At 37.1% G+C, this 72,089-nt stretch overlaps 2 protein-coding genes across 4 annotated transcripts; one reads left to right on the top strand and one right to left on the bottom strand.

The window, feature by feature from the left end:
* The first annotated feature begins 38,300 nt into the window (after positions 1-38,300).
* On the top strand, positions 38,301-39,778 carry LOC131995281 (uncharacterized). The gene is made up of 2 exons (XM_059363733.1): positions 38,301-38,798; positions 38,855-39,778. The coding sequence occupies exons 1-2, from the start codon at positions 38,785-38,787 to the stop codon at positions 39,630-39,632; spliced, it is 792 nt and encodes a 263-aa protein (XP_059219716.1). The 5' UTR covers positions 38,301-38,784; the 3' UTR covers positions 39,633-39,778.
* Positions 39,677-41,246, bottom strand: LOC131995280 (putative nuclease HARBI1). Of its 3 annotated transcripts, none has more exons than XM_059363730.1 (4): positions 40,898-41,246; positions 40,400-40,841; positions 40,196-40,340; positions 39,677-40,138 (listed from the first exon to the last, which is right to left on the bottom strand). In XM_059363730.1, exons 1-4 carry the CDS (start codon positions 41,020-41,022, stop codon positions 39,753-39,755), a joined length of 1,098 nt encoding a protein of 365 aa, XP_059219713.1. In that variant the 5' UTR covers positions 41,023-41,246; the 3' UTR covers positions 39,677-39,752. The 3 variants fall into 3 exon arrangements, with proteins under 3 accessions (XP_059219713.1, XP_059219714.1, XP_059219715.1); XM_059363731.1 differs by having other exon boundaries at positions 40,403-40,841; XM_059363732.1 differs by having other exon boundaries at positions 40,400-40,823.
* Positions 41,247-72,089: the final 30,843 nt, after the last annotated feature.

Below are 72,089 nucleotides of genomic sequence, written 5' to 3'. Positions count from 1 at the left end.
GATAATGTGTTTAGTTTCCACGTTAGCTTACGAAAGCAAAATAACACTCACAAAGGTAATTTAAGCAAATAACTGAATGATAATGTTCAGAAATAATGCTTGAAATTTAGGCACATATCAAATTCGGCTAAGATCTCGAGGAGCCTAATACAAAATTCTGTACCGAATTTCAGCGATTTCTGGTACTAAATGCCCCTTTTATAGATTCAGAATATCAGGCCTAAGGGAGGCCACCGTAGCGCAGAGGTTAGCATGTCCGTCTATGATGCTGAACGCCTGGGTTCGAATCCTGGCTAGACGTTCAGAAAAATTTTTCAGCGGTGATTTTCTCCTCCTAATGCTGGCAATATTTGTGAGGTACCATGCCATGTAAAATTTCTCCCCAAAGAGATGTCGCACTGCGGCACGCCGTTCGGACTCGGCTATAAAAAGGAGGCCCCTTATCATTGCGCTTAAACTTAAATCGGACTGCACACATTGATATGTGAGAATTTTGCCCTTGTTCCTTAGTGGAATGTTAATGGGCAAAATTTGTATTTTCATATCAGGCCTCAGACACTTTAACCGGGAAATTGATTTATTTGGCGTCTGTACAAATATAGGCCAATATGTCCCGTTTAACAGCTTAACCTGCATATGGAAAAAATACTGATCTGTAGCAAAGTTAAGCTCAACCTCAACAAAAAGGCCGGAAAACCGGTACTTAATGACTTGAAGACTTCTGCAAGGCAACTATGGTACAACCTGAAGTGTCGAAATGATATTGAAACCAATAACGCCGAGCAACCCTGCTTTTAGCAACAATGCCTTTACGCGAAGAAGAGGAATTTTCTGAAATAGGAAAGAGGAAATTCATTTTCATTCATTTCGGCGCTATTAAAAACAAGTCCATGGAAAAAGATCATAAAATCTTTAAATAAGTACGCAAAACCTTCGCCCCAGGAACCCATAATACGATAAGGACCATCGAAATACTACGGCAGACAAGATTGTATCACTCAAAACAACATTGCAACACTTCATTGCCTGATGCAATGAAGGCAAAGAAGGAGAGAGGGGAAAGCACAGAAATGAAAAGACGAGAGTATGAGTGAATTGAGATGTTCAGGAGTTAGAATAAAGTACAGAATTTCTACGAAAGAATTAAAACTCTAGCCCACGCATATCCTTGTGAAGAGACAAAGTAGAAAACCATCTGATACCCGATTTACTTGGCAAACAACTTGTTTATCCTGCTGAAAAGAACTACTTCTGTCTTGCACGGATTAATACCTAGACCACTTTCGGTAGTCCACTTTACTGTTGAACGTAGAGTTCTAGGAAATTTTTCAGCAGAAGACAAAAGTTGCCTACTGTGGAACCTGTCTCCTTGGTTGGAGAGAAGGTTCAATTTCTCTCATTTTTTTCTTCGCCTGAAACGCATCAGGCAATGAAGTGTTGCAATGTTGTTTTGAGTGATGCAATCTTGTCTACCGTAGTATTTCGATGATCCTTATCGTATTATGGGTTCCTTGGGCGAAGATTTTACAAGAAATCCCAAAATACCTGTGTGTTTTGCTGGACAGGAAATTGAACTTCAAATCCAACATTTTGGGCAAGGGCAAGAAAAGCCACTCTTGCCCTATACACCTGCAAGAGAGCCATTGGGAAAAGTTGGGGGTTTAGACCGCGTGTCATGCATTGGGTATATACCGCAGTTGTCAGACCTATAATGTTATATGGTATTGTGGTCTGGTGGACGGCGCTTCAAAAGTCCACCAACTCCTCAATACTTAACCGAATCCACAGGATGGCTTATTTGTGCATCACAGACGCACTGAGGACGACACCATCCGATGCACTGAATTTAATGCTACATCTTATGCCTCTGGACATTGTGGTTAGACAAATTGCTGCGACCACTGCCGTGAGGATAAGACAGAGAATAATCGGTGTTGAAAAATAGTTGGGATGTTCTCTTCAAAATTTTAACCCAAGTTTTTTAATGTCATGTTAGAGAGAAGTTAAAACATGTTGGAGAGAGGATAATCACCGTCGAAAAAGAGTTCGGATGTTCTTCTCAAAATTTGAACCCAGGTTTTTAAAGCCATGTTAGACTATAACCATGTTAACCTGACCTCCAGATATAATGCATAGTAACTTAAAAGCTTCCATTCAATTAGGCTAAATGTCATTCATATGGGCATAAGTAACCAGACCGAAGCAGAACCATTACAAAGTAATTATTCATATCCTTCGCAATATGAACCAGCAGGAGATTTGGTTTAAACCATTTAAGTCCTACAATCTTAATTGTGCGTGTTGGAGCATAAGACAAAGCGCGTGAACTATTTGCAATCAGACTAACGAATTTTTGCAGATTCTTGGGTATGTTTGAGTGTGTGTGTGTGTGTGTGTGCATGGCTTTGAGCGAAAGGATATAATTCGGTAGAGGAAGTGGTGGTTTAAGTAAATGCAACATCTGCAGTTGCCAACAATGTAGTTAACATCCACTGAATGAATGGATGGTGGAAAAAAATAGTGCTTTTTTTTGCTTGTTACAATGCGGTTAGACAAGGAAGAATTTTTTTACGCATATCACACCGCACATACGCCAACCATGTGAAGGACATCCCCAAATAAGCGATGTGTGTGTTTGCAAGTGAAAGGATGGGCGGATGGATGTGTTAAGCGAACATTTTAATTACAATAATTAAAATTGATATTGAAAGCTGCTGCTGCTGCTGCTTTTGGTACATCACCTCCAGATTGCTGACAGCACAGCAGAAGTGGTAGTGGGCATATCCACGTTAAATACAGGAAACAGCGAAACGCTTCGACTGAGTGACATTATGTTGTCAACGGCGAACAAAGTGGTTTTGTGGTAGAACAAAAAAACATGGATACTACAATGGGTTGCTGCTGCAGACAATGCGTGAAAACGGTGAAAATACAGTGATCAAAGAATTTGGGTTCTTTGACACTGGATGTATGTTGTCACACACCCCCACCCACGCACGGGCGAATCGTCACAGATTTAGTGGGGAGTGAGGAAGGACCTGAAATTCTGCTGACAACCATTCATGTTGAGATTTTAATAAAGTTAACATGTCATGGGTTGCAAGTGGAACGAACAAGTAAAAGTGACATTAAGTTCTGTCACAGGTCGTCTATCCACCAGGTGACGCATTTTAAAGGATGATTTGGTGATTTTCCATACTGCCCTTAACATATATTAAGCTTAAAATTTATTTTGGTATGGAGAGCCCAAGTCCCACAAACGGATTAAAATTTTGTTTCCTTTTTTTTTTTGTTTTTTCATTTTCTTTCACGGAGCGACATCGAGAGCCGTTGCCGTTGTCTAACATTCGCAGCTACCAATACAACTTCCAACAGATGCACAGAATCATAGGAGCAGTGTAAATGTCGCAGAAAAAAAGTCTCTCATTACACGAAAACACATGCATTGGGAAAAAGTAGAGCTAATAGACAGGGTTGTCGAGAGTGGTTAAAGTGGTATTTGTATCATTGAGGCTTCTTCGCAAAAAATACGATACAAATGCAACAAACCAACCAACAGCCCTTGAAGCCATCAAACCTAATATGGTTGAAAAGTCTTCTAACCAAAGACGAAACGCGTCCCATAGTAGTTGGTGTGTGTTGCAATCTCTGGCTTTTCTTTTCCATTTGCAAAGAAAATCTCGGATCATTGAACTCGTCTATTATTATTTTCCATTTTATTTCAAAACTGGTGCCATTCGATTCGTTCACGGCGATGCCGAAGTACGTAAAATGAATGGCATTCTCAAATTTCTAGTTTCACACTTCCATTGTTTGCCCGGGTGTAAAGGGCGTTTCGATAACTGATACCATCCACTTTGTCCTTTCTTCATTTGCTGACAGATCAATTTTCATTGCATCTCTTTCAATATTTTACTGCTGACCGACCCATAATGCCGATTTCGCCTTCGAACTCTTTGTCCCGACGAGACATGGAAAATGCCTCAGAATCCTTACTTGGGGATCAGAAGCCGCTCCCAACAAAACCATGATACAAACAAAAGTGCCGAAATGCTACTAAAGCCAAGAATTTGCCATGCAGAGAAACCCTGCAATCAGTAACAACGCACCAGGTGAAAGAAATGTTATGAGAGAAAAGGAGAAAGGGCGGCGTTTTCAAGCTAGGCAACCACAAATAGGCAGGTCTATAAACACAGGTGTAGATCGGTACAACGACCCTCTTTCGGAGCGGTGTTAACGCAAGGATATTAAGTGTGAAAATTTTTATTATAGTCAATTGGCCATCAGGGCTGCAACAATCAGGACGGTAAGGTCACGGAGTGTAAGAAGGAGTGAAAGGCCATTTGGCCGTAAAGGCCAGGGAACCGCCGTCAGTAAACTTTGTTGAGTCCAAAGCCTTTTGGAGCGACACAGTTCGATTTAAGGGCATGGGCGAGGAATGCGCATTTAGCAATGCGGTACAGTAATACGATCCATTGAACGACAAAAGTCTTATGGGGTGATCCGCATCGTGAAAAGACGTGGCTATTACTGAAAGAGAGTAAGAAGGAAATCAGTACAGCTTACGGTATCATAACGAGACACATAGTACTACGAGCACACAAATGTGGAATAAGTGCGGCAAGTGATATCATTTGTAGAGGATGTTGGCAGGATGAGGAGACGTTGTGGCATTTCGTATGTCTTACCCGGCTTTCGTGGCTTACAGACACCGGCACTTGGGGGGGGGGGGGATACAATACCTGACCTGAAAAAACTTTGGCCAATGGAGAGAAAACAATTAGGGATTTTGTGAGTAAAACGGAATTTCTGACATAGATTTCTTCCGGGTAACTTTTTAAGTGTTTAGAGCGCACAACCAGCCGATCACTGGCTTAGGCGTATGTCGCTAGTGGCATGTAGCAGATTAATGTCCGCACATTATTTTCAATCTAACCTAACCTAACCTAGTGTCGGAAATGGATACTTGGAAGATCTTATTATACCCACCACCATGGGATGCAGTCCGTGGTTTTGAATTATTTTCTTTCCTTTTATTATAAAAAACTTTCAATCAAGTGAAACATCTTTAATTTAACACTAATTTGGTGGATTGGAGTCGGTTTTTGTTATTTTTGTAATAGTTTTAATTGTACAGTCTTTTGATACCCACCACCATAGGATGGGGGTATACTAATCTAGTCATTCAGTTTGTAACACCTCGAAATATTGATCTAGGACCTGATATAGTATATATATTCTTGATCGTCCCGAAATTCTGATCCGAACTATCCATGTCCGTCCATCCGTCTGTCGAAATCACGATAATGTTCTATTTTGACTATTTGTGATAAACCGATCTCCAGATTTGACTTCTTGAGCTCCTGGAAGCCGCAATTTTTATACGATTTAGTTGAAATTTTGTACATGGTGTTATGACTCCCAACAACTGTGACAAGTAAGATTCAAATCGTTCACGAACAGGATATAGCTCCCATATAAACCAATCTCCCGATTTGACTTCTTGAGCTCTCTCAATCCGCGATTTTTATCCGATTTGGCTGAAATTTCAGCAACTGCTCCAAGTACGGTCCAATTTGGGCTATAACTAGATATAGCTCCCATATTTAAGCAGAATCCATGGTGGAGGGTTCCCAAGATTCGGCCCAGCCAGCTGCTTTTACTTGTTTGTTAATAAGTGAACGGCGTAAAGAAATCATGTAATGTCAAGCTCTTGCGTTTTGGGAAAAAAAAGTTGGATATCATCTCACGTTTGGGAAGGAGTTGCTGGCGTTCGATAAGAGGTCGATGAGTATCTTGACAGGGGTCATAACCGGCCGCATGGCGTCGTGAATGGGGATACCGCACAATGACTTCTGTAGGAGTTGCCTCGATGAGGATGAGTGGAGACTGTTGAGCACTTGCTGTGTTCCTGACCGGGTCTGCAGAGACGTAGGCTCTCTTTTCTGGGGAGCCGTTTCTTCTGTGATCTGGATGAACTTGCGAACGTTCCTCTGGTATGTCTCCTGAGGTTTGTTGAGGGAACAGAATGGTTCCGACGGGGCGTGCCACAAGCACCGGTGTAGGGACGGGCGGTTCTTTACCCCCCCTTTCGGGTTTTCCACTCCTCCTATCTTTTATTTTATTCGTGTATAATCTCTAGCCCAAGGTCTCACATTTTCTTTCTCTTCCCTTTCTCTCTCTAGGGTACCAAAATGGGCCAAACTGCCCTGTAAGTGAATTCACCTTTGGTGGGCAGCCCATTCAACCTAACCTAATCTCACGGCAGCGCTCACCATTCACAGTTATGTTACGATTCGCATCATCATTGAAGAAGTACGGTCCAATGATGCCACCAGCCCATAAACCGCACCAAACTATGACTTTTCCTCGATGCATTGGTAGCTCTTGCAATGCTTCTGGCTGATTTTCACTACAAAGTCGACAATTCTGCTTATTTACGTAACCATTGAACTAAAAATGAGTTTCGTCGCTGAAGAAGAAGAAGCACGCAATGAACTTTCTTAACAGAGCAGCCAAAATTATATTCTTTAGCTGCAGTAGCATGCAACTTACATACCTTTATGCAAATATGATGATGACGATGATGGACCACGACAACATGACAAATGATCTTTTCTGCCATTGCATACGGTGAAAAGACAGAAGCCAAACATTATTTATAATAGATGTCTCTTTTACATTTTGACAAATTAATTTAATGACATATGTCGTCGACTTCGTACGCTTAAAAGCAAATGAAAAGGGAAGATGGGAGAAGAGCAGAAATTCGGTGGAACCGACTATGTTGTACCCTTCACTTGTACTTAAACTTATTCATCAATAAAGGAGACATTAACAAACCTTGAGGGGTTAAACAACGAGTATTATTTAGTTATCAAGCCCATAATGTAGGTTGCCTTTGTGGTTTTGTAGAAGTTTGTTCGCCATTATATGATCAAATGTCATTCATGGCGGATTGCTAACGTATGTGTGGAAATATGCGAAGTCTACAGAGGAACACTAAGCAGATATATGGACTTGATTTAATTCCACTTGGTATTCATATGGAGCTGATTGGAATATTTGGTAATAAATGTATCTCAATTTCTTCATAGCAAGCCAATATACCGCATTAGAAAGGCAAATTTGGGAATTTTTCCGCAAATATTTTTAAGGAACAAAGGCAAGTTCAAATTTTGTCTGAATTATAATGGACCTCCTTATATATATGACGCCAAAATTGGTGCCGCTTAACGCCACCTCTTTGTAGTAACATTTTATATGGCTGAGTATATCGCAAATATTGCCACCATTATTAGTAATGTTTCCAATAGGATTCTGCTGGCTGGCTTGCCAGCAATGGTGTAGGGCATTGAAAAAATACAAACAGTGATATGATGAAATCCAGCAGCAAATAACCTTCTCTTCCTTCTGATTCTCATGCTTGATTTTGCTACAATACCATATAATGCACCCAATCACCCAATACCCAATGGCCTACAACCACATTCAATTATGGCTTCGAATTGTCTCTCATCATTTACATACGCATTGGGGGGATAACTTTGGTGGATACGAACAAATACCAATGCGATGGCGAACAACCAACATGGATGCAATGGATCATTACGGCAGTATTGCAACTTGTCTGTCGATTTGTGTGAGCCCTTTTTCTGTACTGCAGTGTGTGTGTGTTTGTGTGTGAATGTTTTTGACTCTGAACTCGATGATGGCAATACTGTCGTCCAATGTATTTCTCTGGCAGCAGGGAAAAATTTAAAACTAGCCCGTCGGCTTAAAAGAGGTGGAAAACCGGCGAAAAAGAAAAAACTGCCATCATATGCAATATGTTGCCAATTGACCAAGAATTTGTATGTGCGATTGTCTGCGCTTTTGTTTATTTTCTCTTTGTTTTCATTTTGTTCCAATTTCTTTTTCCATTTTTTCATTATTAAAAGGTAATCATTGGTAAAATAAAAATTATATCCATTGACAGTGATGAAGTCGTGTATGCTGCCCAATAGGAAATATTGGGAAAGATCGAATATAAAAATTAACAGAAGAAATTTCAAATTTAAAAATTTTCCTAAACAAAAACTTTCAGCACAGTTTTCTCTAAAGACAAGAAAAAAATCATTGAAAATTCTTCATAGACAAAATTTCAATGAAATTTATGGATGGACTTTTTATATGCTTCGATAAGCTATGCCCTCTAGAGGCTCAAGATGTATATTCAGGAAATCGGTTTATGTGGATAATATATCAGGTTTGAAACTGATTAGAAGAATACTCGGTACTTCTATTGGAAGTCATAGAAAAAGTCCTGGTCTCGTATATTCGAGAGATAGGTTTATATGGGAGCTATATCTGGTTTAGAATCGATTGAAATCAATCTTAGTAGATCTGTTGGAGGCTATAGGAAAGGTCATGGAGCTAACATTAATCAAATCGGCCAAGAGTAAGATGTATATACAGAAGATCGGTTTATATGGGAGCCATATTAGATATTGCACCAATTCGAACCATGCTTTGTACATCTGATGGAGGTCAGGAAAAATCATCGTGCAAAATTTCAGCCAAATCGGATAAGAATAGCGCCCTCTAGAGGTTCTAGAAGTGTATTCGGGAGATCGGTTTATTGGGAGCTCTACCTAAAAGTAGAGTGATTTAGCGCATTTACAATCCTAACCGGCCTGCATAATTAAAAAGCATATATGCAAAATCTTCAGGGGCCTTGCTTTACTCCGTACTTAACGTGCATTCGACAGACGGACATGGCTAGATTTACTTAATATGTCATAATGATCAATAATATCAGCCCTATTTTGAATAATAATTCCCTGGGCTTCTAGAGGCTCAAGGTGTCAACCGAAAGTTTGGATTCTATAGCGGTTCTATCTATGTATGGCCCTTCTTGGGCGAAATTTAGTGGGTTTATTGGTGCGTAGAAATGTACTTTAGCTGGCAAATTTCAGTGTAATGTGTAAAATTGAGGTTTCTTGGACAAATCGAAGGACAACTTTATATGGGAGCTATGTGTATGACCCCATCCCAACTACCGACATCAAGCTTTGTTAGGAAAAAATATTTAAACTATTACCAATACCGGCACTTAGGTGGGGACACAATACAAAACATGAACCAACTTAGGGGGGTGGCATGGAAAACAAAAAAGGATTTTGTAAGCACGAAAATCCTAAATTAGATTTTCTTTTTCGAGGTTACTATTTAGAGCTCACAACAAGCCGATTACTGGCTTATCTAATCTCTTTACACAGAGTTTTTTGTATCTATTTAAGCAGATTTTGTGTCTGGCATTTTATTGGGTTGCCCAAAAAGTAATTGCGGATTTTTCATAAAGTCGGCGTTGACAAATTTTTTCACAGCTTGTAACTCTGTATTTGCATTCTTTCTTCTGTCAGTTATCAGCTGTTACTTTTAGCTTGCTTTAGAAAAAATGTGTAAAAAAAGTAAATTTGATTAAAGTTCATTCTAAGTTTTATTAAAAATGCATTTACTTTCTTTTAAAAAATCCGCAATTACTCTTTGGGCAACCCAATAATTGCGTTTCATAGTTTTTCCGCATTCGGCATTCGTGTCACTGTAACACAATTTCCAATGTTTCCCCATATACGGTCTATGGGGTTGAGGTTAGGAGAATGATCAGGTCTGCTGGGTACTTGAGCCCAAATTTTAATACCATATTCGTATTCTACTCTCCATACCGTTCATTTGATAACTATATTGTCCCGATCGGTCCACTTTTGATTTTGGGTTGTGTTTTTGGTATAAGGGAGCACAATATGCGAAAATTTCGAGAAAATCGGTTCTGCCGTTTTTCAGTCTATACGGAATAAATAAACCGAGTTCCATATATCCGTGATTGGCTAATGTGCACATCTTGGGCGTTTTTGTGGGGGTGGGGTGACTCTCTATACTTCGACATGAATTTGTATGCCAGATTCGTTATCTACTCCCGCATACTTTTCATTTGATACCCATATTGTCTTTATTGTGTTTTTGGGGTAACGGTGAAGGGTCCGCCCCCTTCCGTTATCAGTAAATTATAAAGCCTATTCCTACTTACTGCCCATATTTGTAATCTACTTCCGAATACCTTTCATTTGAGTCCCATATTGTCATGATCGTCAAATATACCTATTTTAAGGGCTTTTGGAGCTGGGGCGGCCCCCCAGGTACTTGGACCCAACTTTTATTTTGAAATTCGTACTCTTCTCTTGAATACCTTTCATATGAATCCCGTATTGTCCCGATATGTCCACTTTTATTTATGAGTTCTACTTTTGGGGTAAGAGTTAGCGGACCTTCCACACCCCATCCGATATCAAAAAATTATATAGCCTATTTTTTCTTCCAGACCAACCTACACAATCTGCGAAAATTTCAAGGTAATCGGTTTAGCAGTTTTTGAGTCTATACGAAACAAACAAACAAACACAAATAGAATTTTATATATAAGATTGGGAAGTCATCCGACATAATGTCTAGGCTCAATTTTACATTCGTCGGTCAACAATATGTTCCTCCATTTTTCCATTAGCCAATCGATATGTCCTATAGCAACCTAAACTAATTATTTCTTGGTCAGCATTGGTACCATTCTTGAACGATTCTTAATAAGATGCTTTTCAACAATTGTTTGAGAATATTGGGACCAACTACAGTCAGATTTAGCCCTTTTTGAATAGATTTTGAAGACTCAAGGGGGGTTTGCTTTGCTATGTCACACAAACAACGATCATCAATTGTTCATGTTTCGCATTTGAGTCCGAGTGCTTCAGACTTACTTATGTGATGAAGCATTTGCAATGATTACATCCAAGCATCCTTGTATTTCCTTAATTTTTATACCCATTATGCAAACGGAATGACTACGGTCATTCCGTTTGCAACACATCGAAACATAAATTTCCGACCCTACGAAGTATATTTCGGATCGTCGTAAAAGTCTAAGACGAATTAACGATGTCCGTGTCTGTCCGTCTATCCGTCTGTCGCTCCGTTTGTTGCAATCACTCTACAGCCTTCAAAAATTGAGATATTGAACTGAAATTTGGCACAGATACCTATTTGTGATGCACGCTGGTTAAGTTCTTGAACGGGTCACTTCGACCAAATTTGGATATAGCTGCTACATAGGCCGATCTGTTTATTTTTTATTCAATCTCGCTGAAATTTCAAACAGTGAGTAGTTTTAGGCCTTTCATCATCCGACCCAAATATGGTTCAGATCGGACTATATTTAGATATAGCTTCCATATAGACCGATCAGCTGATAAGGGGTCAGACGCCCACAAAATTTTTATTTATTATCCGATTTCGCTGAAATTTAAAACAGTGAGTTTGAGCCTCCTGACATTTGCCCTAAATATGGACAAATGGATATGGACCATATGGACCGATCTACCGATAAAGGGTCTGAAGTCCATTAAAGCTTAATTTTTTAAATTTGAAACAGTGAGTTGTTTTAGGCCTCCAGACATCTACCTCAAACATGCTTCAGATCGAACTATATTTAGATATAGCTGTCATATAGACCGATCTGCTGTTTAAGGGTCTGGAACCCATAAAAGTTGCATTTATTACCAAATTTCGCTGAAATTGGAATCAGTGAGTTGTTTTAAGCCACCCATCATATGACCCAAATATGATAAAGATCGGACTGTATGTAGATATATCTGTCCTATAGAACGGTATGTCGATTAAGGGTCTGAAGCTCATAAAAGCTTTATTTATTACCCGATTTTGTTGAATTTGAAATAGTGAGTTGGTTTGAACCTCCCGACATGCGACCCAAGTATGAGTCAAATCAGACTATGTAGATATAGCTGTCATAAAGACCGATCTTCCAATTTAGGGTCTTAATACCATAAAAAGAAGATTTGTTATCTGAAAATGTTACTTGTATATGAGTTCTCGGGACCTGAATAAAATATGATCGAGACCAGCCGCTATTAAGATATAACTACGGATACAGTAGAGGAGTCATAATAATAAAGGATGATTATTATATCCTTCTTTTAATTGGCCTAGGTAGGTCCAGATTTGGTTATAAGTGCCATATAGAACGATCTCTCGATTTAAAATCTTGGCCCTATTAAAAGCGCATTTATTATCCGATTTCGTTGAAATTTGACGCAGTGACTTATGTCAGTCTTTTCGACATCCGTGTCCTATATAGTTCATATCGGTTTATATTTGCATATAGCTGCCAAAAGACGAATATTTTGTCTAGATGATTAGATGATAATTTCAAGAAAATCGGTTCAGCCGATTCTGAGTCTATAAGAAACACACAAACATACAAACAAACAATTAATTTTTATATATAAGATTTAAGTCCAAATCGGGTGATACAAATATATGGGCACTATTTCTAAATCTGAACCGATTTTGATGAAATCTTGCATATATGTTAAGATCTGTAACAAAACAATCCGTGCCAAATTTTGTGCAGATCGGTTAAAAATTTTAGTTACTACAGCCATTTAAGTGCAAATCGGGCCAATAATTTGAGAAAAGCGGTTTAAGGCTGGTATTATGCTCGTTTTTCACAGTTGAAAGACATGTTTTTCACGATCACATAATAACTTTGTTAAAATTTGTTCATAATTTATAGTACCAACCATTACGAAAGACTACTTTTCACACAATTTTCTTTGATATGCAAATTTTTGTCCTGCGTTTCCTTTTGGGTGCTTTGCGTTTGCCATTACATCAACTTTATGAGCGCTCATATGTCGCAAATTCCAAGAAGAGATAAAACAAAACTTTTACCTTTTTTTTTTTTGACTTACATAGCAGCCGGTAGGCAAAGTCGACATATAAAGAGTAACGAAAACTAAAATGATGCGTTAATGATTGGAAATCTGTTGCAATGGAGAAGTAATGATTGCATTTTGCTTTGCTCTCGTTTGAATTTCCAATATTGTGTTATACTCACTACCATAGGATGGGGGGTATATTCGTTCAGTCATTCCGTTTGCAACACATCGAAATATCCATTTTCAACCCTAGAAGGTATAAATATTTCGGATCGTTGTAAAATTCTAAGGCGAATTAAGGATGTCTGTCTGTCTGTCCGTCCGTTTGTTGTAATCACCCTACAGGCTACGAAAAGTGAGATATTGAGCTGAAATTTGGCACAGATATGAAATTTTTGCTGCAATCCGTTTAAGTTCTTGACCGGGCCAAATCGGCCCATAATTGCATATAGCTGGCATATGGACCGATCTGCCAATTAAGGGTCTGAAACCCATAAAAGCTGCATTTATTAATAGATTTCGATGAAATTTTATACCGTGAGTAGCACTAATACTCTTGACATCCGACCCAAATACGGTTCAGATTGGATTATATTTAGATATAGATGCCATATAGACCGATTTTCCGATTAAGGGTCTGAAGCCCATAAAAGCTACATTTATTACCCGATTTCGTTGAAATTTGAAAATTTTAGTTTTTTCAGCTTCTCGCAGTCCGACCTCGGTATGGTTCAGATCGGACTATATCAAGGTATATCTGCCATATAGACCGATCGGCCGATTAAGGGTCTGCAACTCAAAATATCTTTATTTATTTATTACTAAACTTTGAAATATGGAGTTTTTTAAGTTTTCCGACGTTAGACCCAAATGTGGTTCAAATCGGTCTATATTAAGATATAGGTGTCATATAGACCGATTTTTATCCGTTTTTTCCTGGAATTTCACAGAAAAACTTTTAATAAGCCTCCCGTCATCTGACCAGAATATGATCCACATCAGAATATATTTAGATATAGCTGCCATATAGAACGGTCTTCCAACTTAGGGTCTTAATCCCATAAAAAGCGGATTTATTGCCGGGTTGGGTTGAAACTGTGACTAGTTTAAGAGTTCTCGGGACCTGAATCAAATATGATCCAGACCAGCCCCTATTTATTTAGATATAACTATGGATATGGCGGTAGATTTATGATAAAATAGGATTATTATTATATCCATGGTGGTGGGTATCCAAAGTTCGGCACGGCCGAACTAAACACCTTTTACTTGTTTTTTTTTACTCTTTTGTGACAATGCAATGGGTGGATAATTTAATTACTCTTTCTGCACTTCGTGGGGATGTTATATAGGGTTATAAAAAATGTGAGGACATTTTCAATCAACAAGTGCAATACAAGAAACATATCGTCGGATTAATGCTATCTTATTCCATACGCCATTTTCTATTTTTTATACCCACGGCCATAGGATGGGGGTATACTAATCTAGTCATTCCCTTTGTAAAACCTCGAAATATTCGTCTAAGACCCCATAATCTTATATATAAACCGATTACCTTGAAATTTTCACAGATTGTGTCTGGAAGGATATATAGGCTATATAATTTTTTGATATCGGGAAGGGGCGGACCCTCCCCCTTACCACAAAAATACTGCCCAAAAATAAAAGTGGACCGATCGGGACAATATGGGATTTAAATGAAAGAGTATTTAAATGAAAGAGTACGAATGTCATAATAAAAGTTGGGTCCAAGTACCATAGGAGCCGCCCCAGTCCCAGAACCCCTAAAAATAGGTTTATTTGTCGATCATGATAATATGGGAATCAAATGAAAGGTATTCGGGAGTAAATTACGAATATGGCCAGGAAGTAGGAATAGGCTTTATAATTTATTGATAACGGAAGGGTGCGGACCCCAAAAACACCACCCAAAATCAAAAGTGGACCCCCACAAAAACGCCAAAAATGGGCACATTAGCCAATCACGGATATATGGGACCTGGTTTGTTTGTTCCGTATAGACTGAAAAACGGCAGAACTGATTTTCTCGATATTTTCTCATATTGTGTAGGTTGGTCCCTAAGGAAACATAGTCTATAAAATTTTTCGATAGCGGCTTGGGGACGGACCCTCCCCCTTATGCCAAAAAAAAACAACCCTAAATGAAAAGTGGACCGATCGGGACAATATAGGTATCAAATGGAAGGCATTGGAGAGTAAAATACGAATAGGGTTCTAAAATTTGAGTCTAAGTACCCATCGGGCCGCCCCAACCCCAAAACATCCCCAAACAGACATATTGGACGTTCATTTTAATATGGGGCTCAAATGAAAGCTATTCGAGAGTAGATTTCGAATCTGGCATACAAAATCAGATCGAATATAGGGGGGTCACGCCACCCCTCAAAAACGCCATTAGACCCATTCTGACAATATGATACTTGGCAGAATCGATTTTTTTAAAATTTTCATAGATTGTGTACGTTTCTCTGCAAGGAAACATAGGCTATATAATTTCTAGATATCGGGTGGAGGCGGACCCTCCCACTTACCCCCAAAAAACCCCACCCATATCTGAAAATGGTCCGATGGGCACAATAAGGGTATCAAATGAAAGGTATTGGAAACAAGAAAACGACTCCAATGAAAAGTATTAGGCAGTAGATTTCAAATATGGCATATAAAATTAAGTCCAACCACCCATGGGCCCACCCCCAAACACCCCCAAATGGGCATATTAGCCGACCATGGCTATATGAGACTCAAATGAAAGCTATTAGGGTGTAGATTACGAATATGACATTAAAATTTGGGTTCAAGTCTAGGAGGCGTTTTTCCTCCTAAAGATACGTCAAATGGGTTATTTGACCCATTATGACAAGATGGAACTCAAATGAAATGTATTTGAGAGCAGAAAACGAATTTAATATCCAATTTTGGAGCCAAGTGGGTACGCCCCACACACCCCTTAAATTGAACTTCATTTCCGTTGGGAATAAAGATCGAATTTGATATCTATTTTCAGTGCAAAGTGCTGGCGGCCGCCCCAGCCTCAAAACACCCTTCAAACGCTTCATATTTACCGGCCATGGCAATATGGGGTTCAAATTAAAGGGATTTGGAAATACAGCACGAATTTTATATCCATATTTGAGTCGAAAAGTCTGAGGTGCAATCCCTCCCCTAATGAGACCATTACCCTAAGGAAGGACATTACCACCAGGAATCGAGAATGGGGAAATTCTCACACATCAATGAGTGCTTTCCAATTCAAATTTAAACTCAATGATAAGGAAACTTTTTTTATAGCCGAGTCCGAACGGAGTCACAGTGCGACACCTCTTTGGGGAAAATTTTTTAAATGACCACGCAAAAGTCGCCAACATTAAGAAGGAATAAACACCTCTTTATCGGATGTTCTCGCCAGGATTCGAACGGGTTTAGCGTCACAAGCTACAATGGCTCGAATTCGATATCTGCTTTTAGGGCAAAGTGTACCCACCCTAAAAAGATATTAGTAGGCGCAACGGAGCGGGCCGGGTTCGGCTTGTATATAGTCCGTTCTTAATCATATGTTGTTCAGGTGCCATGAAGCACTATGCTTTTCAGCGAAATAGTATAAAGCAGCTCACTGTTTTAAATTACGTCAAAATCGGATAATAAAAGCGCCTTTTATGGTCTTTAAGCCCTAAAGCTGATAGTGGTCTCTATTGCAGCTTTATCTAAATATAGATAGCCCGGTCTGGACCATTTTCAAGACAGATGTTAGTAGTCTTAATGCAACTCACTGTTTCAAATTTCAGCAAAGTCGAGTAATAAATGTGCCTGTTATAAGCCTAAAACCCTAAATCGACATATCGGCCTATATCCGATGCAACTCACTGTTCCAAACTGCAGCAAAGTCGGGTAATAAATGCGCCTGTTATAGGCCTAAAACCCAAAATCGGCAGATCGGTCTATATGGCAGCTATATCCAAATATGTTCCGATCGGGACCATTTTTGGTTCGGATATCAACAGACCTAATAAAACTCATTGTTCTGAATTTTAGTGAAATCCGGTAATAAATGCGCATGCTATAGGCCCAAGACCCTAAATCGGCATATCGGTCTATACGCCAGCTATATGTATGTAAATATGGTTCGATATTCACCATATTCGGGTCGGATGCAAATCACGGTTCCAAATTTCAGCAAAATCGGAGAATAACTGCGCCTTTTATGGTTTTCGGCTCCTAAAGCTGAAAATCGGTCTCTATGGCAGCTATATCTTAATATAGCCCGATCTGGACAATATTCTAGGCAGTTGTTGGGAGTCTTGATACAACTTACTGTTCTGAATTTCAGCGAATTCGAGTAATAAACGCGCCTGTTATAGGCCTAAAACGCAAAATCAGCAGATCGGTCTATATGGCAGCTATATCCAAATATGTTCCGATGAGGACCATTTTTGGTTCGGATATCGGTGGTCCTAATAAAACTCATTATGCCAAATTTCATCGAAATCTGATGAAAATTCCCGATATATTGCCTTAAGTCTTCAAGTCTGGAGATCGGTCTACATAGCGGCTACATATGTATAACTAATTTCCAATTTTATGAGATCAGAAGGTTAGATTTATATTCAAAGAATACGAAATCATCAAAAATCGTTTGGAAAATGATTTCAATTACGAAATGTTTGAAAATTTAAAATTACCCCAATAAGGTATTTATTGGGTATTAACTGATAAAAACCCATCTCTAATTATGTGGCATTGTTTTATTTATGCGGTACTAGCTGAACCGAGCACGCTCCACCGTGCTTTCTCTCACTCTCTAATACCTCTAACCATCATGGTAGGTAAATAACTTCTGTTTTGGGGTGTTTCGAAGGCTGGACCTATTAAGAAGTCAAATCCGCATTTTGGTTTATAATGGAGCTATATTAGTTTATAGGCCATTAACATCATACTTCTCATGTATGTTACATGTCATTACAAACACTGTATACAAAAAGGCCGCCAAATCGTACGAAAAATGTGCCCTCCAGTGGCTCAAAAGGTCAAAACGGAAGATGGGTACGAAATCGGTTAAAAAATGCGGCATTTATGGGTTTTAGACTAAAATTCGGAAGATTGGTCTATGTGCCAGTTATCTAGAAATATACTCCTATTTGGAGCATATTCGGTTCGGACATCGCTATGCAAAGTACAAGCGATTGTTTCAAATTTCATCAAAATCGGGTAATAATTGAGGCGTTTATGTATTTGTGGCCGCTCTTTCCATTCAACTCCGACCACAGTGCATAGGTATGGTGCCACAAAATAATTTCGTTTATTAAGCGTTGGCCTTTTAGCAAGCCCCGACAAAAGAATATTTTTTTTGATCAAGAAATAGAAAAAACTCACCTTTGTCCCACACTGCATATTTAGTTGCCATATTGTTCTGCTATTGTTAATGCACTCAATCGACCGAAAAATACACGCACATCCGTCCATTTGTTATTGTATGCATTATTTTTACACGTTTTCTCAAGTTCTTTGTTGTTTTTATTAACTTTTGCCTGACCGAGAAGTTCTTTGGTATTCAACTTTGCTCTTCTCTTACTACGTCATCGTGCTCTTGGATGTTTATTTCACTCATTTATTATTCTTTTTTTTTGGAAAAGCCGTTACGGGAATTTCGGCCCTTGCCTCTAACAAGTATTTTGATGGCACTTTAACGATCAGAAAAAAATATTTCAAAATTGTTTTTGCACTCATCGACCGAAAAATACTCACACATCAACATACGTATTTGTTATTGCATGTCTCTTTTATAAGTTTGTTTTGTTCAACTGTTTCCTTGCGGAGAGAGAGAAGTTGTGTTTGCTCTTTTACTTCGTTCGCTCTTCTCATGCTGTCTCATCGTACTTTTGCACATTTCACTTGTTTAAAAACTCATTAATGTGTCTAGTTTTTGTAAACAACCGTTATGGGGATTATTGTCTTTGCCCCTAGCAAGTCTTTTTAAGGCACTTAAACAAAATGCAACTCAATTACAAAAATTTTATAATAACTTGGAGTAATAGGTATTTCTTTAGCTTTATAACCATATTTTGTTCTTCGATGCGTAGTTCAATCACAATCATTGGGTTATTCAAAGCGATTATTATGTTTTTATGTATCAATATAAATATTGTTTTTAACACTTCATTTCCACAATATTTGATAAAAGACAAATATTCTAATGCACATTTAATTTAAAAACTTTACCGAATTCTTTTAAAACAACGAAGTCACAAAGAACAATTAGCGCAACACATGCGACCGAGAGTTAAATTGAAACTGATTAGCAAAAATCAAAGTGCATGTTATTGGAGTATGCCTTGTGTCGTGCCATCCCTTTCGCTGTGGGTGGGGGAGCATTGATCAAATGACATATTTGGCGAAAGAAGAGAAAAGAGATTAACGAAGATATTGTATTAAGCAGGCCATACATGTTCATGGTCAATATCCGTTTTACGGGGTGAGTGGACAATTTTCGTTATATTTTAACATCTATTTAGCAAATAACATACAGAGAAAACCCGAAGTTGAATATGAAAAAGGTAGACCGAAAAAGGAATTGTAATTTAAAGTAATTGTAATAAATTTTGACGCTATCATACTTTGTAAAATGTTTGTATTATTAAATTATGAGCCTTGTTGTCTTCTTTATTACATGCATAAAATGAAATGAAAATTGGTGGAAATTAGCCAATTATTTCTTTGGAACTGGTACCTATTTATGCTTTACAAGTAAAAGTGTGCTAAGTTCGGCCGGACCGAATCTTGGAAAGCCACCACCATGGATTCTGCTAAAAATGTATCTCCGATATATAAAAAGATTTTGTGTTTGTCGGTTTGTTTGTTTGTTCCGTATAGACTCAAAAACTGCTGAACCGATTACCTTGAATTTTTCACAGATTGTGTAGGTTGGTCTAGAAGGAACCATAGGCTATATAATTTTTTGATATTGGAAGGGAGGACCCTCCCTCTTACCCCAATAGTACTACTCAAAAATAAAAGTGTACCGATCACGACAATATGGGACTCAAATGAAAGGTATTCAGTAGTAGAGTACTAATTTCCTATTAAAAATTTAGTCCAAGTAACTGGGTGGCCGCCCCAACCCCAAAACACCCTTAAACAGGTTTATTGGACGAGCATGACAATATGGGACTCAAATGAAAGGTATTCGGGAGTAGATTACCAATATAATCAGAAAGAAGGAAAAGGCCTTATAATTTGTTGATATCGGAAGGGGGCGGACTCTCCTCCGTTACCCCAAAAATACCACCCAAAATCAAAAGTGGACTGATAAGGACAATATGGAACGCAAATGAAAGTTATTGAAGAGTAGAATACCCATATTCGTATTTAAAATTGATCCGAGTACCCAAGAAGTCGCCCTAATCCCAAAACTTCTAAAAGCAGACAAATTAAAACTCCATATCAATATGAGGCTCAAATTAACGGTATTTGGAAGTGAATTACGAATCTGGCATACAAAATCTGATCGAAGTGTTGGGGGTCACCCCACCCCCCTAAAAGAGCACATGACACATCAGACTATATGCGACTCGGTTTATTTGTTTGTTCCGAAGCATCAAAATCGGCTGAACCAATTTTCTTAAAATTTTCACAGATTGTTTAGGTTTTTGTGAAAGGACCCATAGGTTATATAATTTTTAGACATCGGATGGTGGCGTACACTCCCGTTTGCCCCATAAACGCCACCCAAAACCAAAAGTGGACCGATCAGAGCAATATGGATATCAAATGGGAAAGCTATTAGAAATTAAAAAACGAATATCTTTTTAAAGTTTGGGTCCAAGTACCCAGCGGGCCACCCCAACCCCAAAACTCCTCTAAACAGTTATATTCGACGTTCCTATCAATATGAGGCTCACAAGAAAAGTATTCGGCAGTAGACTACAAATATGGCATACAAAATTAGGTCAAAGTAACGGGAAATCAACCCACCCCCAAATTCGAATGAATGATATTTAGGAGTAGATTTCGAATACGACACTAAAATTTGCGTTTAAGTCTAGGTGGCGCCTTCCTCCTAAAAATACGTCGAATAGGTTAATTGACCCATTATGACAATATGGGACTAAAATGAAAGGATTTGAGAGTAGAAAACGAATTTGATATCCAATTTTGGAGCCAAGTGTTTGGGGATACGCCCTAAATCACATACTAAACTGAACTTCATTTCCGACTATAGCAATATGGAGTTAAAATCACCGGTATTTGGGATTAAAGAACGAATTTGATGACAGATCAAATTGCCGGTGACCGCCAGCCCTAAAACATCCTCCAAACGGTTCATACTTACCTACCATGGCAATATGGGCTCAAATTAAAGGATTTTGGGAGAGGAGCACGAATTTGATATCCATATTTGAGTCGAAATATCTTCCCTAAAAAGCACATCTCATTACCTGAATTTTCAAAAATACGAGATCTCGGAGATTGGTAATGCGATCATTAAGAGGGGATAACCACCGCTTTAAATTTTGTCCGACGTTTTCGCCATGATTCGAACACAGACATTGAGCATCGTAGGCAGACGAATTCGATATCCACATTTAGGGCGAAGTATCTCCACCCTAAAAAGATATTAGAGAGTTAAAGAAGGCGCAGCGGAGCGGGACCGGTTCGGCTAGTACAAAATAAATTAAGTTGAAGGCCATAATTTATTCTACATACGAAAATTCCGTCAAACCAATAAAAATTAAATCTTCTTCTAACCGATCAACGATAATCAAGAGATCGGTTTATTGGGGAGCTATACCAGGTTATAGACCGATTTGGACCGTACTTGGCACAGTTATTGGAAGACATAATAGAACACCACATGCAACATTTCAGCAAAATCGGAAAAGTTGTGGTTTGTAAGGTCTCAAGAAGTCGAATCGGGAGATCGGTTTATATGAGAGCTATATTAGGTTATAGACCGATTTAAACCGTACTTGGCATAGATGTTGGAAGTCATAACAAAATACTACGTTTAACAAACGGGGCCAAAAACAAAACTGTACCAAGTTTCAGTCCAATGGCATAATTTGCAAAAACAGGGTCTGTGCTACTGTGACTCAAGTGCTTCAAATATACGAAATTGATTACACAACAGAAGGTACCTCGTTTTTAAACTTTCCGTTTGTTCAACCGATTTGACTTCTAGAGTCCTTACAAGGCGCAATTTTTTTTCTCTCAGCCAACACGGAGGGGATGTCCCCTATGAATGCAGTCCATTGCGTTGGCGAGAGGAAATTAGGAATTGGAGGGGGGAAAAGGATGTAGTGCTTATTGACATTTGTCTTAAATCTTTGGATGTCAAAGTAGGTGGGAAAAACATTAGCCGGAAGTCGATTCCACATACGAACGGTCCGATTAGGCTGAAGTTTTGCATGCGGTGTTCCGTTACGACTTCCAACAACTGTGCCAAATACGGCCCAAATCAGTCTATAACCTGATGTAGCTCCCATGTAAACCGGTTTCTCGATCATGCTTGTTCGGTTACTAGAAGCTTTAATTTTTGCTGGTTTGACAGAAGTTTGGTATGTAGTAAAAAATTATGGCCTTTTACTTTGTATAAATTTTTTTCAGAATCCATGGTGGTGGGTTCCCAAGATTCGGCCCGGCCGAACATAGCACGCTTTTATTTGTTTTACCTGCACTTATTGTTTTCTCTAATTAATTTATTTTTTGGCAAATAAATAAGGAAAAGCGAACCATTAAAACCAATAAAACATACAAAAATCATACCAGCAATGGCTCAAGTGTTGCCAATTTTATTATTTTGCATTTTTCTCACTATAAGCAGAGTACTACTTTTCCGCATATTTTTAGCCAACGTTTCTCCGACTATTTTTATATGGAGTTTAACAGCATTCCGCTTGGAAAACTGAACAGAATACTCAGCTTAAGAGTGAGAGCAGAGAATTAATTAAAACGGTTCAGCCCCTCTGAGATTTGCAATTTGCTCAACTCTTCCAACCCCTTCATAACCACAATTAAAAAGAAGAAGAAACTTTTCGTTTATTCTCCTTCGTCAACATTTTCTTCGTGGAACATTGGCCAAATCGTACTCAAATGTTGCGCTTCAGTCCTAATTTAAATACCAGTCGTGGGACCACACATTCTTATTAGCATTGTTATGAATATTTCCCAACACCAGTTTTCTAATTTGCTTAGCGAACATCCAATATCCGTCTTCTCGCGAAAAAGTGTTAAAAATAAGTGAGCTACAATGTTCGTATTTGATCGGTGCCCTTTTTCAATGTCGTGTTTCAAATGTTGCTCAATTCCGCAGCTTTGCTTTAACAATTGGTCATGCATGTCTTGTGTGGACCATTCTTGTCATACTTTAGACACCAAAAAAGAGATTTCTCATTTGACTTTCTAACAAGAATTACTGAATGACCCCCTCCTCGCAAAAAAAAAGTTTATAACAAGTGACCAAATAAACAAACGAAACAAGTAAAAGCGTGCTAAGTTCGGCCGGGCCGAATCTTATATACCCTCCACCATGGATCGCATTTGTCGAGTTCTTTTCCTAGCATCTCTTCTTATGCAAAAGAGGGTATAAAAAAAGATTTGCTCTGCTATTAGAGCGATATCAAGATATGGTCCGATTTGGACCACAATTAAATTATATGTTGGAGACCTGTGTAAAATGTCAGCCAATTCGAATAAGAATTGCGCCCTTTGGGGGCTCAAGAAGTAAAATAGAGAGATCGATTTATATGGAAGCTGTATCGGGCTATAGACCGATTCAGACCATAATAAACACGTATGCTGATGGCCATGAGAGAATCCGTCGTACAAAATTTAAGGCAAATCGGATAATAATTGCGACCTCTACAGGCTCAAGAAGTCATGATCCCAGAGCTGTTTATATGACAGCTATATCAGGTTATGAACCGATTTGAACCATACTTGGCACAGTTCTTGGATATCATAACAAAACACGTCGTGCCAAAATTCATTCAAATCGGATAAGAATTGCGCCCTCTAGAGGCTCAAGCAGTCAAGACCCAAGATCGGTTTATATAACAGCTATATCAGGTGATAGACCGATTTTAACCATACTTGGCACAGTTGTTGGATGTCATAACAAAACACGTTGTGAAAAATTTCATTCCAATCGGATAAGAATTGCGCCGTCTAGAGGCTCAAGAAGTAAAGACCCAAGATCGGTTTATATGACAGCTATATCAAAACATTGACCGATATGGCCCATTTACAATACCAAGCGACCTACACTAATAAGAAGTATTTGTGCAAAATTTCAAGCGGCTAGCTTTACTCCTTCGGAAGTTAGCGTGCTTTCGACAGACAGACGGACGGAAGGGCGGACGGACGGGCGGACGGACGGACGGGCGGACAGAAGGACGGGCGGACAGAAGGACGGGCGGACAGAAGGACGGGCGGACAGAAGGACGGACATGGCTAGATCGACATAAAATGTCACGACGATCAAGAATATATATGGGGTCTCAGACGAATATTTCGAGTAGTTACAAACAAAATGACGAAATTAGTATACCCCCATCCAATGGTGGAGGGTATAAAAATGCGAACATATAGCAAAAGATTAGTCTTGCCACACAAGCAAATGCAAAACAGAGTGAATATCCTATACTTATGAGCTCGTGTGTACCAATAGGCTCGCGTTTGTGTTATTCTAATTGATGTGAACGTTTTGTTAAACGTGTTATTGTGAATGAAAATGATTTGAATTATTTTTCACTCCCCTGTTGCGAATGCATGTGCAATGATTACAAAAACCAAAAACTCAAAGTTCGGGAACATTGACAATAGCTAAGAGAACGATTAGGATAACTGTAAATGAAAGCAGAAATGAAATACTTAATGCATAAAAAAGAGAGCAGAAAAAGTTATGACTCAGAAATATGTGAATTGATCAAGAACTAAGATGCGCGCTTAACTCAGATATTTGTTTGGTTTGACAAAGGGAAAGAGGGGAGTTTATTTGAGTTACATACAAGTGTGAAGAGTTTTAGGAACAATGTTCGAACACATAAATATGCGTGAGAACCTCCAACCCCTCCAAGAAGAGAATACAAATTGCATAGTATATTTGTATGGTTTTGGACAGGGATGGAAAATGGATAGTTTCAAAAACAGTATTAAAAAGGTACTTTTTGTGACGGTAGACTTGTCGATTTGGAGTGATTAGCATATTCAGAGATAACGGTATTCATTTTAAGAAAAGTTCGCTTTTTATAAAAAAAATCCTCTGCGTATACTAAGGTAAATGCAAATTTCTCCATGAACATTCCATTAAAGCACAGGGCCAAACTTCTTACATATTAAAGATTGCTTGATTCAAGTTTATGCTCAATGATAAGGAGCCTATTTTTTATAGCTGAGTCCGCGTGGCGGCCGCATAGCGACACTACTTCGTTAAGATGTTTTAACATGGCAGGCTACCTCACAAATGTAGTATAACCACTGCAGAAAATTTTTTGATTTTTACGCAGGGATTTCAACCCAGCGTCATAGGCGGGCATGCTAACCTTTGCGCCGCGGTGGTCTGCAATTTTGACAAAGGCACTAAAAAGAAAATTATTTGCAAAAGAGGCAAAAGCAAATGAAAATCCCTACATGTTTCGCACCCAAATAAAAATTAAGTTTTTGTTTCTTTATATACACATGCTAGTTTGGTTATTTTTGTTCTTATATAAGTCAAATGAGACCTAACATTTATTAGCTTCTCTATAACGAAGTATTTCGTCGTTATTCATCTGTATATATTAGTCATTCCATTTGCAACACATCGAAATATCAATTTCCGCCCCAAAGTATATATATTTCGGATCGTCGTAAAATTCAAAGACGATTTAACGGTGTCCGTGTGTCTGTCCGTCGGTCTGTTGTAATCACTCTACAGCCATTCAAAAATTGAGATATTGAGCTGAAATTTGGCACAGATCCTTTTTTTATGCACGCTGGTAAAGTTCTTGAACCGGCCAAATCGGACCAAATTTGGATATAGCTGCTTTATAGATCGATCTGCCGATAAAGGGTCTAATGCCCATAAATATAAACTATATTTAGATATAACTGCCATATAGACCGATCTTCCGATAAAGGGTCTGAAACCCATAAAAGTTTTATATACTACCAGATTTCGCTGAAATTTGAAAAAATGGGTTATCTTAAGCCTCACGACATCCCACCTAAATATGGTTCAGATCGGACTATAAATAGATGTAGCTGCCATATAGACTGATCTCCTGATAAATGGTCTAATGCCCATAAATGCTTTATTTTTATTCCCGACATCTGGCCCAAATATGGTTTAGATATATTTAGATATAGGTGCCCTATAGACCGATCTCCCTATAAAGGCTCTGAAGCCAATAAAAGATTTATTTATTACCCAATTTCGTTGAAGTTTGAAACAGTGAGTAATTTTAAACCTCTAAACATTCTTTCCAAATATGGTTCAGATCTGACATCATTTAGATATAGCTGTCATATAGACCAATCTGTCGATAAGAGGTCAGAAGCCCATAAAAGCTTTATTTATTACCCTGTTTCGCTGAAATTCGAAACAGTGAGTTGTTTTGAATCTTCCGATATCCGACCTTAATATGGTTCAAATCGGACTATATTAAGATATAGCTGTAATATAGACCGATCTGTCTATAAATTTTCTGAAACCCATAAAAACTTTATTTTTTATCCGATTTCGCTGAAATTTTAAATATTGAGTCGTTTTTAGCCTTCCGACAGCCGCCCCAAATATGGGTCAGATCAGACTATATAGATATAGCTGTGATATAGACCGATCTTCTGATTTAGGGTCTTAATCCCAAAAAAGCAGATTTATTGCCTGAAAATGTTACTTGTATATGGGTTCTCGGGACCTGAATAAAGTATGGTGGAGACCAGCCCCTATTAAGATATAACTACGTATATCGTAGTGGAGTTATAATAAAATATGATGATTCCATACTTGGTTAAGGGTGCCATATAATAGAAAGAACTCTCGATTTAAAGTCTTGGCCCTATAAAAAGCGCATTTATTATCCGATTTGGTTAAAATTTGACGCAGTAACTTGTGTTAGACTTTTCGACATCCGTTCATATCGGTTAGTATTTGGATATAGGTGCTTAAATAACCAATATTTTGTTCTGCAAAATTGAACAGTGGTTTACATTTATTGGACTACTCAATGGCCGTGCCGAATTTGGGTGCATAAATTATCCAATATTTACCTGATTGTAACGAAAGAGGGTTTACATATATATCCAAAGTTCGGCCCGGCCGAACTTAATGCTTTTTACTTGGTTTTGGATACCCTTTACTTTTTCGACAATTACCATATTTTATTATATGTATATGAAAGAAAACTCAAAAAAAGGAGATTTTTAATGCTATGATTGACATTGGCATTACCTATCTCAATATTGCAAATATGCCCATGAAAATTTCATTGAGGAACAACGGGGATACTTCTCTCATATCAATGAGTGCTGCCCAATACAAGTTTAAGCTCAACTAGAGGGACCTCGTTTGTATTGCCGAGTTCGAATGGCTTGTGCAGAGCAACACCACTTTAATATATGAATTTACACAGCTGATTGCCCATTTGTTAATACCTCACAAGTGTCTTCAGCACTAGGAGGGAACAACCACCGGTAAAGTTTGTTCAAATGTTCTCGTCGGGACTTAAACCAAGACGTTGAGCATCAAGTGCGAATATCCTAACCTCTGAGCTATGGTATCTCTATCTTCGTTTGCGAAAATTCATCTCTCATTCCTTAAGTATTTCCTAAATATCATTAAAGATATAAACATTAACCAAGGAATTCTATCAGAGGATAGGTGAGATGAAGATGTTACTTGCAGTAACGACAATGGCCAATCACAAAATTTTTACCCACGAGACTTTTGTCAGTACAAAAAGCCTAAATTAAGAAATTGATCTATATGGCGGCTCTATTGAAAAGTATAAAATACTTGGAACACGAGTAGGAAGGGCTGATATAACTCATTATCATATAGAAATCGGATGTAAAAATACGTTCCTTAAAAGAAAATCTATATTTGGAAAAGATATAACAGGAGCTAATGAATCTCATATTCGTTATTTAAAAGAAAAAGTAACCGGAATGACTTTTAAAGGAATTTTCGTAGCCAATGTACTCGTACATTATACACGAGCGGTTTGACCTGCACTGTCTTTGAGCTACATTTTTTTGTTATGACCGAAAAGAGCACAAAAATGGTACTTTATGGCTCCAAAAGGTACCTTTTTAACTTGTTTTCAATAAAATTTCGCAAACCCCATTTATCATCCCCAATATGCACTAACTTTTTTCGCTCATTTTCTTCGTCGATCAAATGCCCCTTTCGTACTCAAATGTTGCATAATTTGCTATGCCGCGCTTCAGTTCTAATTTAACTACCGGTCGTGTGTGTTGTGTGGTCTGTTCTCATTGGCATTGTTATGAATATTTTAATATTTGCCAACACGAGTTTACTTGTGAACAAAAATTCTTAAATATCCGTTTCCTCGCATTAAAAAGTGTTTAAAGCAAGTGAGCAAACCAAAAAAACTAACGCAAATTAAGTTTTCTTTCTCCACAATGTTCGTTTTTGAACGGTGTCCGCGATCGTCAAATGTTATGAAATTTCGCAGTTTTGTTTTATCCATCGCTCGTGTGTGCCTTGTGTGGTCAGTTCTTGTTGTCAGCGTTGCTATAAACAACAACAAAAGTGTTTTAAAATTTGCCTTTCTAACAAGAATTCCCGAACATCCGTCCTCGCGCTTGCATAACAAGTGATGAAAATAAACAAACCAAATAAAATACGAACAGATGAACTAAGGACTAGTCTTACCACACCGGCAAGTGCGAAGTGGAGGGGTTATCTAATACTTATGTGATCGTATGTATGTATGTACCTACAGCTCTCGTATGTGTTATTCTAAGTGACGTGAACGTTTTGCTAAACGCGTGAATGAAAATGATTTGAATTATTGCTTCGAATGCATGTACAATGATTACAAAAAAACTAACGAAGCAAGAAACGCAAAGTACGACATTGGTAATTGTTGAGTGAACGATTAGGATAACTGTAAATGAAATACATAAGAAAGAGAACAGAAAAAGTTTTGACTCAGAGAAATGTGTGTACCACAGAAGAAAGGAAAAGTGAATTGACCAAGAACTAAGATGCTCGCGCAGCTCAATTTTTTATTTGGTTGAACGAAGAGAAAGAGGTAAGTTTATTGTTGATACCTACAAATGTAAAGAGTTATAAAAATAATATTTGGCACACTTAAATACGCGGAGAACCTCCAACCCCTCCAAGAAAAGAAAACAAATTGCTTAGGATATTTGTATGGTATTGGACAGGGATGGAAAATAGGTACAAAGTTTCAAATAGTATTAAAAAGGTACTTTTTAGGTCCAGAAGACTTATCCTAATCGCTTTGGAATATTTACCATGTTTAGAAATAACGGAATACATTTTGACAGAAATTCTTTTTTTATATAAAAATTCTCTGCGTATACTACAGAAATTAACAGGTGGTAACTCTATGGTGGTGGATGCAAGTTACTTCATTAAATATGAGTAAATAGGCCTTACGCGGGCTTAAGATGTCAAATCAGAAGGTTGGTTTTTATGGGAGCTATATCAAGTTATAAACCGATTTAACCAATACTTGCGGTAGGTTTGAAGTCAGAGCAAAACAAAAACTGCACTGCTGAATCGGATAAAAATTGCGACCTCTAAGGTATCAGGATGTTAAATTAGGAGAATAATATGAATGGAAGCTATACCTAAACGTGGAATGATTTGGATTTGGATTTTGGGAAAGTGTCGAAAACTTTGCCATCCCTGGTGTGGGACAGACAATGGGTTGAGTTATATTTTTTAATGTTTTATTGTAATTTAAAATCCATTTAGATAAATCCATTGTTCAAAAAACCTAAACATCGTTTCAAATTGGAATTTTTAGGTTTTGAAAAAATATTGTAGAGCGCAATTTCGAAAAAAAATTTAATTTGAAGAAATATTCTATGATAAAATAGGTTCGAATTTCTGGGAAAAAATCTAAAAACAGGAATACGGATTGCTATTAAGATTGACAAAATTAATTAAATAATAAAAAAAATAACATTCAAAATATCTATTGAAGAAATTAAAAAATAGCATTTTTGGCAAAAATTTAATTTCAAAGATATTATATGAACGAACATTTTTAGGAAAAGGTTTAAAGGAAATTAAATTCTACTAGATTTTATTTATTTCTATCGACACTGTTGAAATTTTTATTAAAAACCAATAAAACAATATTTTTTATTATAGTTCCACAAATTTTTTATTTAAAATTGAGATTTGACAAAAATTTTACAAAAACTAACAATTTAATTACAAACTAAAAAACATTTGTTAAAAATTATTTAGTTTTTTTTTTGGCTTGTATACTAGTTTTAATGTTCCATATGAAAAAAACGATATGAATTTTTGCTAAACTTTTCACAGATTTTGTAGAATCTTCCCATAGTGAAATCAGGATATTTCAGTCTCTTAGCAGTTACAATGGAATGGGTAGTGTACTTATCAAGTCATTTATTATGTATGAATATGGTCTTTTAAAATATACGTGTACAGTCGAACTTTTCTACAACGAATTTCCCTATAACAAATTGTTCTCTTTTGCCAATAAGAATTGTAAATACACCTTTTATGATCCATTTTTACCTAATCTAACCTCTCTATATCAAAATTCTTTATAACGAATATTTCTTTCTAACGATTTTTTTAAAGCGAAAGTTGAAATTCTCGCGTATGCTAATCTCTTTAAAGAACATCGGCTGTGTGTGTGCCCAGCACTGGCAGTCAGAAGGAGTTCCACTTTAGGTTCTCATTTCTTTGAGAACTTGACTGATTTAGCGGATGTGAACCATCGCAAGGGCCTATAACGAATTTTTGCCAACTTTTTATTGAAGTTCACTAAAAATTCCAAAAATTTAAACTTCTTCATGCTGGTCATTAACCCACAGTCACAAAATAATAGGTCTGTTCGCGTACTTTTTCAATAAAAATTTGCAGCAGAGTAAGATCAACCTTTATTCTCTTTTGTTATTTATTTGAATTATACAGCTGGTTTTCAGAAAATTTTTGCAGGGAAAAATACATCTATGATAAATTTCCAAGCTTTCAATTACCAAACTCTGAAAATTTTGTTCGCTCTCGCGCACTCTCGCTCTTTTCTGTCTGTAAATAAAGAACGACTCACAATAACAATTTGTGAACATTTATTTGCACAAATTTTTTAGTACGCAAACACTCCCAATAATTGCTGTAAAATATGTTACATGTTCAATGACTTCTATGGCTAATTTCTCGTATACATGATTTTGATTTGAATTTGTGACAAAATCGTTTCACTGAATATTCTTTGAAACGTTTTAAAGCTTAGAAGTAAAAAAAATATAAAAAAGTGTATTTTTTAAATTTTTTGGGTAAAATAAGTATATTCATTGATTAGTTTTTACGGAAAAACTAGCTGATATACAATAATTTTTTATATTTTTTTTTTTTTTTAAAGTATATATTGCAGATGCGTTTTGAGTGACATTCGAACAAAAGATTTCAACTTAAACGGGTGCTATGCGTAGATCAAACTACGTAATATATTTTTTTAAAAGTTTAAAAAATCCCCAATCGGGCTTATGTTTTTTTACTTTATATGTCTCCTAACTACATTTGTATCTCTCAAAGCAAATTTACTGAAAAATGCCAATGTGGAAACTATCTTTGCACGAAATGGGTATTTTGGGTATTTCTATGAAAAATTTTAGGCAGTTTTTATTTGTAATTTTTTAGGGACACTTTTATCTTCAAAATTCAAAAACAATTATGAAGATATCTCTTTTCGTTTTTTTTTCTTACAACTTTTTTGAATCGAATTTCCGTTTTCAGAAAATTGAAAATTTCCCATTATCCAGCAAAAATTTCTTTAAATTGGACCACTAAAAAAGATTTGGCACCCCCAACACATTTTCGAAATACCGAGTTGACCAATTATATGGGCCTACCAAAATACGCCCGTACAACTTAGGACATTGGAATATTGCATACGATCTCGCTAACACCACAGCTTTAACCATTCGAAATCTCAATGTGATATCTTTATCCGTTCTCCCACGGTATATATTTTAATTTTTTTTCGGTTCCATCCCACTGTGTGACGTTCGAACGAATGATTGTATTGGCATCTCATTTATATACTAGTATGTAGGTGGATGAGGACTGCAGACAGGCAATAAAATGTAATATTTGCGTAAAGCTTCCATATAAATCGATTCGCTGCTTTGCTATCTTTAGAGCCCAGAAAAATCATGTTGTACCCTTATATACCTTCCCTACCCCTACCATATTCTAACTCAATGACTTTCTACTTGTTTTAAAATTAAAATAGTTATTTGGCATAAAGATACATTTGCAATATTTGCCCCCTTTCAGAGAGAATCAATAATCGTTTAGAACGGTTCATCCTCTCGGAGGTTTGCCATTGTTTGCTCAGCCTTTACAACACCTTTATAGCGACAAATTCAATAATCCAAAATAAAAAGTCTCCTCAGCCCTAATATGCGCTAACTTTTTTCGACCATTCTTCTTCTCTCCTTTCGTTAAATTTTTCTTCTTCGATCATTGCCCCTTTCGTACTCAAATGTTGTCAAATAATTTGCAACTGCTGCGCTTCAGTTCTAATTTAGCTACCGGTCGTGTGTGTTGTGTGGTCCGTTCTTATTGGCATTGTTATGAACATTTCCCAACACCAGTTTTCTAATAGGCTTTGCGAACAAAAATTCTCAAATGAGCAAACCAAACAAAATAATGCAAATAAAGTTTTCTCTTCTTTCTCCACAATGTTCGTATTTGTCCAATGTAGTGTTTCAAATGTTACGATATTTCGTAGTTTTTTTTAACTATCGGTCGTGTGTGTCTTGTGTGGTCAGTTCTTGTTGTCAGCGTTGTTATTAACAATAAAACAAGAGTGTTTTCCAATTTGGCGTTCTAACAAGAATTCCCGATCATCCGTCCTCGCGCGTTCATACCAAGTGAAGATAATAAACAAACGAAAGAAAATAGGAACAGAAGAACTAAGGATTAGTTTTACCACACAGGCAAGTGCGAATCGGAGTACCTATAGGCTCGCGTTTGTGTTATTCTAAGTGACGTGAACGTTTTGTTAAACGCGTTATTGTGAATGAAAATGATTTGAATTATTTTTCATACCCCTGTTGCTTCGAATGCATGTGTATGGTTACAAAAAACAAAAAAAAAAAAACTAACGAAACAAGAAATGCAAAGTACGTTATTGGTAATTGTTGAGTGAACGACTAGTATAACTGTAAATGAAATAAAAAGAGAAATACTTAATACATAAAAAAGAGAGAAGAAAAACTTTTGACTCAGAGAAATATGTGTACCACAGAAGAAAGGAAAAGTGAATTGACCAAGAACTAAGATGAGTGCGCAGCTCAATTATTTATTTGGTTGAACGAAGAGAAAGAGGTGAGTTTATTGATGTTGCATAACTTCCAACCCCTCCAAGAAAAGAAAACAAATTGCTTAAGATATTTGTATGGTATTGGACAGGGATGGAAAATAGGAACAAAGTTTCAAATAGTATAAAAAAGGTACTTTTTGTACCAGAAGACTTGTCTTAGTCGCTTTGGAATGGTTAGCATATTTAGAGATAGCGGAATCAATTTTAAGAGATGTTCGCTTTTAATAAAAAAAAAATATTCTTTGCGTATAATAATACATTTAGGGAATCATATTCATATGTGTTTTGCACTTGAATCGTATACTACTGAAAATCACAGGTGGTGACTCCTTGGTAGATATTTTCATAGGTAATTATAGGGTTAAAGACCAATTTGCATCAAAACACAATTTCCGTGGTGGTTGGAAGTTACTTCCAAACATATGTATACGTAAATAGGCCTTACACGGGCTCAAGATTTCAAACCAGCATGTTGATTTTTATGGGAGCTATATCAAGTTATAAACCGAATTGGACCATACTTGCCTGGTTGAAAGTCAGAACAAAACAATAACTGCACTGCTGAATCGGATAAAAATTGCTTCTTCTAAGGAATCAGGAAGTCAAATTAGGAGAATGGTATGAATGGAAGCTATACCTAAACTTCCAACAATTTGTCTAAAAAAGGTTACAAAGTCGGTAACTCGCTACGGCACTCCTCGAGTAGGAAAAGTGCCGGAAACTTTTCCATCCCTGGAGTGGGAGTCACAATAGGCTGAGTTATTTTTTTTTTAATTTAAAATCCTTTTAAAAACTGCTTTGTGTTGCAAAAGAAAAAATCAAAAATAAATCATTGTTAAAAAAACCATAACATCGCTTCTAATTGGAATTTTTAGGTTTTGAAAAAATATTGTAGAGCGCAATTTGGAAAAAACATTGAATTTGAAGAAATATTCCATGATAAAATATTTCCGAATATCTGGAATAATACTATGAACAGGAATAGGCACTGCCATTAAGGTAGATAAAATTAATTAAATAATATAAAAATGACATTGAAAATATCTAACTGCAAACTTAAATTTCAGAGTTATTTTATTAATGAGCATTTTTGACAAAAAGTTTAAAGAAAATTAAATTCCACTAATTTTTTATCGAATATGCCGAAAGTTTTTTGAGTTATAGTTCTACTAATATTTTTATAAAAATAAAGGTATGTATGATGAATTTTTTACAAAAAATTGCAATTCAATCACAAATAAAAAGACATTTGTTCAAACTATTTGTTTTTTTTTTCTCTTTTGCGAATGAAAACAAACTCATGGCAGACTGCCACTTAAACATTTGCAGGAGAATATTCTCTTTTGTTATTTATTTGAATTAAACAGCTGGGTTTCAGCAAATTTCTGTTGGAAAAGAAACTCCATTAGCCATTTCCAAGCTCTCAATTACCAAACTCTTAAAAATTTGCTCTCTCGCGCTCTCTTCTAAATGTGCGCGAACGACTTCCAGTAACAATTTGGCAAATTGGAACAAATTTTTGAGTACGCGAACAATCCTAATAATTGCCGTAAAATACGTTCAATTTTCAATAACGACTGTGCTTAGTTTCTCGTATATACCAAAAATTGATTTGTGTTTGCTTTGCGTGTTCAAAAACAAACAAAACAGTAGTCTGTGAGGAATAATACCAGTTTAGAATAATTTTTGTAATGATATTAAAAATATCAGTTAAAAATGAGTTGTGTAGTCATCGGATGGCGGTGGAAAAATGGTATTGAGAAAAAGTGGCGTATTATATCCAATGCTGACATTAACTTTTTAATTTCCCTTGAACATTCCATTCAGGAACACGGGATTCTTCTCTCATTTTAATAAGTGCAACCCGATTAATGTTTTTAAGATCAATGAGACGGGGCCAACTTTTTTATGACGGGTCGGTACTACGGGCCGCATAGCGACACCACATCGTAGAGAATATTTTTATATGGCAGGATACCTCAGAAGTGTAGGATAATCACGCCGGGATTTGAACCCAGTCGTTCGATGTCAAAGGTTGGCTTGCTTATCTTTGCGCCACGGTGGTCTCCAAGGCTCTAAAAAGAAATTAAATTACAAAATAGTCAAAAACAAATAAAAATCACTTCATATATCACAGTCAAATAAAAATTCAATTTGTTTGTCCATATACACATGTTATTTTTGTCTTTTATTTTTGAACTTCTAAAGGGTGATTTTTTTGAGGTTAGGATTTTCATGCATTAGTATTTGACAGATCACGTGGGATTTCAGAACTGGTGTCAAAGAGAATGATGCTCAGTATGCTTTGACATTTCATCATGAATAGACTTACTAACGAGCAACGCTTGTAAATCATTGAATTTTATTACCAAAATCAGTGTTCGGTTCGAAATGTGTTCAAATTTTGACAAATTTTGTTCAGCGATGAGGCTCATTTCTGGTTGAATGGCTACGTAAATAAGCAAAATTGCCGCATTTGGAGTGAAGAGCAACCAGAAGCCGTTCAAGAACTGCCCATGCATCCCGAAAAATGCACTGTTTGGTGTGGGTTGTACGCTGGTGGAATCATTGGACCGTATTTTTTCAAAGATGCTGTTGGACGCAACGTTACGGTGAATGAACACATTTCGAACCGAACACTGATTTTGGTAATAAAATTCAATGATTTGCAAGCGTTGCTCGTTAGTAAGTCTATTCATGATGAAATGTCAAAGCATACTGAGCATCTTTCTCTTTGACACCATGTCTGAAATCCCACGTGATCTGTCAAATACTAATGCATGAAAATCCTAACCTCAAAAAAATCACCCTTTATGAATCAAATTATCAACTATTTTTTTCAGTTTTTCTACAATATAACGTAGTATTTCGTCGTTCCTCGACTGCTTCGTTATAGTAAAGTTCGATTGTACATACATGTGTAATTGGACCTAGTCATGTCCATCGGTCCGAAATGATAGTGGGGAAGAAACGAAAAAAAACTACTAAAAAATATGCTGCGCGATAGTGCTCAAGAATCCATAAAAAAACGGCCTCTTGGGGTCTACAATATATCGCCTCGGGGATTTCGACTTTAATTTTTTTTGTAATTTGGTCGAGACCTGCTTCGTAGTTTATATTTTACGAAAACATTTGTGATTCGATTTTAATTTTTACGCATAATTTGGATTTGCGACACAATTTAACAGCGACTGTACCGCAAAAAGTGTACATCTGATTATTTAATTAAAAGTTATGCAGTTTGGAAGGCAAAAAATGTCTTTATTAAAAAAATTGGAAACGGCAATCCGTTATATAATTATTATTATTTTTTAAATATATCCCACTGTGTGACGTTTGAACGAATGATTGTATTGGCTTCTCATTTATAAATTAGTTTGTAGGGCAATAAAGTTTAATATTCGCCGTTTGGTTTCTTGAGAGCCAGGAAGAATCATTTTGTACCCTTATATACCTAACCCACCTCTGCCATTGTAACTCAATGCCTTTCTATTCGTTTTAAATAGGCATTTGGCATAGAAGCAAATATTCAACATTTGCCCCCCGCTCTCGGAGGTTTGGCATTTTTTGTTCAGCCTTTTCAACACCTTTACCAATAATCCACAATAAAAACAGCGCTAATTTTTTTTTGCCACTTTGATGAGCCACTTGAGAGCCCCGAATAATGATCTTGTACCTTACATACCCACCCAACTCCTACCAAATCTTAATTCAATGCCTTTCTACTTATTTTAAATAGGCATTTGGCATAAAGGTAAATATCAACCCCTCCCAAAGGGAATCAATAATCGTTTAAAACGGTTCAACCTCTCGGAGGTTTGCCATTCCTTGCTCGGCCTTTTCAACACCTTTATAGCGACAAATTCAATAATCCAAAATAAAAACAGTCTCTTCAGCCCTAATATGCGCTAACTTTTTCGCCCATTCTCTTCTCTTCTTTCGTTAAATTTTTTCTTCTTAGATACTTGCCCCTTTCGTACTCAAATGTTGCATAATTTGCCACTGCTGTGCTTCAGTTCTAATTTAACTACCGGTCGTGTGTGTTATGTGGTCCGTTCTTATTGTTATGAATATTTCCCAACACCAGTTTTCTAATAGGCTTTGCGAACAAAAATTCTCGAATATCCGTCTCCTCGCGAAAAAAGTGCTTAAAAACAAGTGGGCGAACCAAACAAACTAATGCAACTAAAGTTTTCTCTTCTTTCTACACAATGTTCGTATTTGATCGGTGCCCTTTTCCAATGTCGTGTTTCAAATGCTACGAAATTTCGCAGTTTTGTTTTAACTATCGATCGTGTGTGTCTTGTGAGGTCAGTTCTTGTTGTCCGCGTTGTTATAAACAGCAACAAGAGTTTTCTGTGTTACCTTCTAAAAAGAATTCCTCCCTCCCTTCTAACAAGAATTCCTCCCTCTCTCCTTCACTTGCTAAAAAAAGCCTTTTTATAACAAGTGAAGAAAATAAACGAAAGAAAATACGAACAGATGAACGATTGGTTAATCTTAACATGCTGGCAGGTGCGAAGCGGAGGGGTTAACAAATACATATATATAGTGTTATGTTGTACCTATAGGCTCTCGTTTGTTTTAGGCGAAGTGAGTTAAGGTTTTGTTAAACGCGTTATTGTGAATAAATATAATTTGAGTTATTTTTCATTCCCCTGTTGTTTTGAGTGGATGTGCAAAGATTACAAAAACAAAGCTCAGGAACGGTTGAGTGTACGATTAGGATATTTGTAAATGAAAGCAAAAGAGAAATGCTTAATATAAAAAACAAAAGAGAGTGGAAAACAATTTGACTCTGAGAAATATGTGTACCACAATATAAACGAAAAGTAAATTGACCAAGAACTGAGATGCGCGCGCAGCCCCACTACTTATTTGGTTCAACAAAGAGAAAGAGGTGAGTTAATTGGTGTTACTTAAAGAGGTGAAGGGTAATATGAATAATCAGCCTTATTACGGTTGTCGAAGACGTAGTCGAATGTCGATTTTTTTGGAAAACGGTACTACGGTTGTCGAAAATGTACAATCTGTTACAATTTTCGTAACACGGAAGACGAAAACGACTGTCAATGTTGGCTAAAACAGTCGATCAATTTTTTCCATACGACTAGAGACGTCGCCGCATTCAATTGACAACAATTGTTAGCCGTTGGTTTCATCCGCTAACACGCCGTTAACTAATTTTAAATTTAACACATTTTTTTGACATTTTATATTCGACAATAAATAAATATAACAAAATTGTATAAAATAAATTATTTATCTATTTTTAACATTGGGTAAATTTGCGGTATTTTACCAAGAAAACTTTTATCTTATGTCGACCGCTGATATAAAGTTTATGTCGCCGTCACTTGTTTTGTGTCAGTTGTCGCCGTAAAAATGAACAATCAGTCGTCGTTTTCTGAATATATTCACATTTGTTTACAAAGATGAGCTGCAAAATGTAAGTATTTGTGTTTTGTGAGAAAATTCATTTAATTAATTATTTATTTATTCCAGGAATAAAATAACCACGCAACAACAGTTTGCAAAAATGATGGAATTGTTGGAGGCAAATCCAAATCTTGCGCGTGCGTACCACAGCGGCCTACATAAAGTAAATACCAAGGAGGAATGGGCGAAAATTGCCATTGAATTAAATTCCATTGGGCCTCCCATGCGCCAAGGTACGGAATGGATGAAGGTGTGGGCAGACTTCAAATGTAATTTGAAAAAGAAGCTGCTGCACAACAAGGCAGAATGCCGTGCAACGGGAGGAGGGCCACACAAACAATTTGTGCTGACGACAGTGGAGGAAGCTGCCTCAAGTTTGCTGCAGCTAGACTCCATAGTAAATTCGGATGGAGAAATTGGAGTCTCAAATACTCCACTTAAGTCCAGCTATTGCCCTATGGACACCACAAAGGAAAATGAGAGTAGTGAGTATATCTCGACACCGCGAATTCGGAAAAAAGTGGAAACAAAGGCTGACAAGACAGAGAAGACTGCGCTGCTGGAAAACCAGCTAAAAGTCCAAACCGAGCTATACTCTCAAGTGAAGGACTCTCTACAAAATGTGGAGAGATACAATAGAAAAATCTTCAAAATTAAAGAAGAAGAGCTTAAAATTTACAAAGCTGCAGAAAAAAGGGAAGAAGAAAAGTTTTTATTATATAAAAAGGAGTTAAAGAGCAAAGAAGACTTCAGAAATAAATTGCTAAAAGCAAGAACGGAGGAAATCGAAATAAAAAAAAGGCGAATAGAGCTGGATGAATGGAAGAGCGGCATTCGGGAGTAATTTGCTGATCTCATTTAGTTTTTAACTTGAAAAGACTGAACTAATGTAATTTGTTTTGTGTTCCTTTTTTATTTTATTTTATAATCTAAGTGCCTGAAGTACCTTTTATTTTAAATAACTTTAATAAATATCCAAAGACTGCATAATTCTCCTTCTTATATTTAAAGCAGTGGCGTCTTCGCTAGTTTCATTGAGGTTCGACATTGCTTCATTGCTAGGAATTTCTGTGCTTTCATTGGGCTCAACTGCGGATTCAATTTTGTAATGAATACATATGTTATGCAAAGCAGCACAAACAGAAGTAATTTTTCCAGCCATTTTCGGTTTATAATGCAGTTGCCTCGCTCCTAAAATACATCGAAAACGATTTTTGAGGACACCAATTGTACGCTCCACTACATTTCTAGCTTGTGAATGTATGTAATTAAAGCGGCTTTCTGCAGTTCCGTCTTCCGCTGACCTGAATGGAGTTATCAAGTAGGGTTCAAGAGGGTAGCCTGCATCTCCTACAAAATATGACAAATTTATGTTGGTTTTCACTATAAAAACAAAATGTTTAATACCAAGCAGCCATGTATTAGTTTCGCCATTTAAATAGTTGGTCTTTAGAAACTCTTTTAAGTCGCTTGTATTCCACACCAATGAATCGTGAACTGAGCCGGGATGATTGGGGGATATATATCTGATTCTAAGTTTATGGTCGCAAACCTGTAATGAAATCTTTGAAATAGACTACGACTCTTATTTAAAATAGGATTTTGGTTTACCACGGTAGCATTTAAACTATAAAATCCTTTTCGATTATAATATTTAAATCTTTCACCAACTCCTGGAGCCAAAATTTTGATATGCGTTCCATCTATGCATCCAATAATGCCGGGAAATTTAAACTTTTTATAAAAATAATCCTTTATTTCAAACTTTTCCACTTCCGTCATTCTAACCGATATCCATTTTGGACAAATTTCACTGTGCATTGCATCAATGCATTCTGTAAAAATTTTGCTTACAGAAGACTGTGAAAGCCCAACATTATAGTCGTTGCCAGCTCCTTTTTGGTAACTGCCTTCAGCAAGTATGCGCAATGTTACCGCCAACTTCAATTCTTTGGGAACAGCAGACGACTTTATTGGGTCTTGCAATTTACCCGATATGCTTTCCAAGACGTATTTAAAAGCATCTTTATTCAATCTAAAAAGGCCAATGAAACTTAAGTGCAGATAGGGATTATAAATTTTAACTCATTTCTCAATTTCAAAACTTACTTTGAATTGGGCATTGCAAATATGTCCGAATTCTGTCTTATTTCCTTACGCAAAGCACTCATATCACATTCTGTATATGCCTCGTCGTCTTCATCCGAAGAAAAAAAATGTCCCAAACTTAACATATTTGTTTTATTATATTTATTTTATTTTATATTGAGAAAATTTCAATGTTGCCTTTGGCGGACAATTATGTAAAAAGTAAACATTGTTTTGACAGTATAGCACATCTTTTACTTTTCAATCTATTACAAAATAACAAGAGTCGAAAAAGTTACATAATACCAAAAATAATCGAAATCGACAACGACTTCGACTGCTCTCGATTTTCGTCTTCGACAACCGTAATAAGGCTGAATGTTTGACGGGAGAACTTCCAACCCCTTCAAAAAAGAAAATAATTGCTTAGAATATTTGTATGGTATTGAACAGAGATGGAAAATACAAAGTTTCTAATAGTATTAAAAAGGTACTTTTTGGTCCAGAAGACTTGTCCAAGTCGCTTCGGAATGATTAGCATATTTAGAGACTGCGGAATAAAACTTAACAGAAGTTCGCTTGTTATATAAAAATTCTCTATGCATACTACAGAAAATCGCAGATGGTAACTCCTTGGAGGATCGATATTTCCATAGGTAGTCTACGCGGGTTATAGGACAGCTATATATATATATAGAGTTTAAGACCAATTTGCATAAAATTTGCTTGGCGGTTTCAAAACATATACGTAAATAGGCCTTACAAGATGTCAAGATGTCAATTCAGCAGGTTGGTTTTTATGGGAGCTATACCAAGTTATAAATCGATTTGGACCATACTTGCCTGGCTTGAAGTCAGAGATAAACAATAACTGCACTGCTGAATCGAATAAAAAACAAAGCTAAGGAATGGTTGAATGAACGATTAGGATAACTGTAAATGAAAGCAAAAGAGAAATGCTTAATGCAAAAAAAAAGAGAACGGAAAACAATTTGACTCTGAGAAATATGTGTACCACAGAAAAAAAGAAAAGTGAACTCTTGAATAGGCTGAATTGGACTATATTTGGATGTAGCTGCCATATATTCCGATATGGCGATTTAGGCCCTTGAGCCCGCAAAACTCGCATTTTTTGTCCGCTTTCGCTGAAATTTGAAACGTGAAGTTGTACGGGTGCCCCGTTATTCAAACCGAATATGGGCCATATCGGAGCATATTTACAAATCGTCCCTTAACTGCCAAAAAGATGTAAGTGCCAAAATCAAAACTTTACAGGAGGTTTTTATAAACTAATTCAAAGCATATCATAGATTACAATATGATTTTTACATATGTATCACTTATTTGGCTGATGCATATAGTGGTAAAAAAATTTCGTGCTTTAAATAAAGCTAAGGGTAACTTTGGCATTTACGTTTTAAGTAATTTAGAGGGAAGTGCAATTAATACCATTTTAATAATTTTAATACCATACCATTCCGATGTTAATGCAATTTGGAGCAGAGTCATAATCGACACCTACACATTTATGCCGACTTTCGCCCATATCCGACCATATTTGAATATATGTAGCTGTCGTATAGATCGATCATAAAAGCCGCATTTATTATCCACTGTTCCGATTTTGGAACAGTGAATTGTATAAAGCTTAGTGACATCCGATCCAAATATGGTCCAAATCAGACCACATTTGGATATAGCTGCCATATAGACCGATCTCCCCTATATATGGTCTTGGGCATATAATGGGCGCATTTGTTATCCGATTTCGCTGAAATTAAGAACAAAGATTTGTGTTAGGGTCCTCAACACACTTTCTGAATATAATCCAAATTCGTTTTTTTTTTTTTAAATAGCTGCCGTATAGACCGATCTGCGATTAAAAGTAGCATGAGTGGGCCCAAATTGTACTTAACATCCGATATCAACGAAATTTGAAGTGGTGAGTTGTTTTTGACAATGTTCCGATATAGTGTAGATCGGAACGTAGTATAATATGGACGTATAACTGTATAAAGATTTCTCGAATAAAATTCTAGCGTTATAAATATCGCGTTTTTTATCGAATTTAAATCTGGCCGATCTTTACGTATTTTTACTTACATACAATCGGGGATTTGGGGCGGACTAAAGTGGCCGAAACTGGGCCGCTCCGCTACCTTAGTCCCAAATATATCAAATCCGTTATATTCTCCTAAAGCCGCGTAATTAAAACCTATATTTTCCAATCAACCCATAATTCCGTCTCGGGTAGCTTCTTTGGGGGTGCCCAAATTCGAAAATGACCTTCGAACTTTATTTCAAAACGCGTTTTATTTGCGGCCCATATGGTCCCGGATGACCCATATGGGTTTGACCACTGTACTTCAATGACTTTAAATTTGAGTCCATTATTGTCCCAGTCGACCAATATATCAATTTGGCGGTTTGATCGAGGGTTGGGCGCCCCTCAGTTACTTTACCCTACTTTTAAACAACCGATTCGTACTCCACTTCCAAATATAAAACGTTTCAAATAATAACTTACATATTTTTTGCAATTATTGCTTAATTTGTTTGAGGTACTAGTGTCCGGCGAAAATAATGTAAGTGCCCTTCGCTGTCACGGAATTTATCTAACAAAACTAAAATGGCACTTACATAAAAATTGTTTTTTTTTTTTTGTAAAATCATGACGGCTTGGATTATCGACACAAAATTTTAACAGAAGGTGTAAACAGTCGTATGTTGCCGATTCCTATTAAAAACTGAAATCCGAAAATTTGGCACTTTTATCTTTTTGGCGGTAAGGGGGTGAAATAGCTGCCATGTAGACCGATATGCCGGTTAAGGGTCTTACGCCAATAAAAGCCGCAATTATCATCCGACACGACATTAGACTCAAATATGTTTTAGGTCGGTATATATTCAGATATAACTGCCAAATAGAGCGATATAACAGGCGCATTTATTCTCCGATTATGCTGGAATTTGAAAAGGTGAGTTGATTAAAGCCTTCCAACATCAGACTCAAATATGGTTAGTTAGGTTTATATTCAGATATGGCTGTCATATTGAGTGATCTTCCTATTAGGGATCTTGAGCCCATAAAAGTTGCATTTATAACACGTTTTCGCTTAAACTTGAAACAGCGTATTCTTTAAAACCTTCCGTCATCATACCAAAATTTGGTCCATGTCAGACATACATAGGTATTGCTGTCATATGGAATGAACCACCGATTGAGGGCCCTAAGCCCATAAAAGCCGAAATTATTATCCGATTTCGCTAAAATTTGAAGTAGTGAGTTGATTAAAGTCACCCAATATCCGACTCACATATGGTTCAGATCGGGCTATATTTAGATATAACTGTCATTTAGACCGATCTACCGATTAAGGGTCTTAAGCCCATAAAAGCCGCAATTATTTCCGACTTGGGTGAAATTTGAAATACTGAGTTCATTAAAGCCTTCCAATATCTGATTCAAATATGTTTAAGTTCTGTTTTTAATCAGATATTGCTGCCATATATACTGATTTGCCGATTGAAGTTCTTAAGCCCATAAAAGCTGCATTTATTATCCAATTTAGCTAGAATTTGACATGTATTAAACCCACCGTCATCCGACCACACTCACAAAAATTAGTCTGCTGATATCAGCAAACACTGTCTGCTGATATTTAATTAAAAATTTTAAACTTTGGAATTAATCGGTTACAATTTTTTGAAGTTAACAACATTTGGAGGCCACCGTAGCGCAGAGATTAGCATGTCCGCCTATGACGCTGAACGCCTGGGTTTGAATCCTGGCGAGACCATCAGAAAAAAATTGTCAACGGTGTTTTCCCCTCCTAATGCTGGCATTTGTAAGTTTCTATGCCACGTAAAACTTATCTCCAAACAGGTGTCGCACTACGGCACGCCGTTCGGACTCGGCTATAAAAAGGAGGCCCCTTATCATTGAGCTTTAACTTGAAACGGACTGCACTCATTGATATGTGAGAAGTTTGCCCCTGTTCCTTAGTGGAATGTTCATGGACAAAATTTGCAATTACAACATTTGAGGCATTTGCTATATAATAAACAAATTTACCAATTTTAAACGTTAATATTTTGTTTAAAAGCGCTAATTGTAAAAAAATGGACAACATTTTACGTTATATGCTTGTAAAAATTTAAGATATGACAGGATATAGATATTTGAAATATTTATGACAATTTGAAAATTTTTTTATTTTTCATCGTTTGAAAACAGCGGAAAATGTTTGCTATTTTAGCAACAAATTATTGTTGTCCCATTTTCAGCAGATTTTTTGCTGTTACAGCAAAGTTTTTGGTGTTTTTAAGAACAAATTTATATGAGTGCAGCATATGGTCCAGATCCGACTATATTTAGATATAGCTGCTATATAGAACGAACTTTAAATTTAGGGTCTTAATCCCATAAGAAGTTTTTTGAAGTTGTTGCAATTGAAGATATATCAAAGAACTCTGGTGAATATGAATATTGTACATCACCTAAAATTATTATTGATTGTCTTAAAATTCTTAAACGATCTAACGATGTTTGAGTTTCTGTCCGTCTACTAGTTCTAATCACTCTTGAGTCTTTAAAAGCTAAGATATTGAGCTGATTTTTTAATTATTTCTTACCCGATTTTTGTGAAATTTCACAAGTTCATATAGGTTAGGTTAGGTTGAAGAGAGGGTGCCGATATTAATCCACCCGATGGGCATACACCTAAGCCAGTAATCGGAAAAGAAAATCCAAGTCAGGAATTCCGTGCTACTTACAAAATTCTTAATTGTTTTAGCACCACGCTCCTAAGTTAGTTCATGTCTGGTATTGTATTCCCACCTAAGTGCTTGTGTCTATTAGCCGCGAAAGCCGGGCAATGATATAGGAAATTATTCAACGTCTCATCATCTTCCCCACATGTCCTACACATGCTATCATTCGTCGCACTGATTTTGCATAAGTGAGCTTGCAGTCTTATGTGTCCTGTTATGATACCTAAAGCTACACTTACCTCCTACTTACTTCCTTTCACTAATAGCCCTCTCTTCTCAGAATCTGGATCTCCCCATAGGATTTTCGTCTTTCTACTAACCGTTTCACTGGTTCAGAGTGTTAAATGCGCGATTGTCGCCCACGCCCTTACCATGGACTGTATCGACCCGAAACGCTTCGGGTAGACCAAGTTTATTGACGGAAGTTCTCTGGCGTTCACTGCCAGTTGTCTGCTTTTTTATTACCCCTGACTCCGCTATGGCCGGCACCCAAACAAAGCGGATCATGCCATCCTACGAGAAGGCGTTAATCTCCTTCTTAATCTCATTCCAAGATTGTTCATGATCTTACCGTCTTTTTTCCTGTCCGTAAAGATGTTCACATTCGACGTCCTCGCGTTAACACCACACCGCCTCATGAATTCCGTGATCACTCGGATCTACGGCTGCAAGACCGTATTATGGTCAGGCAGTCTCAAAGAGATGTCAGTCCATGGGTTCTCAATGTAGACCCACCCTGTCCTATAGCTTTGATCCATTTGTGTAGCATGATCTTCCCGTAGTGCGCCATGCCTTTAGTCTTAACCAGACTTGTCACGGAGACTTGATCAATGCCAACCACAAGGAGGGTTTCTTCCTCCTTCTCGTCCTTGCGCTTTCCCTCTGCTTTCTCTGCGACCAAATATTGGTTTTGCTTGCCCAAGAATCCCAACATACTTTCCGTCGCGAATTTGCTGCCTCATCCCTTGATGAAGTCCGTCGCTTTTGTGCGCTGGAGGATGTTCATATTTCTCACCATGTCGAGCTTTGCGTCCTCCCAGGGAGTGTGGATACTTCCGACGAGCCTTTTGCCTACTAGGTCTTCTGGTGAGCTTAGCAAAGCCTTCGTTCACTTCTGCCGTCATCCCGCTGTCCTCTCCTCTCGATTCGGCTGCGATGACTGTTTCATTTACACTGTCGCTGTCTGAATTCGACTCGGAAACACCACCTTTATGTAAATCTGAGGGCGAGCTGCGCATACCTCTGGATCATCCTTCTCTCCCTCATTCGTTAGTCTCACGACTGGTTGTACGCTTGAAGCACTACTCTCGACTACAGGTGCCAAGGCACCCACACCTGTAGGAGAGGCAAACAACATGCTACGGCCTGATGTCACCACCGTGTGAAATTTCCAGTATTCCAGAAAATTCTAAAACAAGTAAAATCGTGCTAAGTTCTAATCTTATATACCCTCCACCATGGATCGCATATGGCAAGTTCTTTGCCCGATATCTCTTTATAGGCAAACATAGGATAATAAATATGAATTGCTATCCTATTGGAGCTATATCAGATGCTGGACCCATTCGAACCATATACGGTTTGGATGTCGGATACCATAGTAGAAGTCATTATGACAAATTTCGCTTCTATAGGCTCAATAACTAAAATCGGGAGATCGGTGTATATGGGACCTATATAAGGTTATTAATTGATTCAGACCATATTTAGCACGTATGCTGAAGCTCATAAGAGAAGTTACTGAGCAAAGTTTCAGCCAAATTTGATACAAATTGCGCCCTCTAGAGGCTCAAGAAGTCAAGATCCGAGATCGGTTTATATGGCAGCTATATCAGGTTATGAACAAAACAAAACATTATCGCGGCTTTATCATGGTATAAACCGATTGAGTCAATACGCGGCGCAATTATTGGAAGTAACAACAATACATCTCATACAAAGATTCAGCAAAAACGAATAGGCATTGCGCCCTCTAGAGGCTCAAGAAATCATGATATGAGTTCGGTTTATATACAGCTATACCAAAACATAGACTGATTTAGCCTCAACTTACCTACACTAATAAGAAGTGTTTATGCAAAATTTCAAGCACCTGGCTTTACTCCTTCGATCGGGGAGATCGCTTATATGGGACCTCTATTAGGTTATACATCGATTCAAACCATTTTTAGCACGTATGTTTAAGCTCGTAAAAGAAGTAACTGTGCAAAGTTTTAGCCAAATTTAATACAAATTGCGCCCTCTAGAGGCTCAAGAATTCAAAATCCAAGATTGGTTTATATGGCAGCTATATAAGATTATGAGCCGATTACGACCATACTTGGCACAACTATTAGAAGTCATAACACTAGAGGCTCAAGAAGTCAAGATCTGGGATCAGTTTATATGGCGGCTATATCAGGTTATAAACCGATTGATCCAATACTCGGCACAATTATTGGAAGTCACAACAATACCTCTTATACAAACTTTCAGCAAAAACGGATAGGAATTGCGCCCTCTAGAGGCTCAAGAAATCATGATATGAGTTCGGTTTATATGCAGCTATACCAAAACATGGATTGACTTAGCCCATTAAAAATCTCAACTTACCTGCACTTATAAGAAGTGTTTATGCAAAATGTCAAGCAACTGGCTTTACTCCTTCGAAAGTGCTTTCGACAGACAGACGGACATGGCTAAATCGACTTAAAACGTCATGACGATTAAGAATATGCATATTTTATGGGGTCTTAGACGCATATTTCTAGGTGTTAGAAACGAAATGATGAAATCAGTATACACCCCTTCCTATGGTGGAGGGTATAAAAAGGAACAAAGTTAGTGGTCTGTGTAGTTGAAAAAGTTAACATTTTAAATCACATTTTATATGGATATAAAATTTATTAAGATTCAATTAAAAAAAAGTATTGTATCAATTAAATTTTTAATTGAAGATTGGCTTAATTAGTTAAGAAAATGATAATGATAATTCAATTAAAAAATGATAAATTCAATTATTTTTTAATTGAAAACACTTTTATTTTCAATTAAATTTTTAATTGAAAAATTTTTTTATATATTTTTTCTGTGTATGTTTACAAATACATATAAATTTTCCGGTATATTGCTTAAAAGTTGAAGAGAGTTATTAAGAAAACGATAAAAAAACCAAAGAAAAATTTAAACATTTTAAAATTAATCCATTCTTTCTTCCTAACATAAGGCATAATTTTTTAAATCTCGTAAAGCTCTTTCCTCAGAGTCCTAAATCATGCAAACCGGTTTACTAAATCAAAAGTTGTAGCTCCTTGAGGGTTGGAGAAGTGCAAAGTACTCACCTTTGACACCCTGTAGTAGAGTTATTGACCAACAACGCTACTTTCCTAAAAGCCAATATCCTCTTCTAAAGGGTGATTTTTTTGAGGTTAGGATTTTCATGCATTAGTATTTGACAGATCACGTGGGATTTCAGACATGGTGTCAAATAGAAAGATGCTCAGTATGCTTTGACATTTCATCATGAATAGACTTACTAACGAGCAACGCTTGCAAATCATTGAATTTTATTACCAAAATCAGTGTTCGGTTCGAAATGTGTTCAAATTTTGACAAATTTTGTTCAGCGATGAGGCTCATTTCTGGTTGAATGGCTACGTAAATAAGCAAAATTGCCGCATTTGGAGTGAAGAGCAACCAGAAGCCGTTCAAGAACTGCCCATGCATCCCGAAAAATGCACTGTTTGGTGTGGTTTGTACGCTGGTGGAATCATTGGACCGTATTTTTTCAAAGATGCTGTTGGACGCAACGTTACGGTGAATGAACACATTTCGAACCGAACACTGATTTTGGTAATAAAATTCAATGATTTGCAAGCGTTGCTCGTTAGTAAGTCTATTCATGATGAAATGTCAAAGCATACTGAGCATCTTTCTCTTTGACACCATGTCTGAAATCCCACGTGATCTGTCAAATACTAATGCATGAAAATCCTAACCACAAAAAAATCACCCTTTACAAATGTCTGGAGCATTTTTTACCACTCAGATCAACAGGTAGAAAGTTGTGGACTTATTTCCAATTTTTTCGCCTTTGGCCCACTGTGTAGCGTCGTATATTAATATGATGAAATATTCACCACGGCGGCCTGCATGAATATTGCTCGCAATAATGGAGTGTGTAAAGTAAATGGTTCTTCTTCATCAAAAGATGATTTTTTTTTTTCATATTGAAATTTTAAACTCATTTCCTATAACCCTTTGATGAAAAATAAGACTACCTTGCATTTACGCTACTGTGTAACGTAAAAACTGTTAATTTGTTAAATATAAAATAAAATAATAGTGAGTGTCGCTGATGGTGGTAATCTCGTTGATGAAGATGACGCATTCGTTCGTTCCTTTATGGTTTAAAAATCGGTAGAAAGGCAGTCGTAAAAAACAAATGCACATAAATACATGTATCTGCATACTGTGTACCCCATCCACCCACCATTTTTTGTATCCTTTTTTGGATGGCAACATATGCCATGGCATACCAAAGGCTGTTCTGCCTATCTGACGTATTTAATAGAGAGATCTTGGCAGTTGCATTTAATGTATCATTTTGATTTGCAATGGATTTGTTGGCAGTGCAACAAAGAGTTATGCCCGACACGGTGTGACACATTGAAAACAATTAAAATAAAATATTGGTATTATACCGTGTGATATGTGGATAACTAATTGCTTTCTGCGATGATGTTGATGATGATTTTGGTTATAGTCACAGCACTCCACTCCACACATAGCTATGCAACATCTGTATGCAACTTCATACCCCCCTGAACAAGTGCCAGTAGTGGAAATTAATGAATTGGAGGGGCAAAAAGAATACAAAACACCAAACCAGCGTATGAACGGATGAATTGATATGCGGACACATTAGTGCAAATCTGTATTTAATGTAGATGAAGATAATAAAAGGAACGAATTGATTAATGTTGCCAGCATTAAATGAAATTACTATTCGGGTTATTATAATTTATCACAAAAATAATTATTGTTTTGTGGTATAGCTTTGGAGCTTTAAATATTTTCATATTGAAACTGTAAATGATGGGAAAGTTCTGCTGCTTTCAAACTGCAAATTTTTGAACTTTCCATTAAGAAATAACTGCAAGATTTCTCTCATGGCAATGAGTAGTGTCGGTTACAGCAAATGAAAAGATATTTCATTATTATTAGACACACATTAGGCTCATCTTATGTAGGTTACATTATGATTTCGATACCCTCATCAACATATAAATCTTCAACAACAATTTGACATAATCCCAAACTGTTGGTTAAAACCATAGGATTTCACACTTGCACAGAGCCCCTAAGCATTTAACCATTGTCCAAACTATTTCATGGAAAATTTATTGAAATCTATTTAGGCTTGAAAGCCACATTTAACGACAATATTGTCGGTGTCAATACAGAGGCGAAATATCTCGCTTCCTGCAGCTCTAATTCGTTCGCTCGTTTATTGCAGTGAAAATCCATAATGAAATATGAATTGGTTTGGTGGTGGACTCAAGAATCTGCTGGTGATGGTGTTGGTTTTGGATGTCTGCACAGTCGGGAGACGACGTTTATTCTCACATCTGAGGTAATAAATCAATTGGCGACTGCTGCTGCAGTGTCTTGTGTAAACGCTAATATGTCTGTCTGTCCGTCGGTCGGTATGGAAAATTTAAATATCGCAGCACCTCACTTCTATGTGATATGTTCACGGGTGAGAAAGACATGCATCAATATCAGCCAAAAGTCCTCACATACCGACAAATCACTAAATTGATTACATTGAAGTGGTTCGATAGATGCTAATGGGAACTTTTAATGAAAAAACAAGTAAAAAGGCTTTAAGTTCAGCCTGGCCGAACTTTGGATACCCACCACCTCGGGTATATATGTAAACCACCTTTCATCAAAATCCGGTGAAAATTGCATACCTTTTGTCCCACAACAGTTATATCGTAATATGTTCCGATTTGGACCAAATACTAATAAGTACAGTAGCTTTGTCTAAAAATAAACCGATCTGAACCATATACGACACGGATTTCGAAAAGCCTAACATAAGTCACTGTGTCAAATTTCAGTGAAATTGCCTTTTATGGGGCCAAGACTTTAAATTGAGATATCGGCCCATATGGCAGCTATATTCCAATCTGGACCGATCTGGGCCAAATTGCAGAAGTATGTCGAAGGGCTTAACACGACCCACTGTCTCAAATTTCAGCGACATCGGACAATAAATGGCCTTTTATGGCCCCAAAACCTAAAACCGAGAGATCGGTCTATATGGCAGCTATATCCAAATCTGGACCGATCTGGGCCAAATTAAAGAAGGATATCGAAGGGCCTAACATAACTCACTGTCCCAAATTTCAGCAAAATCGGATAATAAATGTTGCTTTTATGGTCCTAAGACCCTAAATCGGCGTATCGGTCTATATGGGGGCTATATCAAGATATAGTCCGATATAGCCCATCTTCGAACTTAACCTGCTTATGGACAAAAAATGAATCTGTGCAAAGTTTCAGCTCAATATCTCTATTTTTAAAGACTGTAGCGTGATTTCAACAGACAGACGGACAGGCGGACAGTCATGTCTAGATCGTCTTAGATTTTTACGCTGATCAAGAATATATATACTTTATAGGGTCGGAAATGGATATTTCGATGTGTTGCAAACGGAATGACAAAATGAATATACCCCCATCATTCGGTGGTGGGTATAAAAAGTAAATAAACGGACGTTTAAATCGGCTTATGGATCGATTCGGTCCACACTTGGCTTGGAGGTTGGTGACCATTGTAGATGCCGTTGTGCAAAATCTGAACCAAATATGATAAATATTACGGCCTATAGCGGCTTAAGAAGTAAAATTGGGAAATCGGTTTAAATGGGAGCTATATCTAAATATGGACCGATATGGCCCATTTACAATCCCAACCGACCTACACTATTAGCAAGTACTTTAGCAAAATTCAAGCACCTAGCAATACTCCTTCAAAAGTTTGCGTGCTTTCTACAGACAGACGGATATAGCTAGATCGACCTAAATTGGCATGGCGATCAAGAATATACGAGGGTTCCCTTTTTTATTTTGGGATTAGAGAACACAAAAACAAATATTAATCATCGGAAATCGCTTTAGTGTTTTTCAAAATATTGTCCATTAGGATCCATACACTTTTACATGCGTTTGGACCAATTGTCGAAGAACTTTTGAGGTATCTAAAAACTATGCATTCTGAACGCATCAACCGCTTTTTCAGGTGTCGAAAAACGTTGACCTCTAATTTCTTTTTTACAAGACTATATGGCGGATGTCTCATCAAGTCGATGTATTGAGTGCTCAAAAATGCAGTTACTTCGTATTTTTGGAGCATTTCTTTCGACCAATTGACACCAGCCTTTTTTTGAGCTATTGACAAATTGTGTGGAATCCAACGCGGGCAAATTTTTGAGATTGCAACAAATGTTCATGCAATATTGAATATATGCTGGTCCCCGTAATGCCTAAGTTTGTCCAAATCTCACGATAGGTCACATGACGATCTTGCAATATCAGTTGGCGCCCAGCATCAAGGGATTTTCGAACAACAACTGATTTTGGAGGAACTTTACGAAATTAGTCTTGGAGTGAATTACGACCTCGGTTGAATTCACCATACCATCGATAAACACTGGTCCTTGATGGGGCTTTATTGCCAAAAATTGAAATAAGTGAATGGATGCACTGTGGTTGAGTTAATCCAAGTCGAAAGTTGTAAAAAATAATAGCAGGAAAATGTTCATGATTTAAGATGAGTCTTTTAAGTTACTGTAAACAACACAAACAGCGCTCGTATGTCAAAACGTTCTGATTACGTATAACCTCAAAAATATCAAACTTTACGATAGAGCTGTCAGTTGGCAGATTGCAACACGACGGTTGTCCAATCCCGAAATATAAAAGGCAACCCTCGTACATACATACTTTATGGGGCCTTAGACCAATATTTCAATATATTACAAACTGAATGTCGATGTTGGTATATTTCCATCCTATGGAGGAGGTTATAACATATGACGATACACAGCTTCAACAACGCATTAAAATGATGAAAATACTACAAAAATGGTGAAAACTTACAGTCACAGTTCGCATCCAAAACGAAAAATCATGTTGACTGATGTGTCCCATTGCCACTATGGTGTCTACGTCAACAAGCATGATTGTCACATCTGGGGCTCGGAAATCCCAAAAGTTTTTCTTAGGTGACTGTTAGCTTTGGTTTAGGGTCCGACAAGGTTATTACACCTTACTTTTTCGAAAATGAGGTTAGATCAACAGCTGCGGTGAATGAATTGCACTATCGAGAGATGATTCATGATTATTTCGGAGTTAAATGGTATTGATCTGGTGGTCCCCACATTTTTTCAAAATCAAAAAATGACAAAATTATGCTGTTACAGTGATAAAAAAAAACCCTGTATTTTTATGCCCACCACCATTCCGTTTATAATACCACGAAGTATTCGTCTAAGACCCGTTAAGTATGTATATTCTTGATCGTCTCGCCGTTCTGAATCGAAATCACGATTGAGGTCAAACGCGTAACGCTAACCGCTTAAAATTTTGCACAGATACCTAGAATCGATGTGGATCGTTGGGGATTGCAAATGGGCCATTTTGGTTCAGATCTAGATATAGCACCTATTTAAACCGATCTTCCAATTTGACTTCTTGAACCCTTACAAGCCACAATATTTGTCCGATTTGGCTGAAATTTTGCATGTAGTGTTCTGTTCTGGAGGCCACCGTAGCGCAGAGGTTAGCATGTTCGCCTATGACTCTGAACGCCTAGGTTCGAATCCTGGCGAGAGCATCAAAAAAAAAAATTCTGCGGTGGTTTTCCCCTTCTAATGCTGGCATCATTTCTGAGGTACTATACCATGTAAAACATCTCTCCAAAGAGGTGTGGCACTGCGGCACGCTGTTCGGACTCGGCTATAAAAAGGAGCCCCCTTATCATTGAGCTTAAACTTGAATCTTGTTCTGTTACGACTTCCAACAACTATGCCAAGTACGGTCCAAATCAGTCTATAACCTGATATAGCCAGTCTATAACCTGATTAACCGGTCTCTCCATTATCCTTCTTCGGTTCTTAAAAGCTTTCATTTTTGGTGGTTTGACAGTAGATTTGTATGAAATTTGGCACAGTGTGTCCCTGTCAAATGTGGTCCAGATTGGACGTAATGTAATGTATACCCACCACCGAAGGATAGGAGTATATTAATTTTGTCACTTCCTTTGCAACACATCGAAATATCCATTTCCGACCTCATAAAGTATATGTATTCTTGATCGCTGTAACAATTTAAGACGTTCTAGTAATGTCCGTCTGTTGATATCACGCTATAGTCTTAAAAAAAGGATATTGAACTGAAACTTTGCACAGATTCTCTTTTTTGTCCATAGGCAGGTTTCGTTCAAAGATGGGCTATAGCTATACCCATATAGACCGATCTGCTGTTTGGATTTTTGTTGTGCAGTGACTCATAGTAAAATATGATCATTTTTTGTTTTTGACTTCAACTACCTAAAATAAAGTATTTTTAGGGCGTTTAGGTTAAAATTAAGCTTTACCTGCATTCAGAAACCTATAGGGAAATTTTGTGTCGTACCCATTTTACCCATTTCCCTATAGGTTTCTGAATGCAGGAAAAGCTTAATTTTAACCTAAACGCCCTAAAAATACTTTATTTTAGGTAGTTGAAGTCCAAAACAAAAAAATGATCACCATTTTAAAAAAAATTTTAGATAATTTTTTAAAATTGAAAATCAAATTTCGATGAATTTTTTAAAGAAAATTTTACACAATTTTTTATAGAAGTCTAGTTTTGACAAAATTTTCCATAAAAGCAAATTTAAAAACAATTTTCTATAAAAATCAAATTACATAAAAATTTTCTTTCAGCAAAAATTACATAAAAATAAAAATTTTCGAAAAAACTCCTCAAAATTTTTTGCGAACATGAGCTTTATCATTGCCTTGATAGAGAATTTTAATTAAAATTCAAATTTTCACAACATGTTTTATAAACCAATAAATTTGAACATTTGTTTATAACAATATCATCATACATGATTAAAAAGGATATCATCCATTCCGATTTCGGTCTCGCTTCACCCTAATATGCCTCACATATTTGTGTGAATAAATCGTTGTTCTTCATCACTTTAAGCGGTCTTGACTCATTGAGATTGTGAAAGTGGAGTGAAGTCACTTCAGGAGTGCATAATGGTTAAATGGCGCTAACAACTCATGACGTTGTTGGCTGCTGCCACATATCGACAAACCTCTAAATGGGAACATGTTCAATGACAGCCCGCATTTGAAAGGCTCAACAGCATCAGCCAACATCATTTGTTTATTTCGATTTACAAGTAAAGTTATCGGTAACACCAATTAATTATTTCCCCCTTCCTTTGAGTGTTGTGTGGGAAAACTTTTTCAGATAATGAAAAATTTGTTCAAAAATAAAAAGCCACAAGTTATTTTAGAGTGTGTGATAAAATGGGACTTGCTATACTTAAATCATGCATTAGTCAATGCTAAGTGACATACTGTTAACCTATTAAGCGCTCTTCGCCTCACTGCCTGGCTGTAGTTCTGAAATGTCCTATTTATGCTTTTTGGGTTATGCATATTGATGGGTCTTGGGGATTAAGAGTTAGTCTAATATATGTGAACTCATAAATTGGACCTGCATTAATTAGAATTTTATCGGCTAGGCAGGAAAAGGAAAATTTTTCTTGCTAATGGGTTGCTGTTTGTTCGTTCATTATTATCAATGAAATAGTTGGTGTCTAGTAGGTGGTGTCTACAGAAAATTCTTTAAAATTTTTAATTTAATGAAACTTTCCATATATTCGCGTGGATTACCTGGTCTATAATTTACACCGTTTTTTTTTTATTTAGTTGCCATTAGTTTACATCGAATATGTGAAATCTTTTAACTAGTAAGTTTCATTAGAATATCAACGACGGCAAGTTTTTTTGAGCAACATCTCCTCATACAAACTCTACTATATCTCTACTACATATAAGAACATATGGTGTGATGTGAACTGAACGGTCAGATAGAGGGATATGATAAACGATGCTGTTGAGAATGATTATCTAAGCGAAAATCGAAACGCGTCTACCAGCGGTTTGGTACATGTGTCCGGATTTCTCTGAAAAACTGGCAAATTCTTTTCTTCAAACTTAATTTACTTTTAACTATTGCAGAAAATATATTCCTTTAACCGTACGAAAAGTAGATGCCCAAGCGCCTCGATCTTCTGAGCTTCTTCTCCAATTTCTAACACCCAGTTTCGAGATGTCGCTCTCCACTTAGTCGCTGAATCGGGGTTTTGATCTTCCCCTTTTTCGTTTTCTTTTATAGTCGGCTTCAAAATACTTATTTGCTGGAGCTTCTTCATCCATTCTGGTATGACCTAGCTAACGCAAACATTGTATGTTGATGATTTCAACCGTGCGATCGCCGTCATACAGCTCATACAGGTCGTGCTTCATACGACGGCTATATTGTCCATTAACGTTAATTGACAATATAGGACTGTTCCATATATTTTACTAAGGATTTTTCTCACAAACTGTGCGATATTTTCAGCCAAATCGGATAAGAAATTTCTTTTGTATACATTTTAAAAGAATCCATAGTGGTGCGTACCCAAGATTCGGCCCAGCCGAACTTAGCACGCTCTTGATTGTTTATTATAACTCTACTATATCCATATTGGGTCGATCTGAACATATTTAGTTCAGGTACCAAAAAGCCTTATAGAAGATATGACTAGACGGTTGTTGTATCCAAATTAAGTTTTATGTGGCCCATAATCGGTTCCGAATGGGGGTGGCCAAATACAAATCACAGTTCCAAATTTACAGAGAACGCAGGGCGATCAGCTTCAAAGCTGCTACTCTTCAATAGGTTTCACTGAATTCCATCGGGATCATCTTTGCAAATTTTTCGTATGCTTCCATAAACGTTGAAGAATTATGGCAATTGATAGACTATTTACTTAAATTTTGGTTGCCATTTTCATTAACAAACCAGTAAGGAAAGGCAAAAGTCGGGCGGTGTCGAATTTATAATACCCTACACCTACCCTATAGGTACGCTTATCAATGGGTCTACCCCTCTTCCTTCTGGCTGCTGCAAACAAATGTACTTAGCTATAATACCCTGTACCACAGTAGTGGTGTAGGGTATTAAAAGATTTTATTGAATTTTTGGTTTTAGTTATTTCAATATGTCTCAAAAGTTTCTAGCTGGTGTGTTTAAAATGTGTATATAGGAATACAAGACTGGGACCGAATTACCGCATACGTGATCGAATGCGTTTTCGTACCGAATGAAAATTCATCTCTTGTTTAATCGATTTTATATCACACTGGCTGACCCGGGCCCGCTACGAGGAGCCATCTTTTACTTTAAATGGAACAAAAGTTTCCTTGGAATATTTATTTTCGACAATTAAAGAGCTTTTAGTGAAATACCATGCTACGAAAATAGTATATCGCTTGACTAACAGTTTAACAATATATGTGCCTTTATCTGAATCCCATATGATCTTTATTGGTCTACGAATTTAAGTTTGGATGTAAGGTGTACCCCATTCTTAAAATACTTCATTTCAGTCCGATATTCTCATGATGTCTGATTTAGGGGTGTTTTCGGGGGAGAGGTGGTCCCCCAGATACTTGGCCCTGAAACAATATCATCATCGTGCTCTTCTCTTACATACCATTTATTTAAACCCCATATTGCCATTGGCTTAAGAGGAGTTGACAGGATGAGGCGTCCCCCAAACACATGCCTCCAAAATAGGTTATCAAATTCGTTTTCATATCTCAAATACTTTTCATTTAAGCCACATATTGGCATGGTCGAAAAAATTTTTCCCTTTGGGGGTGTTTTGGGAAAGGGGTGATGCCCTAAATATTTACATGGTCCTACATTTGGATATCAAATTCGTATTCTATTCTAACTTTATTTGAGACCCATATTGCGATGGTCACTAAAAAATTGCTGTTTGTGGGGTATTTTGGGAAAGGGGTAGACCTCCAGAAAATTTATTCCGAAAATGGGTATCAATTCTTACTCTACCCCCCATTTCATTTATGTCCCACATTGTCATGGTCGGTAAATATGCCCGATTTAGGGGTGTTTAAAATATATCAGCAACGTACTCTATTCTCATTTTTTAAATATCATTTATTTGAAGCCCATATTGCCATTGCCCTTAAAATTGGATATCAAATTCGTTTTCTAATCTCATTTAAACTCCTTATTGCAACAGTTAGCAAATATGTCCGGTTTGGGATATTGGCCCTAAAAACTATGAATATTTAGTTCCACTCTCTTTAAGACCCAAATTGCCTTGGTGAGAAAATTTGTCCTATTTGGGTTTTGTTACGGCGGTGGAACGTCAGCTAGACAGTTGGCACCTAATGTTGATATCAAATACGTGGTCTACTCCCACATAACTTTAATTTGAGCCCCATATTTCCATAGTCGGCAAACATGACCGGCTTGGGGGTGTTTTGGGGGATGGGCGGCCACTCAGTGAGTTGGCCTTGAAAATATGCATCGGATTCGTGTTCTACTTTAAAAATTCTCTAATTTGAGCCTCACATTTATATTTGGGTGGTGTTGTAGAGGTGGGGTGGCCCCATAGACACTTTTCCCGAATATTGATATCAAATTCGTGCTTTACTCCCAAAGACCTTTCATTTGAGCCCAATATTGCCAAGGTCGTAAATTTGTCCGCTTTGGGGGATGTTTTTGGTGAGAGGCGGCTCCCAAACACTTGGTCCCATATTTGGATATCAGATTCGTATTCTGCATTCAAATACCTTTTATTTAAGCCCCATATTCCCATGGTCAGTAAATAAGTCCTGTTTGGGGGTGTTTTGGAAAAGGGTGGGACCCCCGTGGTCCCACATTTAGATATCAGATTCGTATTCTACTCGCAAATACCTTTTATTTGAGTCCCATATTGCCATGATCGGTAAATTTGTCCGATTTAGGGGTGTTTTGGGGCTTGGGGTGGTCCCCCTAGCACATGGTCCGACAATTGGATATCAGATACGTTTTCTTATCCTAAATACCTTTCATTTGAGTCCCATATTGTCGTGATTGGTCTAAATATATTGAAAATGATTATCGAAACGCGTCTACCAGCGGTATGGTACATGTGTCCGGATTTCTCTGAAAAACTGGCAAATTCAAAACTTAATTTACTTTTAACTATTGCAGAAAATATATTCCTTTAGCCGAACGAAGAATAGATGGCCAAGCGCTTCGATCTTCTGAGCTTCTTTCCAATTTCTAACACCCAGTTTCGAGATGTCGCTCTTCACTTAGTCGCTCCATCGGGGTTTTGATCTTCTCCTTTTTCGTTTTTTTTTATGCTCATACAGGTAGTGCTTCATACGACGCCTATATTGTCCATTAACTGATTGGTCTAAATATATGTTTGGTAGGTTTTAGGGTGGGGCAGCCCCCCTAGGTACCCCATCCGAAATTTGGATACAAAATTTTTATTTTTAGGGTACTATATGAGTGCACACAAAATTTCGCTTAAATCGCACCACCCATCTCCGAGATATGGCGTTTCTGAAAATTATGGTAAGGGGGAGGGGCCGCCCCCCTTAAAGTTTATATAAATTATGAACGATTTTAACGCTCCCTTTTTATACCCTCCACCATAGGATGGCGGAATACTAATTTCGTCTTTCTGTTTGTAACACCTCGGAATATGCGTATAAAACCCCAAAAAGTATGCATATTCTCTATCGTCATGACATTTTAAATCGATCCGTCCGTCCATCCGTCTGTCCGTCTGTCTGTCGAAAGCACGCTAACTTTCAAAGGAGTGAAGCTAGCCGCTTGAAATTTTGCACAAATACTTGTTATGGGTGTAGGTCGGTTGGGTCTTGGGTCTTGGGTCTTGACTTCTTGAGCCTCTATAGGGTGCAATTCTTGTCCTATTTGACTGAAATTTTGCACGTAGTGTTTAGGTATCACTTCCAACAACTGCGCTAAGTATGGTTCAAATCGGTCTATGTTTTGATATAGCTGCCATTTAAATCGATCTTGGGTCTTGACTTCTTGAGCCTCTATAGGGTGTAATTCTTGTCCGATTTGACTGAAATTTTGCACGTAGTGTTTTGATATCACCTTCAACAACAGTGTTAAGTATGATTGAAATCGGTTCATAATCTGGTATAGCTGTCATATAAACCGATCTTCTCATCCGATTTGGCTGAAATTCTCATCCGATTTGGCTGAAATTTTGCATGAGGTGTTTTGTAATGACTTTCAATTACTGTGCGCAAATCGGTACATAACCTGATATAACTGCCATATAAACCAATCTGGGATTTTGACTCCTTGTTAATTTTCAAATATTCTCGTTCAATAAAGCTATGCATAATTCACAATAGAGATATTTCGAACGATTTCACCGGTTCACATATACGGTTAAGATTTTAGAATTTTTAAAAACTGATTTTTATAAAAAAATTTCGTTTTATATGTTTTTCCTAAAATTTTTAAACGAGTTTTCTTAAATCGATTTTTTTTTATTATACAAGGAAAGCGTTTGATTAGTTGCCAAGAAGATCTGGTTTATCTTTATAATTTCCTAATAAATAAAGATTATTGTCTTTATTGAAATGGAATGCTTTATTAGCTTTCATAATGATATTCGCCAGAATGTGTAACCATTTCTAATTAATAACACGAAATTTAAAATATTTTAAATCTAATATATGCTTCCATAATGTGTTACCATTTGGCTAACTGACCCCCTGTAGAGTTCGATATGGACTAATTGTTAACAAAACGAGCACAAATGTGTCTCTGTCAATGGCGTTCACAAATAAAAGATGAGGCCGCTTTAAGAATTCCATTGACACTTTCCCAACGTTTCCCAAAACGAAAAAAGACAAAACCGAAAAAATTTCTCTTCAACAGCAGCTGCCTCGATATGTCACAGTCTTCTTGCTGGCTGGAATGAATGAATGCAGCAAACAGCCGCAAGTTACATTACCATGCTCGTGATCCATTTTTGTGTTCGCGTATAGTAGCGGTGACAAAGGTGAATGAAGAATACCTCCGGCTAATTAATTAATTTTTTTCCTCCTAATGATAAGTGTGGCTCATGATGCATTTTAAACAGCCATCGAAGACTTAAAGCGTTAAACTAATCTGCATAAGCCCCATTGCATTGTGGTTACAAAATCGTACAAAGCCAGAGTGCAAGATTTTAGTTGTAACCCATAAAGCATGAAGATTAGGGTGATAAAAGACAGTCTTTCTTGTACAGAATTATAAAATTTGACAACAATAGCATTGACCCTTAGAACATTTTATCTCTCTAAATTTTGGTGATTTTCATCCTTAGTATCTTATTTTGATTCTTTTGTTTGGATTTTATTTTTCAGGTTTAAGTTACAAATTATGAACAACAATGAATTGGTTTCAAGTTATATTAGAACTAACAATTTATCCATTGTTTTGTGGGTCGATGAAGCTGATAAGTTGCTTTTAAGGCACTATTTATTCTATATAAAAATAATTGGGTCTCTTCATTAAATACAATACAAGTTCAATAACCGAAGTACTGAATCTTCGGGGTTTCTAAAGAATATATTAAATATTGAATTTAAACTAATGTATGTCTAATGTCATTTGTGGCTAACAGACACCGGCAATTAGATGGGGACACAATACCAGCCATCAACCATTAGCTTAGGGGCGTGGTATGGAAAACAATTAGGAATTTTGTAAGCAGCACGGAATTCTTGACCAAGGGTTTCTTTTAGATGTTACCTTTTAGTGTTAAGAGCGCACTACAAGCCGATTTCTGGCTCAGGAGAAGGTCCATAGTGGCATCAGGCCAACCTCATTTTTTGAAAATGAGGTTGGATCAAAACTAAATAGATTGCGCTATCGAGAGTTGATTAATGTTTTTTTTGGTCGAAGTTGGATGGTATTGATCTGGACAACGTTTTCTTCCAACAAGACGGCGCTACATGCCACACAATCACAAAACCATTGCTCATTTACAGGAAAAGTTCCGGGCCATGTTATCTCTGGACGAGGTGATAACAATTGGCCACCGCGATCTTGTGATTTAACATATTGCGACTTTTTCCCTTGGTGCCGCGTAAGAGAAAAGGTTTACGCCAACAGCCCTGTGTCGATTTAAGACCTCAAAGATAGAATTCGTTAGCCTATTGAGGACATAGGGCAGCCACATTGCGATTTGGTTATGCAAAATTCCAGTAAAAGGATGTTCCTGCAATTTCCGTATTCTTCTCTTAAATACCTATCCTTCAGTCCCATCTGGTCCCTTTCGGTGTACATATCCATGTGGTGTATACCAAATTTTTATGTAAGCTTCATGTTTTACTCTCACGAAAATGATAATATAGGGTGATTTTTTTGAGGTTAGGATTTTCATGCATTAGTATTTGACAGATCACGTGGGATTTCAGACATGGTGTCAAAGAGAAAGATGCTCAGTATGCTTTGACATTTCATCATGAATAGACTTACTAACGAGCAACGCTTGCAAATCATTGAATTTTATTACCAAAATCAGTGTTCGGTTCGAAATGTGTTCAAATTTTGACAAATTTTGTTCAGCGATGACGCTCATTTCTGGTTGAATGACTACGTAAATAAGCAAAATTGCCGCATTTGGAGTGAAGAGCAACCAGAAGCCGTTCAAGAACTGCCCATGCATCCCGAAAAATGCACTGTTTGGTGTGGTTTGTACGCTGGTGGAATCATTGGACCGTATTTTTTCAAAGATGCTGTTGGACGCAACGTTACGGTGAATGAACACATTTCGAACCGAACACTGATTTTGGTAATAAAATTCAATGATTTGCAAGCGTTGCTCGTTAGTAAGTCTATTCATGATGAAATGTCAAAGCATACTGAGCATCTTTCTCTTTGACACCATGTCTGAAATCCCACGTGATCTGTCAAATACTAATGCATGAAAATCCTAACCTCAAAAAAATCACCCTATAAAACCACAGGTTTTGAAAAAAAAATGTTCAAATAAATAAATTGCATATTCAATTAAAAAAAATGATTGAAATGTCCAATTATTTTTTTAGTTTATGAAATTAAAAAATGATTTAAATTTCAATTAATTTTTTAATTGATCCAATTAAAGTAAACGGATGATATTTTTTAAAATTTCAAGTAATTTTGTAAATGATCCAATTAAAAAAATGATTACAATTTTTAAAATTTTTAATTGATCCAATTAAGAAAATGATTGAAATTTTCGAATTATTTAATTTTTTAATCGAAAATTAAATGAAATTTCAATCACGATCGTTGTTGAAAAAAAATCGGTTCAGCATACAAACAAACAAACACAAATTCTTTTTCATATCCACCACCATGGCATAGGTGGTGTATTCATTTAGTCAATCCATTTGCAACACATAAAAATATTAATTTCTGACGAAAATTCAAAGGCAATTTAACGGTGTCCTCCGTACGTCTGATGTAATCACTCTACAGCCTTCAAAAATTGGTATATTGAACTGAAATTTGGCAAATATACGACTGAAATTTGGCAAATATACGACCAACTCGGACCATATTTGGATATAGATGCCATATACGCCGATCTGCCGATTTAGGGTCTCAAACTCATAAAAGCATGCACCTTTTAACCGATATCGCTGAAATTCAAAACACTGAGTTGTTGCAAGATTTCCGACATCCGATCCAGATATGGTGCAGATCGGACTATATTTACATATAGCTGCCATATAGACTGATCTGTCGATTTAGGGTTTAAAGTTCATAAAAGCTGCACCATTTAATCGATTTCGCTCAAATTTAAGACAGTGAGTTGTCGCAAATGTCTTGATTTCCGATCCAAATATAACACAGATCGGACTATATTTAGATATAGCTGCCATATAGACCGATCTTCCAATAAAGGGTCTGAAGTCCATGAAAGCTTTATTCGTTACCAGATATCGTTGAAATTTGGAATAGTGAATTGTTTCAAGCCTCCCGACATCCGACTTAAATATGGTTCAGTTCGAATTATATTTAGATATAGCTGCATATAGACCGATCTTGCGATAAAGGGTCTGAAGCTCATAAAAGGATCTGACGCCCGATTTCGGTGAAATTTGAAATAGTGCGTAGTTTTCGGCCTTACGGCTCTTTGGATCCTTACCCCTTAGAAGTATTATAACATCGTCTGCATAGCAGACGGGTTCAAATTCCTTCTCAGTCAGCATAAAATGCCTCCTGTGGCGTGCCCTGCGCCACTTTCTCCCTCATATTAATATCATGGAACCCGCAATTTATACACCTCTTCCTTAGCATATGGTTAATCATGTGTGTGAAGATAAATTCCGAATTTAACTAGCAGAGACACAAACCGCTTTGTTAACAGAGTGCGAGAGAGAGTAACAGAAGTATTAACAGAGATCCACTGAGGGGTTAGCAGAGCTCTGTAAATACTTAACAGAACAAAAAACCAGAGAAATTAATTAAATTTCTTACTTTTTATCAATTTTTGCAAATATTTGTAAAAAAAAAGTAAAACCATAACAAAATTTGGAGTAAAATATCAATGCTTTGAATCAAAAACACCAAATTAAAAATATCTATTACCGTAGTACTGAGAAAAATGAAAAATGTATAAAAAAAATATTCTGGGCAGGATTATGACCAATGGTCCTGGAGGACATCTAAGAATTCTACAAGGTACTACCATACATCGTTGGAAAGGTCACGATAGGAGCTTTCCAAAACATGTCCTTATTCGAAAATCGAGCAGTTGGTTTTTTCAAATTCCTGTCTTTTTTTAAGAATTTCTCGAAAAAAAATCTGGACAGGATTATGGCCAACGCTCCTGGAGGACATCTAAGAATTCTACAAGGTACTACCATACATCGTTGAAAAGGTGACTATATGTGCTTTCCAAAACATGTCTTTATTTGAAAATCGAGCAGTTGGTTTTTTCAAATTCCTGTCTTTTTTAAAAAAATTCTGGAAAAAAAATCGGGACAGGATAATGGCCAATGCTTCTGGAGGACATCTAAGAATTCTACAAGGTACTACCATACATCGTTGAAAAGGTGACTATATGTGCTTTCCAAAACATGCCCTTATTCGAAAATCGAGCAGTTGGTTTTTTCAAATTCCTGTCTTTTTTAAAAAAATTCTGGAAAAAAAATCGGGACAGGATAATGGCCAATGCTCCTGGAGGACATCTAAGAATTCTACAAGGTACTACCATACATCGTTGAAAAGGTGACTATATGTGCTTTCCAAAACATACCCTTATTCGAAAATCGAGCAGTTGGTTTTTTCAAATTCCTGTCTTTTTTGAAAAAATTCTGGAAAAAAAATGTTGACAGGATTATGACCAACGCTCCTGGAGGACATTTAAGAATTCTACAAGGTACTACCATACATCGTTGGAAAGGCGACGATGTGTGCTTTCCAAAACATGCCCTTATTCGAAAATCGAGCAGTTGGTTTTTTCAAATTCCTGTCTTTTTTGAAAAAATTCTGGAAAAAAAATTTTGACAGGATTATGACCAACGCTCCTGGAGGGCATCTAAGAATTCTACAAGGTACTACCATACATCGTTGAAAAGGTGACTATATGTGCTTTCCAAAACATGTCTTTATTTGAAAATCGAGCAGTTGGTTTTTTCAAATTCCTGTCTTTTTTAAAAAAATTCTCAAAAAAATTCTGGAAAGGATTATGGCCAACGCTCCTGAAGGACATCTAAGAATTCTACAAGGTACTACCATACATCGTTGGAAAGGTGACGATGTGTGCTTTCCAAAACATACCCTTATTCGAAAATCGAGCAGTTGGTTTTTTCAAATTCCTGTCTTTTTTAAAAAAATTCTCAAAAAAATTCTGGAAAGGATTATGACCAACGCTCCTGGAGGACATCAAAGAATTCTACAAGGTACTACCATACATCGTTGGAAAGGCGACGATGTGTGCTTTCCAAAACATGCCCTTATTCGAAAATCGAGCAGTTGGTTTTTTCAAATTCCTGTCTTTTTTGAAAAAATTCTGGAAAAAAAATTTTGACAGGATTATGACCAACGCTACTGGAGGACATCTAAGAATTCTACAAGGTACTACCATACATCGTTGGAAAGGTGATGATGTGTGCTTTCCAAAACATGTCCTTATTCGAAAATCGAGCAGTTGGTTTTTTCAAATTCCTGTCTTTTTTAAAAAAATTCTGGAAAAAAAATCGGGACAGGATAATGGCCAATGCTCCTGGAGGACATCTAAGAATTCTACAAGGTACTACCATACATCGTTGAAAAGGTGACTATATGTGCTTTCCAAAACATGTCCTTATTCGAAAATCGAGCAGTTGGTTTTTTCAAATTGCTGTCTTTTTTGAAAAAATTCTGGAAAAAAAATGTTGACAGGATTATGACCAACGCTCCTGGAGGACATCTAAGAATTCTACAAGGTACTACCATACATCGTTGGAAAGGTGACGATGTGTGCTTTCCAAAACATGTCCTTATTCGAAAATCGAAAATTCTCAAAAAAATTCTGGAAAGGATTATGGCCAACGCTCCTGAAGGACATCTAAGAATTCTACAAGGTACTACCATACATCGTTGGAAAGGTGACGATGTGTGCTTTCCAAAACATACCCTTATTCGAAAATCGAGCAGTTGGTTTTTTCAAATTCCTGTCTTTTTTAAAAAAATTCTCAAAAAAATTCTGGAAAGGATTATGACCAACGCTCCTGGAGGACATCAAAGAATTCTACAAGGTACTACCATACATCGTTGGAAAGGCGACGATGTGTGCTTTCCAAAACATGCCCTTATTCGAAAATCGAGCAGTTGGTTTTTTCAAATTCCTGTCTTTTTTGAAAAAATTCTGGAAAAAAAATTTTGACAGGATTATGACCAACGCTACTGGAGGACATCTAAGAATTCTACAAGGTACTACCATACATCGTTGGAAAGGTGATGATGTGTGCTTTCCAAAACATGTCCTTATTCGAAAATCGAGCAGTTGGTTTTTTCAAATTCCTGTCTTTTTTAAAAAAATTCTGGAAAAAAAATCGGGACAGGATAATGGCCAATGCTCCTGGAGGACATCTAAGAATTCTACAAGGTACTACCATACATCGTTGAAAAGGTGACTATATGTGCTTTCCAAAACATGTCCTTATTCGAAAATCGAGCAGTTGGTTTTTTCAAATTGCTGTCTTTTTTGAAAAAATTCTGGAAAAAAAATGTTGACAGGATTATGACCAACGCTCCTGGAGGACATCTAAGAATTCTACAAGGTACTACCATACATCGTTGGAAAGGTGACGATGTGTGCTTTCCAAAACATGCCCTTATTCGAAAATCGAGCAGTTGGTTTTTTCAAATTCCTGTCTTTTTTAAAAAAATTCTGGAAAAAAAATCGGGACAGGATAATGGCCAATGCTCCTGGAGGACATCTAAGAATTCTACAAGGTACTACCATACATCGTTGGAAAGGTGACGATGTGTGCTTTCCAAAACATGTCCTTATTCGAAAATCGAGCAGTTGGTTTTTTCAAATTCATGTCTTTTTTAAAAAATTTGTCGAAAAAAAATCTGGAAAGGATTATGGCCAACGCTCCTGGAGGACAAGGTACTACCATACATCGTTGGAAAGGTGACGATGTGTGCTTTCCAAAACATACCTTTATTCGAAAATCGAAAATCGACATGTTTTGGAAAGCACACATCGTCACCTTTCCAACGATGTATGGTAGTACCTTGTAGAATTCTTAGATGTCCTCCAGGAGCGTTGGTCATAATCCTGTCAACATTTTTTTTCCAGAATTTTTTCAAAAAAGACAGGAATTTGAAAAAACCAACTGCTCGATTTTCGAATAAGGGTATGTTTTGGAAAGCACATATAGTCACCTTTTCAACGATGTATGGTAGTACCTTGTAGAATTCTTAGATGTCCTCCAGGAGCATTGGCCATTATCCTGTCCCGATTTTTTTTCCAGAATTTTTTTAAAAAAGACAGGAATTTGAAAAAACCAACTGCTCGATTTTCGAATAAGGGCATGTTTTGGAAAGCACATATAGTCACCTTTTCAACGATGTATGGTAGTACCTTGTAGAATTCTTAGATGTCCTCCAGGAGCATTGGCCATTATCCTGTCCCGATTTTTTTTCCAGAATTTTTTTAAAAAAGACAGGAATTTGAAAAAACCAACTGCTCGATTTTCAAATAAAGACATGTTTTGGAAAGCACATATAGTCACCTTTTCAACGATGTATGGTAGTACCTTGTAGAATTCTTAGATGTCCTCCAGGAGCGTTGGCCATAATCCTGTCCAGATTTTTTTTCGAGAAATTCTTAAAAAAAGACAGGAATTTGAAAAAACCAACTGCTCGATTTTCGAATAAAGACATGTTTTGGAAAGCTCCTATCGTGACCTTTCCAACGATGTATGGTAGTACCTTGTAGAATTCTTAGATGTCCTCCAGGACCATTGGTCATAATCCTGCCCAGAATATTTTTTTTATACATTTTTCATTTTTCTCAGTACTACGGTAATAGATATTTTTAATTTGGTGTTTTTGATTCAAAGCATTGATATTTTACTCCAAATTTTGTTATGGTTTTACTTTTTTTTTACAAATATTTGCAAAAATTGATAAAAAGTAAGAAATTTAATTAATTTCTCTTGTTTTTTGGTTCTGTTAAGTATTTACAGAGCTCTGCTAACCCCTCAGTGGATCTCTGTTAATACTTCTGTTACTCTCTCTCGCACTCTGTTAACAAAGCGGTTTGTGTCTCTGCTAGTTAAATTCGGAATTTATCTTCACACACATTGGTTAATCCAGTATCTAAGGACCCGGTCCACTCGGTACTGGTCTAAGGATGGGATCAATGTGTCGGTCCGCATATTATTAAAAGCCCCCTCGATATTAGTGCAAACCGTCAATGTGTACGTCCTGGCTTCGAAAGATTCTTCTATTTTATGCACAATCTCGTGCAGGGCAGTCTCCACCGACCTTCCTTTGACATAGTCATGCTGTTTGTAATTAAGCCGTTCGCTGGATATCCTACTCTTTATCATGGTTTCCACAATACGTTGCATGGTTTTGAGTAGAAAGACGTAAGGCTTATGGGTCAGTAGGCCATTGGTGTCGCATAACTTGCCTTGCCTGGCTTGGGAATAAATACACCCTTGCCTCTTGCGAGGTTTTCGGAGTATATGCAAGTCCTTGGCACGCTGTAAAAAAATAGTGGCTAGATCAGCCGCCAGATAGTCCATCAGGTCCGGATGACTTAATAGGTTTGAAGCTCCTCAAGGATTCCTTCACCATAAATTCCGTAATTATAAATCTTCGAACAACATCATTATGCGAAGATTCCGGTGTCTCCGAGAGTCACGTGGTATCTTTTGGAACATGGGAATTCATCAAGAACCTCTACATGTCCTCAGCATGTGCTCCGTAGTCTCTGCTCTCACTCCCATATCGTTTACTGAAGTTTCAGTTTGGACATGGGTTTTTGGCAGAAACTTTTTTATAATGGCGGCGTCATTAAGGCTAACGACCTACCTGTTTGCATAAAAACTTCCAGGAGGCACGTTTTGCCGCTCTGGTAATCTTATTGTATTCCTTGAGCCGTGTGTAATACACATCCCAATAAACTTCCATTTTTTTATGATGTGCCTTCTTAAAAATCTGATATAGTAGCTCCCATATAAATCAATCTCCCCATTTTACTTCTTGAGCCTCTAGAGGGCGTATTTCTTACCGGATTTGACTGAAGTTTTTGCGCAATGACCGGGTAACACTCGTATCGAGTATGGTACAAATTGGTTTAAAACCTGATATAGCTCTCATATAAACCGCTCTCCCGATTTTACTACTTATGTTGGCTCATGAGGCGCAATTCTTATCCGATTTGGTTGAAATTTTGCACAATGGCATCTACGATGGTCTCCAACATCCAAGATAAGTATTTCGCGAATCGCTTCATAACCTGATATGATGTTCTAGGTTAGGTTAGGTTTAAGTGGCAGTCTGCAGACAGACTCACTTAGACGTTTTCGTCCATTGTTATACCACAGGAACAGAAGAAGGAAGATGCCTTCAAACTCCTACCGTTGAACCATCCGGATCGCTTTAAAAAAACCCACAACTAGCGAATGTTCACATCCTCTAAATCAGACAGTTTCTCAAAGAAATGAGAACCTAAAGTGGAACTCCTTCTGACTGCTAGTGCGGGACACATACACAGAAGGTATTCTATTGTCTCTTCTTCTTCGATGTCCTCACTGCTTCTGCAAAAGTCGTTGCTGGCAACCTTCAGTCTATCAGCATGTTTTACGATTAGACAGTGACATGTTCTAGAAAGTTGCAGCAAAGCGGTATATCTATTTAAGTCTAGATTAGGCCACATAGTTTTGGAATGCTCACAGCCCCCTTTTTTGTGACCATCTATCATTCGTTGCCCTTTGAGTCTGGTCCTGAAATCTTAGCTAACATGTCGCTAGAGGCATACCCACATATTCCTAGTCGCGCAAGCTCGATCGCTTTACAATTCCCTGGGATATCTCTGTGGCCCGACACCCACAACAGGTGAATTTTGAACTGTTCAGCCATCTCGTTCTGCGACAGATCTGCGACAGTTGAGGGCGGTTTTTGTGTTCAGAAATTCGTTCTTCAGGGATTTAATGGCTGCCTGAGAAGATATTTATGCCAATCGTCGTTATGACATTATATCTTAATTGAACCGTAATTGCATGGATCTCCGCTTGATATACACTGCAGTAACCTTTTCAATATGACCATTTCTAGGTCTTTAGAGCACACCGCAAAGTCCACCTGGGCGTCTAGTTTGGAACCATCCATATAGAAGTCTATGTAACTTCTGTTATCAGGGATATCGTAGTTCCAATCGGTTCTATCGAGATTAGTGGTACAGTATTTTTTATCAACAAGCGGCTTAGGTAGAATGTAATCCACTCTGTTTGGACCGTCGGATATTGTATCAAAGAGAAATACAATCCACGGCAGTGGTCGCAGCAATTTGTCTAGCCAGAATGTCTGGAGGCATTAGATGTAGCATTAAATTCAGTGCAGCAGCTGGTGCCGTCCTCAGTCCGGCTGTGATGCACAAACAACTCTCCTTTGGATCGGTTGAGTATTGCACAGTAGGTGGACTTTTGAAGCGCCGTCCAACAGACCACAACACCATATAGCATTATGGGTGTGACAACTGCAGATATTGTTCTAATAGCATAGCATTTCTTAGACATTATCATTTATTTTCCTATAAAGATATATCGGGCAAAGA

Source organism: Stomoxys calcitrans, chromosome 2 (assembly GCF_963082655.1).
Source record: "Stomoxys calcitrans chromosome 2, idStoCalc2.1, whole genome shotgun sequence".
Lineage (NCBI taxonomy): Eukaryota > Metazoa > Arthropoda > Insecta > Diptera > Muscidae > Stomoxys > Stomoxys calcitrans.
This window is presented reverse-complemented; position numbering and strand designations above follow the sequence as displayed.

Excerpts from the sequence above, each read along its gene's own strand:
- LOC131995280 (XM_059363730.1), bottom strand. The coding sequence starts at position 41,022 with ATGTTAAGTTTGGGACATTTTTTTTCTTCGGATGAAGACGACGAGGCA. Across the intron at positions 40,341-40,399 it reads ATAGTTTAAATGCTACCGTG|GTTTGCGACCATAAACTTAG; the intron begins GTAAACCAAAAT and ends ATTTCATTACAG. Across the intron at positions 40,139-40,195 it reads AACTAATACATGGCTGCTTG|GAGATGCAGGCTACCCTCTT; the intron begins GTATTAAACATT and ends CATATTTTGTAG.